Source organism: Kogia breviceps, chromosome 1, assembly GCF_026419965.1.
Source record: "Kogia breviceps isolate mKogBre1 chromosome 1, mKogBre1 haplotype 1, whole genome shotgun sequence".
Lineage (NCBI taxonomy): Eukaryota > Metazoa > Chordata > Mammalia > Artiodactyla > Physeteridae > Kogia > Kogia breviceps.
The window spans coordinates 12,234,539-12,306,627 of NC_081310.1; the positions used below are offsets into that span (position 1 = coordinate 12,234,539).

A 72,089-nucleotide genomic window follows, 5' to 3' on the forward strand; every position below is an offset into this window, starting at 1 on the left:
TTAAGTGCAGCTGGAAATTATTAAACAATGTATATTAATGTAAATCTTTAAAATGCTAAAGGATCAAATTCACAATGAAGATATACTAAATAACACCAATATTTACAATGAAAACGAGTGCTAGATAAACTATGCATTAAAATTAGACTTTGATATGTCGCTAGTAATGAAAGTTTTACCAAACTATACAACATTAATATAAGGTTATATTTGAGGCGTTTAAAAATCTTCCAAAAGATATACACCAAAAGACATTACAATTCCAGAGACAACAAGCAGCTTGGTCCATTATTATTTAGCTCTTCCTCATTTATAATTGAAATATTCTTATCTTTGAAATTTGAAACAGCATAGGGTTAATCTACTCTCCTTCTCACAGGTCATGCCTATCTCCATGGCTGTTACTGACACAATAACCAATGAATATGTGTGGAGGGAGGGAGGAAGGGAGGGAGGGAGGGAGGGAAGGAAGGAAGGAAGGAAGGAAGGAAGGAAGGAAGGAAGGAAGGAAGGAAGGAAGGAAGGAAGGAAGGAAGGAAGGAAGGAAGGAAGGAAGGAAGGGAGGGAGGGAAGGAAAGGATGGCAGCTAAGTATTTAAATATTTTTCACACCTTGCCTTGAACTCTGTCTTGTAAGCGTGTAGTTATTTTGAGTGTCTGTGTGATGTGTATTTCTCATCTTTTTAATTTGCACTGTTACCCTAAATGCTCTTTAAGATTGAAGTTCAACATTTTTGTGGAGTGTTTACTATGAACTCTGGGCTGTGTGAAGTTCAATGCTTTAAAGATAAATAGCATGTTTTCTATTAACATGAAAAATCCTCTTGGGTTTGTTTTATACAACATGGATTGCTGTTAGGTGATTATTTTCTGTGATGTTGTTTACACTACATTAATGCAAACAAGATTATGCCTGCTATTTTAGCATCTGCTTTAAATTAAACTTTCCAACAAGTGATACCACTGGATCCTGACATCATTTTCCACTGTTTTGTTGTTAATCGTATGTCTCATCTACTACCATGTAATCTTGTTTTAAAACATATATTAAAGGTTTTTAATAATCATTACTAAATTTCAAAGCTTTTATTTTATCCAGCATTATATTTTTGAAACATTTTAAATCCAATTCTGTAAACCTAATAACATAATAATAATAATGATATTTACTCTTTTAGTTTTCTGTTACAAAAAGGATTAAGCATTCATTAAATGCTTTCATCCAAAGTATTATTAAGGGTTTTAAAATTGGCAAAATATACAATTTGCTATTCCATTAAATATCCACATCTTTTTGAGCCATGTGCCCATAGAGCTATCATAGAGCCCAGCTGAATGGTAGGAAAGGCTTGTCAATCTCCTGGTTGAGAGCTGCCCTTCTCCCGCAAACATCATAGAATCTAATAGAACTTTTTATTTAAAAAAGTTCTATATCTATTCTCTCCAATATAGTATAATATAGTTGCATGTGTCTGTTGAACACTTAAAATATAGCTAGTGAGAGTGAGAAAATTAATTTTATCTGATTATAGCTAATTTAAATATACACTTCAATAGCCATATTGTATAGTAGGGGTCCCCAACCCCCGGGGCCACGGACTGCTATCGGTCCGCAGCCTGTAGGAACCCGGCCGCACAGCAGGAGGTGAGTGGCGGGCAAGCGCGAGCGAAGCTTCACCTGCCGCTCCCCATCGCTCCCCATCGCTCGCATTACCGCCTGAACCATCCCCCACCCCATCCGTGGAAAAGCTGTCTTCCACGAAACCGGTCCTTGGTGCCGAAAATGTTGGGGACCAATGGTATAGAGCAGTTCCACAATATTGGCATGTAAAAAGTGACACAATATAGTGAGTTTTAGGAGCAGTTTACAAATATTTTTGGAAACAAAGTGAAAAAGTATATATTTTTATGAATCCAAATTAATACAGCTCTACCTGTACATATTATGAGTGGATAACTTTGGATGACGGGAATTATGGTGATTTTCTTTTTTCGTGTAAAATTGGAATATGTTACATACATATGTTATGGACATGTTTACTCAGGGAATGATCACTAGTTTCTTTTAATGGAATGACAGATACAAGAATAAAAGATGACTGTCAAGATTTTCTGACTGAATGGGTACCTGGTTCAAATGAGTATGATTATTCAAATTATAATTACAAAACTCTAATCATATGTATGTGTCAATGAGAGAAATTTCAAGTCTACAGGAGGAGCTGGAAGAATGATAATTTTATATGGATGTTTTGAATTTGAAATGAGTCAGCCATGAAGAAAGGCAAAGTGTTGATTATCATTCTGGATTGATATGCCACAGCCATGTGTACACCAGTTAATTCTGAAGAATAATAGTTACTGATACAGTTGACCCTTGAACAAGTGGTACCAAAACCAGCAGATGCTCAAGTCCCATTGTTAGTCCTCCATATCTGTGGTTCTGTATCCACGGATTCAGCCCACCACAGATTGTGTAGTAACGCATATTGAAAAAAATCGGCACATGAGTGGACCCACACAGTTCAAACCCATGTTGTTGAAGGGTCCACTGTATATTGATCACCCATTATTTGTTAAACACTGATCCAAATTTTTTACCTATTTTGTCTCCAAGGCAGGCATATTACTGCCTTTTTTTTTTTAATAGATGAGGAAACCAAGGGGGTTAATAAACTTTCCAAAGTTCATAGAGATAAAACTGGGATTCAAATGCAGGGAGTCTAGCCAACTTTAAGAGCCCATACTTCTAACCACTATACTATATAACCTCGCATAGGCAGTAATTTACATATGTATATAACCTATATATGTTATGTAACCTTATGTATGAAGGCTCTGTGCAAATGAACAACAAAAAAAAGAGCACTGTGACAAAGGGAGAGATTTATGCAGGGAAAAGGTAGGAAACAAAAAAGGATAGTTGGAGTTCATATGAGAATTTAGAGATGCATGTGTTAAATGACACTAAGAAAGTATGACAACAGTAGGTGTTAAAAATACAAGGCTAAGTATTGAACTGAAACATCTCGTCATGTTAATAAACCCACGGAAGAAGACCTGTGTTATATTTTAGGATTAACTAGGATTAGTGTAGAGTTAAGAAAAATGAGATAGCATACCCAAATGTTTGAATAAGTAGATGAAATTAAATGCAAAAATAATCAGTAAAAATAGCATTGAAAACACATTCAAGGACATGTGTTATGCTTCACCAAACAAAAACAAGGCATTTCCATAATGTGAGCATAACGAGAGCATCACAGAAGCATTTATTTAGTCTGTTAGTAAATACTTACTAACTAGGGATATCAATACTTATAGAATTTTCTTTTAATTTGTTTAAGTTAATTTTCTTATATGTGAAAACAAAAATTAAATTGTAACATTCAAAATTTTTGTGCAGTGCATTTGCACTGCTAAATTTTATGGAGCAAAATATTCCAGAAATCATACAAATTTAACTTTCTATTTTTAGTTTTATAACAAAGAAAATGGTAATTTATAATATTCATTGCTTGGGGCAGATAGATAAGGATTTCAATATATATTTTAGTTTTTAAGTGATTAAATGAAGTAAATATATGGGAGAAATTTGAGAATTTCTCATTGATATTTTATACAGAGTGTCAGTTTTCTAAAGTCTGCTCAGACCCTGCTTTAAATATCCTTGTCAAAAAATGGCAACATCTGATTCATCATGATGTTGGTGTCAGTTGACTGTCTTTTCTTATTCAAGTTGTGATTTTCTTGTTTCTTTTTATGACATGATTTTAAAAATTCGTATCTTAGAAGTCTGATCTATTAGGTTAAGACTCCCTTAGTTCTATTTAAATATTTTATGTTAGCAGATAGTCACCCTGTTTAGGTTCAGCTTGTGAGTCTTGGCCTAGTTTGGAGACTGTGGGTGCAATGGCAGTTTAACTTTCAGAATCTTTATAGTGCTGTTTTGGTCTACTTGGCTTATCTGGTGCCATGTGGCTCCCACTGGTCCTTGCTGATGCTGCCTGAGGGGACAATAGAGGTTTGCCTAGGTTGGGTGACAGGGTGTCTCTAAGCAGGGGATGGTCATGGTGGGATCTCCCTCCAGGTTCACCCACCGACACATGCACAGATGTCCTGGTGGTATGTCCTGAGCAGAAGAGGAGAGAGTCAGAATGGCAGGAACGAAGAGGCTTTCTAGCCCAGGCCATTCACTGTAGCTACCTCTGGTGCCTTCTTGGCCCACAGGACTTTGCATATCTCAGTAAGAAGGGAAGCAGAGAGTCTTCCCTGGCTACTCATTGTTAGTGGGGGTCACAATTAATTCCTCTTGCCATGGTGTTAAACAGACCAGGCACACCTAATGTTGTCAGAGGGACTCAGATTTGATCCTGGAATGGAATGAATAGAAAAGGAATGATTCCATTATCTAAGTTGCCTTCTGTCAGGAGTCAGAAAACACTGGACCCGGATGGTCTTTCCATTTTGAGGAGAGAAGAATGCAAGATGCCCTGCTGTGGTGCTGTTCCTCTGGTCTTGGTGTCTCAAACCTGTTCACCTCTCTCATCCAGCTTTTCAGATTTCTCTTTTAGTTGTCTATTGCATTTCCAGGATTTATAGTTTTGCTTAGTGGGGAGGCACAGGGAAAAACAAATCTACACAATTTTGCACATAAATCACAGAATTTTATATCACCTTGTGAAGATTTCTTTAACAAGATTCAACAAAGCATCAAATTTGACTTGACTAACTGAACTTAATTAAAATGAAGAACTTACATTGTTCAAAAACACCATGTAGAGGCTAAACATGGAAAGTCACAGAATAGGAGAATGTGTTCATGATATCTGATACAGAGTGTATTTCTGACATACAATTCACATCTGGAATGTATAATTAAACTCCACAAATAAATGAGGGGAAAAAAACTCAAAGAAAAAACCAACTGGAAAAAAATGGCAAAAGTGAACAAGCACTTTGTAAAAGATAACCAAATAGACAAAAACATAAATAACATTTGCTCTATATCATCAGATATCACAGATATGCAGGTTAAAACCACAATGAGTTACCACTAGAAACCTATAGGAACAGAGAAAATTAAGGAACTAAAAATTCCCAGTTTCACTGAAAATGAATGAACCTTAACATTTTCCATGGGAAGGAATAATTGTAAAATCACCTTGGAATGCTTGGCTGTATTAGAACCATTTCTCATTATTAGTAAAATGACACACCTTTTATTCCATAACCCAGCAATTCTATTTCTATATACATATGTATGCAAGGCAAAGGAGGGTATATGTGCAAAAAAAAATCAAAAAAACAGAAACAAACAAAAAAAGAAACAAAGAAAACTCTTCACAGCTTCCCAAAGCCAGAACTAACCAAAATGGTCATGAACAGTAAATAGGATAAATTAGTTGTAATATATTAAAATAATGGAATGTTTTACAGCAATCGAAAAATACTAGTATATGCAACCATATAGATGGATTTCACAGACATAAAAATGGCAAAAGGAAATGATATACAAAAAATATGTGACTCAATCAATGTATGTGTAAAATACAAGAAAACACAATCTATGCTGATAGAAGATGGAAGAGCAGTTAATTGTGGGTGGTGGGTACTGGTTGTAAAGTACAACAGTGGAATCTTATGTCCTTGAAATAGTCAGTGTTCTGTATCTTTATCTTTTTCATTGTTGCTGTATTTATATTAATTTAGCCAATTAATCTGAATTAATTAAAATAATTTATTTAAAATCAATTTTAATGAGACTAAAATTTATTATGTGATCACATAATTAATAGAATTCTTGTTTATAGTCATAATTTATAACCAAGGTTTTATTTTTGGATAGGTCAGAGAGAACTTCAGGATGGATGTTTAGCAGACATTATTATAATTATTACTGCAAAGCAGTGGAAAAAATATTCTTGAAATTCTCATAAGGTAGGATTACCAACGAAATTTTTTTGAAATTATTTATCGTCCAAAATAGTTATTTTACATACACTTGTTATAATTATTAAAATTCAACTTGTCCATAGTTAATATTTTCTGAGCTTTCAGACAAGGGAATCATCATAATTTAAATTTAATTAAATAAATACTATTGAGTGCTCAAGTGTTGTTTAACTGCAGAACACTTGATTCCCTTTGAGTTTGCTGCACTTTGCTGCTCTTGCCTTTCTATGAGTCGTAAAATGTTTCCCAGACCCTCCTGCCCATTACTACATGAAATACTTTTAGGTAATTTTTTTGACAGGCTAGCTCAGTGATGCATTTCCAATATATTAATTACTGTCATGATGAGATTTGCAATGAAGGTTGAATACAGTTATTCTCCATTGGACAAATCAAATCAACTCAGAAATAAATCACCAATCTAGTCTCTTACTCTTCAGATGAAAAAAAATACAAAAGATTACTAAATCTAAGAAATTTTGATATTATCTAAACACATTCTAGATATCAGCAATTTGTTATAAATGTTGGAAGTATATCCCATTAGAGTTTATTATTTAAAATATATCTCTCCACATTTATGTGATATAAGAAACTATACATGTTTATACAGTCATGTTATTTGTCCTTGGTTTTGGTTTTTTTCTTTGCATAAAAATGAGTTTCTCTATACATTTATATAAACATTCATTCCTGTTACAATTTTGTAGCTTAATAACATTTAAGTATTTGATCCAGATGGAATATATTTTAGTGTGAGTGATGAGGCTGTGTATTGCTTTTCTCTTAATTGCACTACAGGTATTAGGTAATCTATAACCCTATTGGCTTGAAATTATACTTTATTATGGGCTAAATTTCCATGTATTCCTGAATATGGTTTGAATTTCTTTTTACTATGATTTGTCATTCTATTTCTGCAAATGTACAGCATACAGGACATTATGTGTAAATATCTGGTAGGAAAATGTCACCAGGTCACTTTGAAGTATTTGTCCAATCTCTTCTTACCTTTTCGTTGTCTAGATGACTTGTGGTCATATTTTCCTCAACTTTCAAAGATCCCATAATAGTTTTAATTAAAGTATTTTTGAATTTATGGGTTAATTTAGGGAGATGAAATCTTTATGAATCAGTTTTCCAATCCTAAATGATTCTGCTTTCCTTCCATTTAAGTATTTTCAAATCTTGAAATAGGATTTTATAATTTTTCAAACATGGGTCCTGAAAACTTAGCTATTTTATATTTATTCCTAGGTTCTTTTTTATTGTCTCCAGAAACTTATTTTCTGACATGTTAGATTTTTCTATTAAGACCTGTAATTAGAATGCTTTGGAAACGTAGTTAAATTTAGTATGGACTTGTTAGTGAAATCACTGAATCTTGAATACTGATGTAATTTTCTTTCCTTACATTTCTCAGCCGGCATTGATGTTAACAACTTCTTCAGACCTCAGCACTCTTTCTAAGACCCTGAAAGGCTTTCTAAATTGAATTATGACTTTAAATGCTTTAAATTAAATAATGGGTTTATGGATGCTACTTTTGGAATCACTATCTTAGTGAGAGTGAATAACACCAATTTTATGACCTATTCGTAACCAAATCCTTCATTCCCTTGCCATTACCACTGACATTTTCTTATTTGTTTTCCATTTTATTACTTTTGAGCTAGTTCTAGCCAGTTTCAAGAAGGGAGCAGATAATCTATGAGCTCTCAGCACTGAAGAGAAATAATATTTAAAATATTATTTGTTCTTACATAATTATTCCTGTGTTCATATACTAAGTTACTTCACAAACTTTAATGACACTTTCAGAAATTTCATAAAATTATTGTCTGTTGAGATCAAGATGCTGAAACTCACTGATATTGACTAAGACTAACGTTGGACTAAAACCCAACATAACATGCACAAAATACTTCTTAGTTTTCCATTTGCAATATGCAGACTGATTGATTGTTGGCGTGGTAGGCTGAATAATGCTCCGACCTCCACACACCAACTGCCACAAACATGTCCATGTCCTAATCCTTGGTTTTGTGAACCTAATTGTTACCTTTTATGGCAAAAGGGACTTTTTATGTTTAATTATAGTTCTTCGGATGGGTTACCTAGAATTATCCTGGATTATCCGGGTGGGCTGATATAATCACAGCAATCTTTATGAGATGACTCAAGAGGAGTCAGAGCCAGAAGACAAGCTAATGTGATGATGGATCCAGAGATCAGAGTGATGAATTTTAAGACGGAGGATGGGGCCACAAGACAATGGAATGCATGTGGCCTCTAGGAGGTGGAAAAGACAAGGAAATACATTTTCCCTATAGAGTTCCAGGGGGAACCAACCTGCCAACACCTTGATTTTAGCCTGGTGGATGATTTCTGGCTTCTGGCTTCCGAAACTGTAAAAGAAAAAATTTATGTTATTTTTAAGTCACAAATTTTGTGGCAATTGTTAACAGCAGCGATAAGACACTAATATAGTTTGATAAGACGAATGCAGTCTCTAATTGGGTAACAATGACATAAACATTGTTGAAGTCATCAAGTATTTTGGTTCTAGAAATTACAGAACCGCAATTCGAGTTTAGTGTCGCCAACTATTCTATATATTTTTTGTTCTGCCTGATCACTAAACTCTCCCTTTTTTAGATACATACAGCAGTACTATTTCATAATACAATTTCTTCTCCTATAGAATTTATTTTTAGGTTTCTTAAAATTTCCTTGCAATTTTGAAAGCTCTATTGTATCATTCTACCCAGCCCTTCACAAACTATCATTTAGTAACTCCCCCGAATGTGTAAATATTAGTAAGATACCATCAGGAAATCTACTCATGTATATTAAAGCAAAATAAAACAAATTTCATTTATAATAATTATTTAAACATTAAAAATAATTGAAGGTGAATAATTGTCAATTAAGTTATTTTAAAATGTACCTACCTAAAGGTCATGAAAATATTTTTCACATTTGTTTTAGCAATACTATTACTTTTTCTTTTAACACTTATATTGTTTCTGAACCAAACTTGGGTCAGCTTGCCGGACATGTAGCAAAGCCAATCTATTGACACCGGGTTGTAGAGACGGAAAGCACAGAGTTTATTGCGGGGCCAAGCAAGGAGAATAAGCAGCTCATGCTCAAAAGATTCTAAATACCCTGATGGCTTTTAAGAAAGGGTTTTTAAATACAAAGTGAGGGAGAGGGTCATGGGGTATGTGTTTAGCTTGTGCATAATTCTGATTGGTGGGTGGTGAGGTAACCACTGAGGTCACAGGAGTCAACATTATTAATCTTCAGGCTCCAGCCAGTCTGGGGGTCATGCGTTAATGGTCAGCATGAGTTAAGGTCCTCCACCTGGTGGAAGTTTTAGTATCAGCAAAATAACTAGTGGATGTGGCTCAGTATATTATATACAGCCTTTGAGGAGGAACTAAAAATCCCTGACTTTGTTTTATGGCTAAACTATTATTATTTGTCTTCTTTTCCACTGTGTCTATGTTTTCTCATTTCTCTAATTAAATTTGCTTTTTGGAATTCAGGGAAGGCCTAGGAGGCTAAAGCTTTTCTACAAACAAGCGATGGGGGACATGGCTGGGGAGAGAGCGGTTTGTCCGCAGGAAGGCCTGCAGGGTCCTGCTTGGTTTCAATATCAACAATCTTACTGGAATTGTTTTCTGTATGTGGTTTGAATTAGACGACAAGAATTCAACTTTTAAACATGGCTACTCATTTGATTTAGTCACACTTATTGAGAACAAAATCAATATCTTACTGTTGCACAATACTGCAGTGTTATACTTTATCATAAAACACACAATGGGTTTCCCAGATAACCCCTTCCCAGTTTAAGAGAAGTAATAATATCACTAATTTGAAATCTCTTTGGATCTATCCCTGACTGCAACCTTTTTTTTTCTTTGCTTTTTTATAAATAATGTCTATTCTGAGTTTTGCATTTATCATTTCCTTTATTTTCATTAAAGTCTATAATATATATTTATTCTCTTAAGCAGTATTATACTTTTCAGGGTTTCTAATCTAACAAATTATGAGAACAGAATCTTATGAATATTTAAAAATATTTTTTTCAGTTAAAAGTTATGTAAATACAAACATATTTAAGCATTCCCTTAATTATAATAGTAATACAATGATAATGTTATTCACCTATCCTTATAAAGCTTTAAATTCAGACACATACATTAATATTTCAAGATCATTAAGTGACTAATAATGACTATTTTAAAAATTAAAAAGGATGGCATAAATGTCACAGAAAAAGGAAAATGACACAAATCAATAATAAGGAAATTCTTTTTGTAGTATATTGCAAATATAGCCATTAATTTCCCCTCCTCTTACTTTGTTGGTACTTTTTCAATATGACACTGTAGCTCCTCATAAAAAGGGTGGAGTCTTTTTAATTAACTGTTGAATCTGCACTTGACCATGTGACTTGCTTTGACTAATGGGATAATAGTTAACATGATGGAAGGAATGGCTTAAAAATTCTTGTTCATTTGGGTTTGCTCTCTCTTGCTGATCTTGGGATCATTGATATATCAGAAGAACCCCTTAGAGCTTCCCAGGGGAGCCCAGGGCAAACTACTGACCCATGGAATCCTGAGATATATAAACGGCCTATTTTTTAAGTTACCAAATTACATGTTTTTTTACTCTGCAAAATATAGCTGACAAAATTTCCCACAAACGTGTAGACTATTTATCCTGCAAACCTATCTCCTACAAAATACTTAAATACTTGATAAATATAGCAATGCATATACTTTGAAATATGTAAATGTACTTGCAAGAAAGGAGGGGAAATTATGAGACCAAAAGATGAAGACAAACAGAGAATGCGCGTGAGCCAAAGCCAACACCGACTATGAGGGGATTTGAAGATCTCAAGGAATTCAGAGGTTTACTTTTTGTTTGTTTATGTTTGTTTTTTACAGTCTTACCTTTTGATTTTATTTATTTTTATTGAAGTATAGTTGATTTACAATGTTGTGTTAGTTTCAGGTATACAGCAAAGTGATTCAGTTATATATGTATATACCTATATATATAATATACATAATGTGTATATATATATATTCTTTTTCAGATTCTTTTCCCTTATAGGTTATTACAAAATATTGACTATAGTTCCCTGTGCTGTACAGTAGGTCCTTGTTGGTTATCTATTTTATATATATTAGTATGTATGTTAATCTCAAACTCCTAATTATCCCTACCCCCCGCCTTTCCCCTTTGGTACCATAACAAACCATAACTTTGTTTTCTATGTCTGTGGGTCTATTTCTGCTTTGTATATAAGTTCATTTGAATCAATTTTTTAGATTCCACATATAAGTAATAACATATGATGATGTTTGTCTGGCTTACTTCACTTAGTATGATATTCTCTAGGTCTATCCATGTTGTTGCAAATGGCATTATTTCATTCTCTTTTATGGATGAGTAATATTCCATTGTATATATATACCACATCTTTATCCATTCATTTGTTGATGGACATTTAGGTTGTTTCCATGTCTTGGCTATTCTGAATAATGCTGCAATAAACACTGCTGTGCTTGTATCTTTTTGCATTATGTTTTTCTCTGGATATATGCCCAGAAGTGGGATTGCAGGAGCACACAGTAGCTCTATTTTTAGTTTTTAAAGGAATATCCATACTGTTCTCCATAGTGGCTCTACTAATTTACATTCCCACCAACAGTATAGGAGGGTTCCCTTTTCTCCACACACTCTCCAGCATTTATTGTTTTTAGACTTTTTGATGATGGCCATCCACAGGAAACAAACTACAAGCACTTGAGCATGCAGTATGGAGGACGGCTTTAGTGCAGAGTGACCAAGTATAAAACTGAATTCCCAAAGATCTATACCTTCAATGAAAGATAAACTAAATTATAGTCCACCTTTGGGAGATGTGACACCTCTGATAATTTATAACTCTAGCTGGTTTTCACATAGGATTTGATTCGACAGTGACAGTGATGTCAATTTTCAACAATTCTCCTCTTAGGTTAGTTATCTTAAGAACTATCAGCATGATCAGTGATATATTTTTTAATTAATTTATTTATTATTATTATTTTTTAACATCTTTATTGGAGTATAATTGCTTTACAATGTTGTGTTAGTTTCTGCTGTATAACAAAGTGAATCAGTTATAAATATACATATGTCCCCATATCTCTTCCCTCTTGTGTCACCCTCCCTCACACCTTCCCTATCCCACCCTTCTAGGTGGTCACAAAGCACCGAGCTGATCTCTCTGTGCTATGTGGCTGCTTCCCACTAGCTATTGGTTTTACATTTCATAGTGTATATATGTCCATATATACACTACCACTCTCTCACTTTGTCCCAGCTTACCCTTCCCCCTTTCCGTGTCCTCAAGTCCATTCTCTAGTAAGTCTGTGCCTTTATTCCCCTCTTGCCCCTAGGTTCTTCATGACTTTTTTTTTTTTTTTTTTTTTTTTTACATTCCATATATATGTGTTAGCATACAGTATTTGTTTTTCTCTTTCTAACTTACTTCACTCTGTATGACAGACTCTAGGTCCATCCACCTCACTACAAATAACTCAATTTTGTTCCTTTTTATGGCTGAGTAACATTCCATTGTATATATGTGTCACATCTTCTTTATCTATTCATCTGTTGATGGACACTTAGGTTGCTTCCATGTCCTGGCTATTGTAAATAGAGCTGCAATGAACATTCTGGTATATGACTCTTTATGAATTATGGTTTTCTCAGGGTATATGCCCAGTAATGGGATTGCTGGGTTGTATGGTAGCTCTATTTTTAGTTTTTTTAAGGAACCTTCATACTGTTCTCCATAGAGGCTGTATCAACTTACATTCCCACCAACAATGCAAGAGGGTTCCCATTTCTCCACACCCTCTCCAGCATTTATTGTTTGTAGATTTTTTGATGATGGCCATTCTGACTGGTGTGAGATTATATCTCATTGTTATTTTGATTTGCATTTCTCTAATGATTAATGATGTTGAATATTCTTTCATGTGTTTGTTGGCAATCTGTATATCTTCTTTGGAGAAATGTCTATTTAGGTCTTCTGCCCATTTTCGGATTGGGTTGTTTGTTTTTTTGATATTGAGCTGCATGAGCTGCCTATAAATTTTGGAGATTAATCTTTTGTCAGTTGTTTCATTTGCAAATATTTTCTCCCATTCTGAGGGTTTTCATCTTGTTTATGGTTTCCTTTGCTGTGCAAAAGCTTTGAAGTTTCATTAGGTTCCATTTGTTTATTTTTGTTTTTATTTCCATTTCTCTAGGAGGTGGGTCAAAAAGGATCTTGCTGTGATTTATGTCATGGAGTGTTCTGCCTATGTTTTCCTCTAAGAGTTTTATAGTGTCTGGCCTTACATTTAGGTCTTTAATCCATTTTGAGTTTATTTTTGTGTATGGTGTTAGGGAGTGTTCTAATTTCATTCTTATACATGTAGCTGTCCAGTTTTCCCAGCACCACTTATTGAAGAGGATGTCTTTTCTCTATTGTATATTCTTGCCTCCTTTATCAAAGATAAGGTGACCATATGTGCGTGGGTTCATCTCTGGGCTTTCTATCCTGTTCAATTGATCTATATTTCTGTTTTTGTGCCAGTACCATACTGTCTTGATTACTGTAGCTTTGTAGTATAGTCTGAAGTCCAGGAGCCTGATTCTTGCAGCTCCGTTTTTCTTTCTCAAGATTGCTTTGGCTATTTGGGGTCTTTTGTGTTTCCATACAAATTGTGCAATTTTTGTTCTAGTTTTGTGAAAAATGCCAGTGGTAGTTTGATAGAGATTGCATTGAATGTGTAGATTGCTTTTGGTAGTATAGTCATTTTCACAGTGTTGATTCTTCCAATCCAAGAACATGGTATAGTTCTCCATCTATTTGTATCATCTTTAACTTCTTTCATCAGTGTCTTATAATTTTCTACATGCAGGTCTTCTGTCTCCTTAGGTAGGTTTATTCCTAGGTATTTTATTCTTTTTGTTGCAGTGGTAAATGGAAGCGTTTTCTTAATTTCACTTTCAGATTTTTCATCATTAGCATATAGGAATGCAAGAGATTTCTGTGCATCAATTTTTTATGCTTCTACTTTACAGAATTCATTGATTAGCTCTAGTAGTTTTCTGGTAGCATCTTTAGGATTCTCTATGTATAGTATCATGTCATCTGCAAACAGTGACAGCTTTACTCTTCTTTTCTGATTTGGATTCCTTTTATTTCTTTTTGTTCTCTGATTGCTGTGGCTAAAACTTCCAAAAGTATGTTGAATAATAGTGGTGAGGGTGGGCAACCTTGTCTTGTTCCTGATCTTAATGGAAATGGTTTCAGCTTTTCACCATGATCACCCATATTTTGTGAGCAGTTACATCAGTGGTAGTTTGACACTTCATTCTGCATGTTGCTTGTACTCCTTCAGCAGTATAAAAAAAAAAAAAATTCACTTTTTTGGGGGAAAATAATATTTGACATTTTATTCAACCAATTTGAGTCAAATTATGAGAACTCTACTGTTAAAAATAAGAAAAATGGCACAGTAAAATTTGATTTGGTTCAATAATTTATTAATGTGTTCTATGAATTTCATTCAAGATAGGCCATTTGGAAATGATTTTAGTTGTTTAAACACTGGATAATTATCATTTGCAGGACCTTCAATTCCAGTAGCCCTAAAGGTCTCTATGGCTTTTCTTCTTGCTAAAGAGGCTATGCTAATCACCTCTGGTGATTCAGAGCAGAACAAGCATGAATTAAAGCCCAGCTATTTTTGATATTACTGGAAATAGTGTGATGTTTCAGAAATAAATAATCCAGAGTACTTTTGGATGGAGTGATAAATATGTTAGGTTGAAATGAGAGTTCTGAATAGGAAAAAAGAAAAACTTTATAATGAAGGGTAGAACTTATAGGAGAAAACATCCTTTTAAATTGAACTTATGACCAAGACAGAGTAATAAATAGAAGACTGAAAAAATAAAAATATTCAAATACAAAAAGCAATTAAATCTATGTCCTGAAAAGAAGAGGAACGAATACAAACATAATGTTTAAGCATAAGATCAGACATTCCGTAAGAATCACAGATACGTGTGGAACTAACAGTCCAATTTAAATTCTTTCCTGGAAGAAAAAAATCTTTTTACTAGAAACTTTTAGTAAATGTAAAATAATGTACCTATAGATTAGAACAGGTAGCTTTAATACAACATAACTTAAAGTAGATTTTTTAAAAGGTAATATTAAAATCCCTCATAAATTTAAGTTACAAAGAGACAGTGAAACGTGCAGAGTATATCCTGCAAATTTGAGAATTTATACTCAGTGGATATTGTTTGACCACAAAACTTTTCAATACTACCATGGCTTGGACTCTAAGGTGGGAAGACAGTTTACTATCAGTTTCAAGGATAGTATATGATTTTCTTTTATTCTATTGTGTATCTAAATAAGTGTACTAATGTATATTACTGCCTTTAATATTCCTTGGATTTTAAATTAATTTACTTTTTCAAATATTCAACATATACACCATTAATTCTCTTTGTAACTCAACTTTGATACTAACATTATAAATTATGTCAGGCATAGTTTAACACTGTAATAATTAAATAATTCTGAACCATATACACATTAACTACTTTTGATGAAAGATATTCATCTCTTGGTGATATTTATAGCTGGTTACTGCATTTTTATATTAAAATTACATTATCCAGTCACTAATTTAAAATGTTTCATCTTGGTAATGTTTTGAATATCAGTATGATTTTTCTAATACTTTTCTCGTGAAAAAAATAATTCATAGCTTAAAATTATTATCTCATTGAAAAGTTTCTGATGTATTTATAAATGGCAGATAATATTATGAATTATACTCACTGAAATCTATTAGAGGTTTCTACTTCCATATAAACCAGCTATAACCCTGATTGGTACTATGGGCATTTCTCCCTGTAACTCTGCGGATTAGGATTCTTTCGGCTGCAGAGGTCTAGGCAGAAGCAGCAGCAGCGGATGCATTTAAGGCACAGGATTCTAGTGAATCATCTGCTTTTAGGATTAGGAGTGTGGACCTCAGCGTGCCCATGGTCCACTAGCAAATATTTTCTCATGAGTAAATACCTGATGGGCCTGGATATTGCCTGGGGTATCAGTTTTTTACCTGAGCGTTGTGTAGAATGAGGGGAGGGGGCAATGCCTGGTTGAGTCACAGAAAAAAATGGTCACAGTGTAAGAGTCATCCTATTAAGCATAACATCAGTCAGACTTATACTTGAATCCAACCACACAAGTCAACCCAACACACAGGTCCAGGACAAAACACTTCAACCAAGACCATCTCAAGATGGGTCTGATCCCATACTCTTCTCTCTAAAAGCCAATTACAAAAGCTTTCAACAAATGTCAGTTAAATCTATAGCAGGGGCTCAGCAGGACTCAGCAAATGTGGCACAGCCCAACACAAAGCCACACAACATAATGTATTAGATAGCTAGCAGGCGTCACCACATTGCACGTTCATGATCAGACAGCACAACCAGTTAGCAAGCCCAGAGCAAAACAGAAAGATTCTGGTCAAGGTGGAGATTGTCTAAACACCCTGTCCTCTCTGCCAACTGTCTTGTGGTTGCCCCATGGAAGTGAGATCAACTCCCCACTAAAATAATGGTTTAGATATCAAAACTGATTACCCCACACTCTTACCAAGAGGGCATGAAAGGTGTATTCCTTACATGGATAAAGTAAAGTGCCCCTAAGCTGGTCAGAAAATGAGTTAGAGAGTAAGGCTGAGCAAATGACTGGGGGGTTACTGTGGTTAGGGTTCCTGGACTTTCATGGTTTGAATTTCCCATCACCACCAGAAGAGGGAGCTCTCTAGCTTTCTTATTGGCCTTCCCAGATATGGGATGAAAGGGAGAGAGAGAATGACCGGGCTAGAAAGATGTCAGCAGTAAAATATCAAAAATGGAGTCAAAAGTCTAATCATAATTTGCTCCTAGGACTGATACATTTCTTAATGTCTTTGTTTAAAAGTAAAAGGCACAACCTCTGCCATTCAAGGAGAAACGCTAACAATGAGACCAAAGTACCAGTTAATTAATAGTTCAGTCTGTGTCTTCAGGACTTCTTAGCAGCCTGGGAAATCTGCATCAGGCAATGTGGCCTCAAGGTACAACACATACACTCCTTCTCATCAATACTCAAAGGTAACATAAGTTAGGAATGAGTGTGGCATGGTGCAAATAAGAACCAAGAGAGAAAGCAAGAAAATAATCTGAATCATTGGTCTTTGGCACAGATGACCAAACTGGCTGTTCCAGAAACAGAGACTGCGCAGATCAACATTTGAGAGCCCGCAGAGATGCACAACATAAAAACCAAACTATCAGCCAACCAACCAAACACAAAACACATACAATTGAAGAACCAGGCATAGATGTGTAACATCTCTTGGACTTTGTGTTATTCAAAACAACACCACAAAACATAGACCTACTCACAAAAACTCTCCTCGTTAAAGTTACCACCCCCTATCGTTTTGGGTGTAAACTACTAGTTCCCTTTCAAAATATTAGCATATGTGTTACTTTTTTAAATGACAAGTATAATATAGAGAGAGTCATGAGTTTCTACTTCTTATTCTGCACAAATGATTTGTTAATATGTTTTACAACATGGTTTCTATATCAATACGTATAGATATGTCTCACAAATTGCTTTTGCAATTCATTTTATTTCCTGTTAAGACAGACCTTCATTAGTCTTCCTAACTGATTTTTAATTAAACATTTTATTTTGGAATAATTATAGATTCACATGCAGTTGTAAGAAATAAGACACAGATATCCCTACCATTGACACAGTTTTCCCCAAAGGTAACATCTTTCAAAACTATAATACAACACTACAACCAGGATACTGACATTTCTAGAAAAAGATAGAGAGTATTTCCATCATGACAAGGATCCCTGTGACTACTGTTTAATAGCCATACACACCTCACTTCCCTCCTGCCCCTACTCCCGCCTTAGGTCCTGGCAACCTGTAATCTCCTGTCCATTCTATAATTTCATCATTTCAAGAAATGTTATGGATAAATGGAATAATACAGTATGTAACAATTTAGAATTATTATTTTTAATGCAGCATAATCCTATGGAGATTTATTAGGAGTTTTGTATGTATCAGATTGTTGAAGGTCTGCATTTACCAGTTTGTTTACCCATTCATTTGTTGAAGTGATTCCAGATTTTGGCTATTACAAATAAATGTGTTATAAATATTTATGAAATATTTTTGTGTGAATGTAAGTTTTCATTTACCTGTGAAAAATGTGCAATGGCCAGATCATATGACAGTTACATGTTCAGTTTTTTTAAGAAACTGTCCAATTGTCTTCCACAGTGGCTATTCCCATGTACAATATAAAAATGATCCAAATTCTCTGTATCCTGACCTGCATTTTGTATCACTTTAAAAAAAAATTAGCCATTCTGATAAGAAAGATGTGTAGTTATATTTAATTGTGCTTTTAATTTGTACTTCTTTGAATTGCTGATGGTGAATATCTTCCAAGTGATTACTTGCCATGTGCATAGACTTGTGATTGTTAATTTTACGTACCAACTTGACTAAGCCGTGGTACCAAGATATTTGATCAAAGACCAGTTTAGGTAACACTGAAGGTATTTTTACATGAGATTAAAATTTAAATCAGTAGACTTTGAAAAAAGCAAATTACCCTTCATAATGTGGATGGACCTCTTCCACTTCGCTGAAGTTTAAAAATAAGTGAGGTCTCTTGAGGAAGACAAGATTCTGCCTCCAGAATGACTTTGGACCCCAGTTGTAATATCAATCTCTTCCCTGGATCTCCAGCCTGCCAGTCTGCCCCGCAGATTGTGTCTGCACTTGTCAGGCCCCAGAATCACACGAGACAATTCCTTACAATAGCTCTCATTCTCTCTCTCTGTCTCTGTCTCTGTCTCTCTCCCCTCTCTCTCTCTCTTTCTCTCATATATACATATTACTGTTTCTATTTCTCTGGAGAACCCTGAGTAATACAATTCTCCTCAGTGAAATATCTGTATTCTGTCCATTTCCTAATCATTCAACTGTTGAGTTTTCAATATATCCTATAAACAATTTGCTGTAGAATTGTAGTGTGCAACATTTTTCCCAGGATGTAACTTGTCTTATCATCTATCTAGCAGGATATTGTGCTATTTTATTGATGAAGTCCAACTTATCAAAACAACAACAACACCAAACCCAGACTCTTAACCCAGAATTCCATATCTAGTAAAACTACCCTTCATGTGAAGACAGAATAAAACCTTCTGTAGATGAATAAAACATGAGTAAGTTTCCAGCCATCAGAGCTGAACTGCAAATAACAGTAAATAAGTAATTTGAGATAAATTATACCAAATAGAATGTTAGGTGTAGGAAGAAATAAAGGGCATGCAAAACTGTACATATAATCCTGTGTTGTGTTGTCTTTAATGTACATAGATGTAATATACATGAAAACTATTGCACAAAGGATGAGGGTAATTAATTGTACATATCTGTAGCAAGACTTTTACATTTTATGTACTAGATCAAGGGGGACTGTAATAGGTTAAGGGCACATTTAAAAAAAAATTTCTTATATTAAAGTATTGTTGATTTAGAATATCATATTAGTTTCAGGTATAATATACTGATTCAATATTTTTTATAGATTTTACTCCATTTAAAGTTATTATAAAATATTGGCTATATTCCAAGGATTAATTCTTTAATCCCTAGAGAAATCACTAAAAAGTGTAAAGAGGTATAGGTAAAAAGTCAATAGAATAAATAAACTAGAATAGTTTTTCAAAAACCAGTAGATAACTCAAGAAAGAACCCAACAGTAGGACAAGAAGGATCAGTAGAGAGGATTGGGGAAGTAGCAAATAGTAAGACAGAACTCAGTCAAACAATTTATATTAATTTTGTTTACAATTAATGATCTAAATATTCCAAGTGAGAGGAAGTTAGGTTGAATTCAAAACATGACTGAAGCATATGCTCTCTACAGGGTCATGATTTGAATTTAAAACACTGATAGAATAAAAGAAAATGATGGAAAGAGATTTATCAAACAACAGTAAATGTAGAAAATGGTAGGGTTATTAAGTATCAAGACAAAGACTATCACAGAAGATGATAAAAGTTTCAAATATCAGGAAGATATAAATTCCTAGTGATTTACATGATAATAGAATTTTTATAATAAATAAATCAAAAGCTCACAGAACTTAAAGCAATAGAGTTAAATCCAAAAGCATAGCTGGAGATTTTGACAAACATCTCTCTGGAGTTGATAACTAGATAAAAAGCAGTAACGATTCGGAAGGTATAAAATCAGTCAGTCAGTTACCCTGACTGGTTTTACAAAATGCTATACCTAATAATTACAGAATATTTATTCTTCACCCAGACTTTTCATCAAAATAAGCCATATGCACCATTCTCAAAAGTTTCAAAGACAGAAATATTAGAAAGTGTATTCTGAACATACTGGTCTTAAAATAATAATTAATTTTAAAAGGCATTTAGAAATGTCCCATATATTTGGAAATTTAAAAAAATCACTCGTAAAGAACTCATGGATTAAAGAAAAGTAATCACAGGGGTAATTATAAAATATTTTGAAATTAATTATATTAAAATCTCAATGTATCTAAATTTGTGGAATAGAATTAAAGCAGTGATTAGAGAGAAACTTATAGATATAAATGCTCATATTTTAAAAGAGTAGAAATAAATCATCTGTCATAAAAAGTAAAAGGAAGTTGAGTAATTTAAATCTGATGCAATTAGTAAGAAAGAAATAATAGTGATTAGAGCACAAATAAAAGAGAAAGTGGAACAGTAATAGCAGAATTAACAAAGAACAGGTACATTATAACAAGGTATGATGAAGTCCTAACTCCTAGTACTTTTGAATGTGACCTAATTTGGAAACAGGGTCTTTGCAGATGTAATCAAGTTAGTCTGAGGTTATATACTGATTAGGGTGGTCCTTAATCCACAAGACTTGTCTTCCTATAAGAAGAGGAGAAGACACAGACTCATGACGAGAGAAGACCACGTGACCAGGGAGGCAGCGATGGAAGACCAGTGGAGAGTCACGAGCACTTGAGTCGGAAATGTCAATCATTTCACTGTGAAATTTAATCTTTATTAAATACTAATGGTGATGAAATGGCAACAGTAGACGAGGAGAGGGTGAAAACATATAGACACAGAGTATCAATAATGAAAGTTCTCTGAAAATGGAGGAGTCCAAGAGATGCAGGTTAGTATAATTATAATGACAATAACGAGCATTTATTGAAAACTTTATATACGCTTAACACTGTATAAACAAGCAGCAAAATCATTAAAACGTTCAATGAGACCACTTTATTTTGCACAAAATTAGTAAGTAATTAGGTAATGAACTAATAAAACCAACAAATAGCTATTGGTTTTTGGTCATGGTGAATTCATTCAAATTCATGTACTTTCATTCCTTGAAATGTCTGGAATCAAAATATTTCTAAAGCTGTATTTGACCAAAAAAATGCATTAATTGAGATTTATTTGAGTTAGTTCAAACATTAAAAATCGATTTAAATTTTTTGGGGGGAATCATAAATGAAATCTATTTTCATACTATCATAAGATCCTTTAAAAGTTTTTCCCAGTGGTATCATATATGTAAAGTATAAACAGCTACAACAGGGTAAAAAGCATACTGTATTTTAGTTTTTACACATTCTACAGCAAGAGGCAGGAGAGTGGAAGAATGTATAAGTTGAAGTTACTTATATTTTTGAGTCCTGTTTCTTCTTGAAAGTGATGCCAAAATATTATAAATTTCTCAAGAGACCATTTTATAATAAGGAATTCTTGTATTTACCTATAAAAATCCAGTGTCAGATACATAATCTCTTGTACTGAACATCAGAGAGACGAGATGTGCTGTCAGACAGTACCTGTGATGGTGAGGCTGAATGGATAAAAGTCTCCTGGGCTTTTTTTTGTCAGTTATTTCCAAGTTTTTCTTAGTTGTATCTGACAGTGTTATAAATCCATTCATCTTGTTAAAGCTTTTGTGGAAACTAACTTGTTAAAACTACCACTTGACTTTGATAAGTAAAAGGGTAGTAATGCTTTATAACAGCCTTTTATTTCAAAACATGATGCACTTTGTCAAGTTTTGAATAATAATGACTTTGTGGTCTTGGATTTATGACTAATTCATCATATTCATTGACGGGTTATTGTATTTTGGAGGTGCAGAGACACCCATGATATTCTGAGCTGTTGTAATTGATCAAAATTCTTAAAGAGAAAGAAAAAATATTCTTTCGATAAAATGCAATGTTAAAAAATATAGTCACCCTATGGTGACTGGCCCCCTTTTTTTTTTTTTTTTCACTTCTCTGCTTTTATTCTGCAAAGAAAGGGATAGTAGCAGCTTTTACTCTAAATGATTTTGAATTAGCCACATAATTCTTATGCAGAAACATTATTTAAAGAACAATTCTTTCCCCTCCCTAAATATACCAAAATTTCTATTACAAGGTATGTAAAATTTTACACTATTTTAAATCTTATATTTTACAAATTATACTAATCAAGTATTTTACTAGCATCAGATAAATATCAAACACATCCCATAGCTGCTGATAAGCCATGTTGAGAAAAAGTATCTCTCTGAACTTCTCATTGGTAAGCAGAGGCTGTAGGCAACATAGACCGAAGCAAAGAAAAAGCTTAGTGTCCAAGCAGTTTTCTACTTGTAACCAGGCCTCCAACCAAGGTGGAAATCTCCTATACTTGGTGCCTTAATAAAGCTGATAAGCAGCTGCCAGGAGACCTGTCAGGTAGACCAGGGACAGCAAAGTAATGGCAACTATCAGCAAGGTTTTATTCACAATCTCAGTAGGAATCTTGTAAAAGTCACTCTGCTGGTTTCTAGCATATGGATGAATCACATCTCTGACCAAAGAATAACGAAAGAAAAACGTGGCCAGGCTACCACCACTGGCCCTCTCCAGAGAGTAAACAGTCGCAGGGGTAAATTTCAATCTCCCTAGCTGATGATAATGATCCCAAGTCAATGGGAATTAAAGTCAACTGACCGGCAAGTTCAATAACCTGCTGTCGAGCTTGAACATTGTTGCTGCACATATAAACCTGCCGGCTGGCATCCTTAGGTCCTAACTGAAGTGCCCAAGCTGAGACAACATTAAATCCTTTCACAATCAAGGAGTCCAGGGATAATGAAGCCAAATATTCCGCGTTGGATTCTGGGTATTGGTTTAACCCCATGTTATTGCTCACATCAATCAAGGATTTTACCCATAAGCAGAGGTCTCAGGTCCCACAGGGGAGATGTAATGTTCTCTATGTATGGCAACATATATTATATTTACTTTTATTAGAGCATCTTCGTGGTGAGTGACATCTACTACATGAGGAAAAAATTCAGAAGCAAACTTAGGATTTCTGCTTCCTATGACCACATGATAGCCACATCTAATAAGTCGAATAGTCAGGGATTTAGCAAAATCCCTACTTCCAATTACACCTACAGAGACTTTCTTTGCACCTTTGATACCACTTATGCCACTAGGCAGAAAAGTTTCGCTAAGGCTCTTGGGGCTTCCCATCATAGAGATCGATTCCACGATACGGACTCTTCCAAGATCACCACAGATATCCTGAGAATCTTGTTCAAACGCAGATTCTGATTCAGTAGGTCTGGAGAGGGGCCCGAGATTCTGCACTTCCGATAAGGTGGTGCTGATGCCACCGCGGGCCCCTCTTTGAACAGCAAAGCTCTCCGCGCCCTCCGCGGTGGGGGGGGGGGGGCAGAGGCGGGCCTAGCAGCTCCCCTTGAGCAGCACTGGGGCTCTTCGGCCCAGGGACCCCGTCCCGGCCCGCGGCGGGCAGCTTCCCCACCTCCGACTGGCCCCTTTCTGTAATGCCCCCTGTCAGTCTCTCCCCTCTTCCTGAGTCACATCAGAAAACTAGACGACAGCGTTTCACAGGCGGTCTCACTGCCGCAGCTCCCACCCAGAGGATGTGAAAAATGTACAGCCAGTAGTTTGGCTCAAGCGGTGGGAGGTAAAGGGTGCATTTTCAATGTAGTGATGAGGCAACAACAAACTTTATAGCAGATGAAATGACTATTTCATGGACATGCAATGGAAAAAGGTAATATTTAAGGGGGAAAGATAAAACAAGACAGAGAAAGCGACGGTATTAAAAGAATGGAATCAAGCACAAAGACAATTTCTGTGGCTGAAAAACCTGACAAGCACTTCAGGAAATTTCTGGAAAGTCCCATCCCTGGAAGCATTGTTCTATAGCTGTGTTCTCCTCTCTTGCTGCTGTGGTCATCAGTTTTAGAAAACAGTTCTTTGTGAATATTTTTATGTTTCTTCAAGGCCCAGGCTTTCTGACCTAAGCACTGGCAAGCTTGATTAAAGGTTGATCGTGGGTTTCCCTGGTGGCACAGTGGTTAAGAATCCGCCTGCCAATGCAGGGGACATGCGTTCGAGCCCTGGTCCGGGAAGATCCCACATGCCGCGGAGCAGATAAGCCCACGCGCCACAACTATTGAGCCCAAGAGCCACAACTACTGAAGCCAGCACGCCTAGAGCCCGTGCTCTGCAACAAGGAAGGCCACTGCAGTGAGAGGCCCTCACACCGCAACAAGGAGTGGCCCCCACTCGCCGCAACTAGAGAGAGCCTGCGCACAGCAACAAAGACCCAACACAGCCAAAAATAAACTAATTAAATAAATAAATTTTAAAAAAAAATCTTAAAGGATGATTGCCTCAGAAACTATATATTGGATATGGCTCCAAAGAGAGTATGGGAATTAAACTCATCTGATGTAGAGACATTTGCTCAAATTCCAGGACAGTAAAAATCTAGGTACCTTCCTAACACTCTCCCCAGAAAATATTTTTTTATTCTTATTTTATTTTATTTTGTTTTTTTGCAACTCAAAGTAAAGGCCTTTCTTTCAATGAAGGGGAGGTTGGGCCCATAGACTAACTGTCCTCTATAAATTCTGAACCATGTTACATCAAGATTCTTGAGATGCAGGAACAAGTGAAAGTTTGTCTGACATTGTGTCCCTCCATGGGCTTCAGGGCTCCAGGAAATGGCACTAAGTTTCCATATGAGAAATAAACTGTTTTCTAGCCCAGAGATTACATGGTTTCTGTTAACACACACACACACACACACACACACAGTCACCTGCAGAGAAGTTCTATACTTGGTTCCTCACTCTGTATTGCCTATTTCACTGTTTCCTGGATTCTGATCCTCTAGGCCTCATCACCTGGACTTAGGATTCACCCTCGTGACCCAGGTCCACTGTGACCCCCAGCTTTAAGTGCCCTGTTCTTCACCATGACCAGCCTAATCCCATGGTTACACATATCAGGCCTTTTCATCCTGCTTCTATCACCCAGAGTACCCTGATTCTAAACCCTGATTTTAACCAAATGCTCAGCACTTGCAGGATCTTATTATTAATAACAGATATATTATTATTATTATTGTCCATATGGCCAAGAAAGACATAAGGCTTCCTGAATCTCAAAACTGAGATGTTAACACCTGCTGTTCTGTCCATGTTATAAGGCACTTGGGAAAATCACTTAAGATTTTTTTGTGTAAAAGTAAATTGTAAACTGTGACACACTAACAAATAAGGCTTTCTTATAATGATTAATATCATCAGACTAAGTCTATAAATAGTTGCTTCAACATTGACATTCCTATTTGCTAGTTTTTCTCATGCTTCATCATGTAATTAACTCGACTCCTAATTGATAAAAATGGCCATACTGTAAATCAAAAACATGGAAAACACAAAGTATAAAATGATTCCAAAGGTGTTTGAGAAAAATATAAGAACTTCTTATATAATTTTTATTAATTCCTTATTTTTCTACAAATTTTTGATTCATATACTATATTTATATAGTAAGAAATGTATATAATTGTAAATGTCTGCGATTGCTCAACACTTTTCTTTCTTAAGAGGTGTATGATAAAAAATGTTTGCAGACCACACTGACTTAAAGAACTACAAAAATCTGACAATGGATGTTTTTATATATTACTATTACATATATACGCTGCAATCAACTGTCTTAAAATATTTGTATCAATGACCAATACCTCTCTTTTTAGGGATATCTTTAAGAAAATAATCAGAAATAAGCTTGAAGAACTATGATTTAAAATGTTCATTGTGATGCTATTTATAATAACACTTGGAAAATGAAATAAACTTCTCAGATATAGCCATCACATAAATATATAAAATGAAGCAAAATGTTCGACATAAAGGAAATGGATAAATAAACAATTTTATATAGGTAGGTCAATGGAGTACACAGATTATTGAACTAAAATAAAATTTTGATTTTGATTTTAATAACTATTTTAAAGAGTATTTATGGGGCTTCCCTGGTGGCGCAGTGGTTGAGAATCCGCCTGCGGATGCAGGGGACACGGGTTCGAGCCCTGGTCCGGGAGGATCCCACATGCCGCGGAGCGGCTGGGCCCGTGAGCCATGGCCGCTGAGCCTGCGCGTCCAGAGCCTGTGCTCCGCAACGGGAGAGACCACAGCAGTGAGAGGCCCGCGTACCACCAAAAAAAAAAAAAAAAAAAAAAAAAAAAAGAAGAGTATTTATGAACTTATGAGACTACTTGAAAAATATATAAGTAGAAAAGCAAAAACATGACTGAAAATGATTAGGTACATGCATGCATATATATATGTATATATATATATATACATATATATACACACATATGCACTCACACACATAAAATACTGAAGGAAAATGTATCAGTGATATTATCAATATTAATGTTATTAAAATGTTTAGAAAATGTATATTTACTTTCTTATTGCTTTATCAATTCATGAAATTAGGAGTTCTCTGACCATCTCTGAATATGAATTGGCAAAATATTTATGTTCAGTGATATCTCAAAATGTTATCTATTGGAGCTGATGGATAGTTTCCCGATCTTCCAGAGTTTCTCAGAAAGATCAAGCCCCCATACCAGTATTTGCTTGATAACACAGCCCTCCCTTCCCTAAGATATTATTACTTTGCTGCTGGTGTATCCTGGGTACACTTCCCAAATAAGCTCTTTGTTCTCAAATCCTTGTCTCAGGCTCTGCTTCTGGAGAAATCTAAAGTAAGATAAGGGATCAAAATTATAAGACACAAATACAGATGTTATATCTAGGGATTACTCCAGATTTTACTCAGATCCACCATTCCTCTCTAATATAAATTCTTCTTTGACAGTTTTATTCAATAATTTATTGTCTACATGAGCAGCAATACTTTGATCTACAATTAGAGTGATCTATCTAAATGCCATTTTCCTGTTCAAAATCATTTGATAACTGTCAACTATATTCTCCAAATTAGTTCACAAGACACCTAACTAAGAATCTTCTTGTTTGCCTGTTAAAGTTGTAAATTCCTGTCCTCCACCTCAGACTTAAAATCTTTGAGAGTAGACAATGGGAATTTATATTTTTAATAGACAGCCCAGGCAATTCTTACCCATGCTAAAGTTTCAGAACCACTGATACATTCCTATACGGTACGTATGACATAAAAGCTATCCATGAATTGTTCCCTACCAACATATTCAGGCTTCCTTCTTGTTAGTTCCCACCCCACTGGGTGACATTCTAAACTGGCCTCTGTACAAGGAGGGCAAGGAGATACCAAAGAAAGAGGCAGACCACTCCAGATTGGTAGGTGGCAATTTAATGAGCAAGGGGAACTTACATACTTGTCTTGAGCAGCTTCAGGATGAGCAGATCTCCACACCCATCTGTCAGAATCTTAAATGCTCATAAGAGGCCTTAACAGGGTTTGGTCATGCATTATACTGTCCTAATTAGGGACTTAATTAAACTTAAAAGGGTTTGCACAGCAAAGGAAACAATAAACAAAATGAAAAGACAACCTAAGAAGGGGAGAAAATATTTGCAAATGATGCTACCAACAAGGGATTAATTTCCAAAAATATTAACAGCTCATACTGCTCAATATCAAAAAAACGAACAACCCAATCAAAAAATGGACAGAAGACCTAAACAGACATTTCTCTAAGAAGATATATAGATGGCCGAAAGGCACATGAAAAGATGCTCAACATCGATAATTATTACATAAATACAGATCAAAACTACAATGAGGTATCACCTCACACCAGTCAAATGGCCATCATCAAAAAGTCTACAAATAATAAAGGCTGGAGAGGCTGTGGAGAAAAGAGAACCCTCCTACACTGTTGGTGGGAATGTAAATTGGTTCAGCCACTACGGAAAACAATATGGAAATTCCTTAAAAAAATAGAAATAGAATTATCATATGAACTAGCAATCCCACTCCTGGTCTTATAACCCGAAAAGATAAAAATTCTAATTTGAAAAGATACATCACCCCAATGTTCATAGCAGCACTATTTACAATAGCCAAGATGTGAAAGCCACCTAAATATCCATCAACAAAGGAATGGATAAAGAAGAGGTGGTACATATATAGAATGTAATAGAATATTACTCAGCCCTAAAAAAAGAATGAAATAATACCATTTGCAGCAATATGGATGAACCTAGAGATTATCATACTAAGTGAAGTAAGTCATACAGAGAAAGAAAATATATGATAGCACTCATATGTGGAGTCTAAAAAAAATGATACAAATGAACTTACTAACAAAACAGAAATAGACTCACAGACATAGAAAACAAACTAATGGTTACCAAAGGGGAAAGGGGGGGAAATAAATTAGGAGTTTGGGATTAACATATACATACTTTATACATAAAATATGTAAATGACAAGGACCTACTCTATAGCACAGGAAACTACATTCAATATCTTTTAATAACCTATAATGGAAAAGAATCTGAAAAAGAATATATATATATATATATATATATATATATATATATATATGAATCATCTTGCTGTACACCTGAAACTTACAGAACATAGTAAATCAACTATACTTCAATTTGTAAAAAATGTTCATATAGAGGCCCTAACAGGGTTTGGTCATGTATTACCTGGTCTAGATGATCCCAATGCCTTACTCTCTCAAGGCTGTGTCCTTGAAACAGTCCCTAGTGTGGGAAGGGTGGGAAGACGGTACATTCCAAGACAGTGGATAGAGTGAGGAGCCTCCTACTGCCTGGGTCCAGCTAGTGGGTCAACTGGCCGTCACAGCATTTCGGTGACCTCCTCCAACAGTTGTTCACTCTTAGACCTGAAATTTATGCTACAGTATGATCTAGTAGCTTAAGGTAACCCCCAAAACCACCTTATGTCTCATTTCTATGACTGAGGTAACACCAATCACTTTGCCTTGTGTGGGCTTCACCCACTTTCATCCAATCAACCCCCAATCAGCCTCTAGGACTCAGCCCGCCTGTCCCTCCAGAGGTCTTCTGAGTCCACATTTCAGTGTTCTTCTTTCTGACTCCAGAACATAATATTATTTTACTAATTATACAAATTTTACTGGATACATTTATATACATACAAATAATTTTACTATGTGCATTTTTTAAAGTTGCTCTTGCTTATTGAACTCCACTTCCCTACAAAACCTCCTTGTTGAGTTCATAGTACTTAGCACATTTCCTAGAACAAGGTAGCATTCCATAAGTATTTGTGAATTCACCATATAAACTAAATAGCCTATTACGAGCAATTTTATGAATGAATACACTTACTAAAATTCAAACTCAAATGATTTAATGTAGCTACATTACATTTTTTCTCTTTTCATTTTATAACAGGCAAGCAAATACACCTAATCACCATGGAGATCTCTAGTTAGATTGTGACTTCATTTCAGAGAACTGCAGTCATCACTTGAATGTGTTCAGTACACCTATAAAAGACATATACTTACTATTAACTTAGAAGCATTTGATCTCAGAAAATGCAAAGACTACTGTGAAAGTCATTTGTAAGAACTGTTCAAACTGCCCAAAACATATTTCAAGTATATTTGCTTTCATAAGACCTGTCAAACTCTAAATGGATTATATTTTACTTATTACAAGTATTTTTCATAGTAGAAATATGATTGTAAAGGAGATTTCTTTGTAATTATTTTAATTTTATCTTATACACATAATGTTCTGAAGTGTCTGTGTACTTATATGCTACAGTAATAAAGCACACAATGTGATATGTACTACATATACATCTCAGGAAAAGTTATGCTTCTGAAGTAGGCCAATTATTCTATTCCTTGTGACTGAATATGACTCTGAAAACATTCTATGATTAGTTATCCATTTCTTATTACGTGAAAATAGAAGACTAAACTTGGATCTAAGATGGAAAATACAACCCATAGGCTGAAATTTTATTATAACAAATATAAGATGCCTTAGTTTAATTGGTAATATGCCAACAAGTGTTTTCAGATAAATAACTAGGTACAAGTACTGGGGTATAAAAGTGAGTTAGATACAAAGGTGAAAATGAAAAGAAGCCCACGATTTGTGGAAAAGGTAAAGCTGAAAATGACTGCAATACTATATGATTTATACTACCATTAAATTAAATGAGGGATGATACTTGCTGTAGAATGGATGAGCTAGAAAATTCTATTTTGTCTGAAATTCACTATGGGCAAGACCTGATAAAGTCATATTCATCTCCAGATAAAGTCATATTTATTCAAGTTGTACCTTCTCTCCAAAATAAAATCCTTTTTGGCTGTATTAAGTGTTCTTATTTTTTCTAGGTTGAATTAAGTCTTTTTAAGTTTTCCTAAGCTTTTCAAGTATCAGTTAGACCAAGGTATAGTAATTTTGTAATAGATTTTAGTTACAAGCCTGTCTCTTTCAACAGATAAAAGATTGGCTGGGTAATATCAGAGTATTATATATTGTGCATGCTCTATTTCCATTACTTAGCACAGTATTAGTGTTTTTTCACAATGTTCTCAGAATAATTTCAAATCTTAAGGATTGGGAAATTAATAACGATTCCTAGTCTCCTAAAATTTTCTTACAATTATTGTCACAAGAAATTATAAATTACCGCAAAATCTGCAATACAGCATTGATTCTTGATTGTCTGAAGAACAAATTATACTCAGCATTGAAACATAAGTTTAAAAAGAATTCCTACAACTAGCCAGAAATCATCTATGATGAAAACTTTATAAAGATTTCCATTGATTTTTTCACAGAAAAATTACCAAATGTCCTAGGATGTGATTAGACAAAAGTAGAAATACCACTTCCAAAACTAAACTAGTTTATACAATTAAGTTCTAAGAAAAAGTAGAAGAAATTGTTATCCTGAAAAATATGTTTCTTATTATTATGTTTCATCACATATAAATTTTTTCTTTTTTGGAAATTATTTTTTAAGGAATAAATGTAGGTGTCTATTTTTCTAAAATATCACATATAATTTATTTCAATGTTTCTCTTTTTATATCTATCCAAATTTTATCCTAAATTACTAAGACATTGTGAGAGTCACATTTGTTTATCTAAATATTAATATGTTTTTGTTGTTAATGAATTCTCATTACCATTCTTATAATTTTAATAATCTTCTCAAGATCATAATGCAAAACTATTCATTTTAACTTACTCAGCCTACGTATTTATTGACATTTTACTTTCATACTGAATCCTTTATTTTTATTTATCCTATATTTGCAGATATAATGCTTAAATTATATATCAAAACTTTTATTTATACCTATACCTTTGAAGCATAATGCATGTGGATGAACAAGTCAGATTAAAGAAAGCACTGTAAATGTACTGTCTTGATCATGTAAGAGTTAACAATTTCATATTGTTATATGTTATTTATGATATGTACTTATTTACAGGACATCAAAAATAAGTTTGACTATTATCTAAAAACACAGTGGAAGGTAATAAAGCATTTTCCACTAGATTCTGATTTTATCAGAATGTAAGCTATTTTAGAAAAAGGTCCTGATTAAAGCTCTTATATTAGATTGTTCAAGTATTCTTGCAAAAACTGTAATGCTGGTTTGTCACGGAGATATTTATCTTTCAAGAGCCAAGAATGTTGATAACTGAATTCTTGCTTAGGACCAAAAGCAAAAACTAGAAAACAAACTATGCGAGAAAAATTCTCTAACTATACATGGTATAAATAACCCTGAGGGATGGAAATTATCCTCTCTATATTTTAGTTGAATTATAAATAAAATTGTGTATCAAAATATTTACAGTATCTTCAGCCAGATTCATTGCTTTTTGCTTACACTACCTGAGCATTCTGTGTACGCTCTGTATATTTAAAACTGCATGTATTTGTACATATGACAGAATCCAATTTATGTGTTTAGCTCCTCAGCTGTGTTTTTGTATCATAATTACAAATAAGGTTTAATATTTAGCAAATTTGCTTAATGAATGTAAAAACAAACAAAAAAACCCTAAAGCTATACGACTGTATAGCAATTAAATTTCTGAATGTTAGCATTTGGTTTGAAAATTTCTTAAAGGAAGCATTAAAGAAATTTATAATTTACCAAATTATTTGATACATATGTTCTTATTTAGCAAAAGTTTCATATTGATAACAGAAACATGTAGAAATGATCAATAATCATTTATGCTACAGCTCCATTTTGTCAGTTCATATTATTTTATACACTGTTGTGTTGCTAATGAGTGTGAAGGCAAGAGTTAAATGATTTAATTAAACCGAAGTTTAAACTCCTACTTCTGTTTAATGCAACATCCACCTATTTCAACCTAGAAAAAAATGTGTTCTATGATAGAGTTATCCTTTATGTATGGATATAACATCACCATTGTAATTCTTGGTCAATACGTCTTGACACTGATCTAAGACTTAGACTTCATTCCCTACACCGTTCAAATACTCCTCAGGTTTCTATTTAGAGTTCAATAAAGTGACTGAGGTAATAGAAATCACTTGCTCAGGTTGAAGTTTTCAAATTTTCCACTTGGAAAATCTTTGCACACATCTTAATGTACTGTTGGAGGAAACTGATGTTCTCAATGCCTGCTAATTTATATATAAATTATCTAGTTTGGAAACTATCCTTTATGTAATGGTCTATCTCCACACCGCCTGGTCAATATTCTCCAGTTTCAGTGCACTTGGTTTACTCATCATGTCACCTCTCGTCAACTCCTTGTTACATTTTCATTATTGTATATTCTTATCCAAAGCCCAATTTGCCAGTAAGATCTTTTTTCTTTAAAAGGGAGAAAAAACTATTTTTATATCCTTATATATTCAAAATGGGTTTCAAATATAACATTGTTATGGAAGAATACATACAATTTGAATCTTCATTTTATTTGTCTGCAAGATCAGCTTCTATTGATGACTCCTGACTTTCCCTAGAGCTCTCTTCCCTCATCCCAGGGCACCAGATGCCCCTGGTGTTCTTATTAACTCTGAGATTGCCTTTCTTGGTATTCCCTATTCTTCAATCCAAGCCAAGAACTGTTTCTATTCTAGTTGTTACTATTTCGAGTCATTATTATGCCACTCTTGAATTAGTACAATTCTTTCATGACTATTCTCCTTGTCTCCGGCATTTTCCCTCTCTGAAATCATATCCTCTTAGCAACTTTTCTTGTAACTGTGTGTATACCTTGGCTTAGCACTTATGACACAGTGTTACAATTGCCAACTCACTTGTCTTTTATACATCTGGACAGTTAAATTCATCAAAAGCAGGACTATCTTCTTCAACGCTATATTACCAGTTCATTGTAAAATGTGTGAAACATATTATATTATAAGCAAAAGACATGTTTTTCCGTAAACAGCTTCCTTGATCTGCTGTTTAAGTTGCTGTCTTGTGTTTGTCAATGCTTTCACCATCACATTCCTCAGAATACCATAAGTACCTATTGCTTCCACCGATTAATCAACCACAAACTTTTATCATGCACCACAGATTTTCGTACCTATCATAACAATGAACTTATTCTCCCAGAAACTGTTAATGTTGTAATGTTACTATTAACTAACCATTCTCTCTCTATTTCACTGTTACTATGCAGAGAGCAGAATAAACGGACATCTTCCCCAGACCACTTTCAACAAGCATTGAGGTAGTACACATATTGGGTTATATTTCCTTCTAGGCTCTTAAACGTAAAGAGATTAAGTCATTAATTGATTAACTAATTAATTCAACATATAGTTATTGAAATCCTGCTATGGGATAAGAACTTACATAAGAGCTGAGGCTAGAGAAGTGGGTAAATGTAATCCCCATTAAAACTGGATTACAGTTAGAATATATGGATATAGGTCAAATAATTGAAGAAAAATACACTTGTAAAGAGGGAAGAGCAGGATACATTGGGGGCATTAAAAAAGGAGACTTAAACCAGTTTAGAAGATGGAAGGAAAGTAGAAAATCATGAAGCTGAGGAAATTAGTGAAAAGTGAAGACAATTATTTGAAGGAGCAAGATCTGAAGCCTAGAAACCTGAATGAAAGACTGGATAAGATGCAACTACTGGCGGATGGAATAAGAGAAAAGCATAATTGTGAGGGGGAGCATTAAAGCAAAGTCTTTCATTTGGGACAGGTTGTGTTTTGAGATGCCGGTGAAATACCCAATTGGTTAGTTCTAAGAAATAGTCAACTATAAGGACATGAGGCTCAAGAATTAGATGTGGACCACAGAAATAGATGTGTGAGACTTCAATATAAGAAGACAATAGGCTACACGGGAGTAAATGCCATTGCCTGTGGAAGGTTTAAAGAGTGAAAGTTCTAAGGCCTTGATTGTAGCATTGATGTTCCCTCAACATTAACCAAAAAGCAAAGGAGAAGAAGCCTATAAAGGAATGTGATACGTAGCCAGAGACAGATGGAAAGCCAGGTGAATAAAACTTCCCAGGACCAAAGGAAAGACATGTTTAGAGAAGGAGGTCAACAGGTCTAATACTTTGGGGGTCAAATGTGTATGAAATAAAAATTGTCCACTGGATCCCTCGGCACAGATTTAATGCAACCTGTTTTGTTTAAATAAAGAGAATAAAAGCCCAGAAAGTTATAAGTTGATTACAGATGGTTGAGGAAGGGGGGAAAAAAGTAAATGTGAACATTTTTTGAAGACATGTGGCTGTTAAAAGGAGAATGGGAGAGACTGGAGCCCGTGGGCATGCTAAGGAAAGTGCCAAAAAAGGGAAACATGTGGAACACATAATTGGGAAAGAAGATAACTGAAATGCTTAGGTCACTCAAAAGACAGACTGGAATGAGTGTTACACTAGAATCAGGAGAAGAGAATCTTATTCCACCACAACCAATAAGAAGTAGGAAAGAATAACTTTAATTACTGTAGGTTTGCATATTTAATGGCAGAAAATTGAAAACAAACCAACAAAAGAAAATTCATATTTTTAGTATTTTCTATGGAAATATGGCAGCTTAATTATTGGCCATATTTTTGGAAAAGAATGCAATTAAGATGGAAGGATTTGAGAATTTGAGAGGAAAAAGCAGGAGATAGATGATAAGTTCAATAGGACTGTTGGAATGTGTGGAGATTATTGGTAATACCACGGCATAAATTCATAGAAGCTGCAAAAATTTCTTAATTAGCACTGAATAGGTCAATGATGAAGGTAGTTTTAGTCATGGTTTTGTTTTGCTAGTTCTTTACAATAGTAAGCAGTGGGTAAATTGAGATTACTGTTTAGGTGAACTAATGATTGCTGTGTTGTACTGTAAATTCTAAACTGGTTATTTTCTTTTATTCCTCTAAATTCTAAAGTAATACTTTTTCATCAGGGCTAATTACTCATGACCTTGAATTTCTAATTTTTTGGTTGAAAGCCATTTTACATAGGGTAAACATGTACATATATCAATTTCCACTGTGATGAGTTTCAACATATTCATTCAACTGTGTAAACCATACTGCTATCAAAATATAGAAAATTCCTATTGGCCTCGAAAGGCCCTTCATGGAACTTCTCTCTTCATCTCCTCCACAGGAGACTTCTACTGTGTGCATTTCTATCAAAATAGATTGGTTTGGCGGTGCTCCAGTGTTTCATAAAAATGGAATCTTACAGAATGTACTCATTTGTATTTGCTTCTTTCACTCCTTATGATGACTAATATTCATCCACCTTACTTCATTGATCAGTAGTTTGTTTATACTCCTAAGTGGTACTACACTGTAGGATTATACCACAATTTGTTTATCCATTCTTTGTTAGTTGACATTAGGGTAGTTTCCAATTACTGGCTATTACATGTAAAAATGCTGCAAATATACTTATGCCTGCCTTTGGATTTCTCTTTCTTTTTTTTTTTTTTTTTTTTTTTTTGCAGTACGTGGGCCTCTCACCACTGTGGCCTCTCCCGTTGCGGGGCACAGGCTCCAAACGCGCAGGCCCAGCGGCCATGGCTCACGGGCCCAGCCGTTCCGCGACATGCGGGCTCTTCCAGGACTGGGGCACGAACCCGTGTCCCTTGCATCGGCAGGCAGACTCTTAACCACTGCGCCACCAGGGAAGCCCTGGATTTCTCTTTTCATTTTTCTTGTGTAAATACTTAGGAGTGTAACTGCTAGGTCATAAAATTATTAAAGTTTAATTAAAGAAGCTGCCGCCAAAGTTTTTTTTTCCAAAGTGATTGTACTATTTTAAGCCTCTGTTAGCAATGTATGGAGAGTTCCTGTTGTTCCACATTCTTATCAAACACATTAGTTGTCACTGTTTTTACCATTTTATTGGGGTTTTTGTCTTTATTCTATTTTTGATTTACAGGATATCTGAATATCTTCATTTATTTTGGAAAGAAGTTCTTCTGTGTATATACATATACATATATATGTATAAGATATACTAATATACATATAATAATAATAATTTATTTTGGAAAGAAATACTTGGGTATATATATACACACATATAATAATAGTAGTAGTAGTAGTAATAACAATAACAATTATTATTATTATACTTCTAAGGCTTCCGTAACAAAATACCACAGACTGGGTGGCTTAAACAACAGAAATTTGTCTCTCAAAATTCTGGAAGCTAGAAGTCCAAGTTCGAGGGGTCAGCAGTTTTGATTTCTGCTTAGACCACTCTCCCTGCCCCCACCTTACCGCTATGTTCTCACGTCGACTTTTCACTAAGTACACACATCCCTCTCTCTCTCTCTTCTTATAAACAACCCAGTCATACTGAATTATATTATAAGGGCCTCACCCTTATATCCTTCTTTAACCTTTATTAATTCTTTAAAACCCCATCTCCAAATACAGTCAAATTGGGGGATTACAGTTTCAACATATACATTTTGGAAAGACAATCCAATATATGCATAATGGCCTGATTGTGTGTGTGTGTGTATACACACACACACACACACACAAATAAATAAATAATGTGCGTGTGTGTGTGTGTGTATATATATATATATATATATGTATACATATATAATATTTCCCCATCTTGGTCTGTCAATTCATTTTGTTAAAGGTATATTTTGACAGGCAGAAGATTTCAATTTTGAAGGAATCCAATTTGTGCTTTTTAAAAAATTGTATATTTTCTGGGTCCAATTTAAGAAATATTTGTCCACTTGGGACTTCCCTGGTGGTGCAGTGGTTAAGAATCCACCTGCCAACGCAGGGGACAAGGGTTCAATCCCTGGTCCGGGAAGATCCCACATGCCACGGAGCAACTAAGCCCGTGTGCCACAACTACTGAACCTGCGCTCTAGAGCCTGTGAGCCACAAGTACCGAGCCCATGTGCTGCAACTACTGAAGTCTGCATGCCTAGAGCCCGTGCTCCACAACAAGAGAAGCCACTGCAATGAGAAGCCTGCACACTGCAATGAAGAGTAGACCCTGCTCACTGCAACTAGAGAGAAAAGCCTGCGCGCAGGAAGACCCAACACAGCCAAAAAAAAAAAAAAAAAAAAAAAAAACATACAGTTGCTCAAAAGAAAAACAAAACTTTGTCCACTCAAAATCTGAGAAAATATTTTCCCGTGTTTTCTTCTAAGAACTTTATATTTGTGTTTATATTTATCTCATGATTCGTCTCAAATTAATTTTTGATATATGGAGTGAGATAAGTGATAAATTTCAACTTTTTAATATGTTTATAAGTTGTTCCAGCCATTTGTTTCAAAGACTTTCCATTTTCCTTTAGTTTTCTTTGAGGAGATTTTAAAAAATATTATTGACAATTTAAGTGTCTGTTCATATAAATATCTTCTGTACTTTTCTATCCTCATGTTCATACCAGACTCTTTTGGTTAATGTAAAAATAGAGTAACTCACAATCAATTAGTGTATGTCTATTAAACTGACACTTCTTTTTAATGATCATTTGGCTATCCAATACTTTTTAAATGTAAGACATATTTTATTGTTATTTATCTTAAAATTAATTTTATTTTAATATAATCTAAACACATACCATTTAGAAAACACCAAGGAAAATTTATGTACAAAAGTTGATGCTATTGCATTTGGATAAGGTTGATGAGCTCCTGCTACTCACTTAGCCCAGGAAATACCACCAAGGAAACCTAATATGTTGGAATAGATGTTGTGGAGTTTGGCCCCCAGTTTGATAGCTCTCAAAGTTAATCTGAAGTTGTCAATGGTTAGAACTAGATGTGAAATTTCATTGGTTACCCCTGAAACTGCTTAGACTCCTTACACATATTCTATCTACTTTTTAAGCAGACTGTCATCTCCTAGGTCCAAATCTTCTGGAATAGTCTGCAGTGCTACTCTTGCAAACAAAATATCAATCCCTAAGCTATCAAAACACAGTTTGATAACTGGCACAAATGCCTCAACAGCTCCTAAATCTTTCACTTCTTCCTGTAATTTCAATTTATAGAATGAGGTGAAAAAGTCACTTCAATCAATCTCTCTTGGTGCAACACACAATACATCAATATTGGCAACTTTTGTATATATTCCTAATCTATAAGATCCAAGTGTAAAAAAATTTTCCTCCAACATTTTCAATCACAGATTGTGGAAGATTCTTGCTTTCACGGATTTCTTGTATTCACTCTTTTACCAGGTTACGTTTTCCAAAGTTAAAGTCTTACACTGTGTGTTCCTGTTACTCTCCAAAAACCCCAAAGGGCTTTGGAATCTCAATTAGTTTCTGTGTAAGTCTGAAGTCAGTCTCCTTTTGGGTCCGCTAAACTGATAGCACAGAATGCTATAGTGCTTCTGTAGTGGTTGTGTTTGTTCTGATTCCTGCGTTGTTACTGGAAATGACATCATCTCCTGCGCAGGCACCACCCAGTCACTTCACCAGTACAACAGTTGTCACCGAGGACCTGGACACGATCCACTGAGCTAAAAAGGAGGGAGGGGACTTTGCCTCCACCCTGAGTCCAACTGCCTAAATATAAAATATATTTTAAATGTATCTTGTCAATTTCTGCAAAATGACTACCGAACTTTGGAGGTGAATATTTGGGGAAAAAGGACATCTTACAAATTTGAGTCTTGCTATTTATGAAGATTGATCCATCTTTCCATTTGTCTTATTTTTTTTTCCTTTCAGTGGTTTTGGGAGGTTTTAAACATACAGTTCCTACAACTTTTGATACATTTAAACCCGAGTATTCTATTTCCTGATCTTGTTTTAATGGGAAATGCTTTTTTACTATTATTCTAAAACAAGAAATTTTGTAGTTATATAAAAATAAAATAGATTGTATATTCACCTCATATGCAAAAATTTTAATACAATAATTTCTTAGATTTTGTAGGGTTTTTTTGGTTTATAACTTAGAATTTTCTATAATCCTATCACTGCACATAGAAATAGTTTTACATTTACTTTCTAATTCTTATCAAGTTCTTTATTTTTTCATTACATAAGGTCTCCAGTCTTAAGAGGTGGGAACAGACATTCTACCTTGTTCTCAGTTTTAAGTTGAAAATACAGAGTCCCTGAAAATGAAAAGTTATCTTATGTGAGGCTTTTTTTTCTTAGTTGCTGATTATCTGATTGAGGGGTTCACTTCTATTCTAATTTTTATTTTTAGCTTAAATGTGTGTTTAATTCTGTTAAAGATTCTTTATTCAAATATTCAAACATCTATTCCAATATATTAGGTTTCCTTGGTGGTACTTCCTGGGCTAAGTGAGTAGCAGGAACTCGTCAACTTTATCCAAATGCTATAGCATCAATTTTTATACATAAATTTTCCTTGGTGTTTTCTAATAATCTAATTTACTTCTCTGTTTCTATAGATTTTGATTTCATAAACATTTCATATAAAAAAAGTAATACAGAGCCTGCTGAGCTCCCAGGCTGATCCACTGCCCTCCAAAACCCCCTCCAGGTAGCGTGCGTCCTTGGGGGCAGAACAGGAGAGGCAGGCAGGAGGAGCCCTCCCAGATGTCAGGAGGAGCAGGACAGGAGAAGAGGGCCTTTGCTTCACCCACCCAAGCCCAGGACACCTGCTGGGCTCCCAGGTGAGGTCCTCTGTCCTCTGAGACAAGGAGTGGGGGGCATGTCTGGGCCCCTTCTGTTTCTTGAGCCTAAGCCCCACCTCCCACAGCCCCCAGGGCTTTTCCAGACATGTGGGTCCTGAGCAAAAGCCCCACCCACTACCCAAATCTCACACTTGCTTAGGCCCTGTTCTCCACAGGCAAGGACTCCCCCCGACCTTTTTCTTTTTCTTTTTCCTCTTCCTCTTTTTTACTATTGTGGTACTGATATACTTTCTGGTTGTTGATTCATCTATATTTTTATATTTATGTTCTTTCTAACATATCTGTTAGTTTCTAGTCTAATTTTGTTTTTCACTTTGTTATTGTTCTTTTCTTTTTGCCACCCCACTTCATGAGCCCGGGTTCGGACAGAAGCTCCTGCAGTGGGAGCTCCAAGTCTGAACCACTGGACTAACAGAGAACCTCAAAACTCAGGGAATATTCATCGGAATGAGGTCTCACAGAGGTCCTCATCTCAGCAACAAGACCCAGCTCTACCTAATAGCCTACAAACTCCAGTGTTGGAAGCCTCAGGCCAAACAACCAGTAAAACAGGAACACAATGCCACTCCTGAAAAAGAAGAAAAATGAGATGGCAAAAAAATATGTCACAGATGAAGCAGCAAGGTAAACATCTAAAAGACCAAAGAAATGAAGAGGAAATAGGCAATCTACCTGAAAAAGAATTCAGAGTAATGATAGTAAACATGATCCTGAATCTCAAAAATAAAATGGAAGCATGGACTGGCAAATAACAAGAAATATTTAACAAAGATCTAGAAGTACTAAAGAACACACAAATCAGATGAAAAACACAATAACTGAAATGAAAAATACACTAGAAGGAATCAATAACAAAATAACTGAGGCAAAAGAACGAATAAGTGAGTTGGAAGATGAAATGGTGGAAATAACTGCCAAGGAGCACAATAAACATAAAAGAATGAAAAGAATTGAAGAAAATCTCAGAGACCTCTGGGACAACACTAAACACACCAACATTCAAATTATAGGGTTCCCAGAAGAAGAACAGAAAAAGGAATGGTCTGAGAAAATATTTGAAGAGATTATAGTTGAAAACTTCCCCACCATGGGAAAGGAAATAGTCACCCAGGTCCAGGAAGCACAGAGAGTCCCATACAGGATAAACCTAAGGAGAAACACACCGAGACACACAGTAATCAAACTGGCAAAAATTAAAGACAAAGAAAAATTATTGAAAGCAGCAACGGAAAAATGACAAATAACATACAAGGGAACTCCCATAAAGTTAACAGCTGATTTCTCAGCAGAAACTCTACAAGCCAGAAGAGAGTGGCATGATATACTTAAACTGATGAAAGGGAAAAACCTACAACCAAGATTACTCTATGTGGCAAGGATCTCATTCAGAATTGATGGAGAAATCAAAAGCTTTACAGACAAGCAAAAGCTAAGAGAATTCAGCACCACCAAACCAGCTCTACAACAAATGCTAAAGGAACTTCTCTAAGTGGGAAACACAAAAGAAGAAAAGCACCTACAAAAACAAACCAAAAACAATTAAGAAAATGGTCATAGGAACATACATATCGATAATTACCTTAAACCTGAATGGATTAAATGCTCCAACCAAAAGACACAGGCTTGCTGAATGGAGACAAAATCAAGACCCACATATATGCTGTCTACAAGAGACCCACTTCAGACCTAGGGACATATAAAGACTGAAAGTGAAGATATTCCATGCAAAACGAAATCAAAAGAAAGCTGGAGTAGCAATACTCGTATCAGATAAAATAGACTTTAAAATAAAGACTGTTACAAGAGATAAGGAGGGACACTACATAATGATCAAAGGATCAATCCAAGGAGATACAACAATTATAAATGTTTATGCACCCAACACAGGAGCACCTCAATACATAAGTCAAATGCTAACAACTGTGAAAGGAGAAATCAACAGGTACACGATAATAGTAGAGGACTTTAACACCCCACTTACATTAATGGACAGATGATCCAAATAGAAAATAAATAAGGAAATACAAGCTTGAAATGACACAATAAATGAGATTGATCTAATTGATATTTATAGAACATTCCACCCAAAAGTGGTAGAATACACTTTCTTCTCAAGTGCACACGGGACATTCTCCAGGATAGATCATATCTTAGGTCACAAATCAAGCCTCGGATAATTTAAGAAAATGGAAATCATATCACGCATCTTTTCTGATCACAGCACTATAAGATTGGAAGTCAATTACAGCAAAAAAAACTGTAAAAAACACAAATATATGGAGGCTAAACAGTATGCTACTAAATAACCAAGAAATCACTGAAGAAATCAAAGAAGAAATTTAAAAATACATAGAAACAAATGTCAAAGAAAACAAGATGACACAAAACCTATGGGATGCAGCAAAAGCATTTCTAAGAGGGAAGTTCATAGCAATTCAATCTCACCTCAAGAAACAAGAAAAATCTCAAATAAACAATCTAACCCTACACTTAAAACAACTAGAGAAAGAAGAACAAAGAAGACCCAAAGTCAGTAGAAGGAAAGAAATCATAAAGATCAGAGCAGAAATAAATGAAATAGAAACAAAGAAAACAATAGCAAAGATCAATAAAACTAAAAGCTGGTTCTTTGAGAAGATAAACAAAATTGATAAACCCTTAGCCAGACTTATCAAGAAAAAAAGGTAGAGGATGCAAATCAAAAAAATTAGAAATGAAAAAGCAGAAATCCTAACTGGCATTGCAGAAATTCAAAGGATTATAAGAGACTACTACAAACAACTCTATGCCAATAAAATGGATAACCACGAAGAAACGGACAAATTCTTGGAAGGTACAATTTTCCCAAACTGAACCAGGAAGAATTAGAAGATATAAACAGACCTATCACAAGTAATGAAATTGAAACTGTGATGAAAAGTCTTCCAACAAACAAAAGTCCAGGAGCATGTGGCTTCACAGGCAAATTCTATCAAATATTTAGAGAAGAGCTAACACCCATCCTTCTCAAACTCTTCCAAAAAATTGCAGAGGGTGGAACACTCCCAAATTCATTGTACGAAGTCATCATCACCCTGACACCAAAACCAGAAAAAGGTATCATAAAAAAAAGAAAGTTATTGGCCAATATCACTGATGAACATAGATGTAAAAATCCTGAACAAAATATGAACAAAAAGAATCCAACAGCACATTAAAAGGATCATACACCATGATTAGTGGGATTCATCCCAGGGATACCAGGATTCTTCAATATAAGCAAATCAAACAATGTGACACACCACATTAAACAATTAAGGAGTAAAAACCATATGATCAACTTAATAAATGCAGAAAAAGCTTTTGACAAAATTCAACACACATTTATGATAAAAAACTCTCCAGAAAATAGACATAGAGGGAAACTACCTCAACATAATAAAGGCCATATAAGACAAACCCACTGCAAGCATCATACTCAAGGGTGAAAAACTAAACACATATCCAATAAGATCAGGAACAAGACAAGGCTGTCAACTCGCACCACTTTTTTAAAAAATGTTTAAATTTTATTTTATTTGTTTTTTTTATACAACAGGTTATTATTAGTCATCAATTTTATACACATCAGTGTATACAAGTCAATCCCAATCTCCCAATTCATCACACCCCCACCCCCACCCCCCACGACTTTCCCCTCTTGGTGTCCATACGTTTGTTCTCTACATCTGTGTCTCAACTTTTGCCCTGCAAACCAGTTCATCTGTACCATTTTTCTAGGTTCCATATATATGCGTTAGTATACGATGTTTCTTTTTCTCTTTCTGACTTAGTTCACTCTGTATGACAGTCTCTAGATCCATCCACGTCTCTACAAATGACCCAATTTTGTTCCTTTTTATGGCTGAGTAATATTCCATTGTATATATGTACCACATCTTCTTTATCCATTCATCTGTCGATGGGCATTTAGTTTGCTTCCATGACCTGGCTATTGTAAACAGTGCTGCAGTGAACATTGGGGTGCATGTGTTTTATAAACATATAAAACACTCTAAGTGTTTTATAGTGTCTGGCCTTACATTTAGGTCTTTAATCCATTTTGAGTTTATTTCTGTGTATGGTATTAGGGAGTGTTCTAATTTCATTCCTTTAAATGTAGCTAACTAGTTTTCTGAGCACCACTTATTGAAGACACTATCTTTTCTCCATTATATATTCTTGCCTCCATTATCAAAGATAAGGTGATCATATGTGCGTGAGTTTATCTCTGGCCTATCTTGTTCAATTGATCTATATTTCTGTTTTTGTGCCAGTACCATACTGTCTTGATTATGGTAGCTTTGTAGTATAGTCTACTGTAGTATATACTGTAGTATATACTGTAGTATACTCTCCCTGAAGTCAGGGAGCCTGATTCCTCCAGCTCCATTTTTCATTCTCAAGATTGCTTTGCCTATTCAGGGTCTTTTGTGTTTCCACACAAACTGTAAAATTTTTTGTTCTATTCTGTGAAAAATGCCATTGGTAGTTTCATAGGGATTGCATTGAATCTGTAGATTGCTTTAGATGTATAGTCAGTTTCACAATATTGATTTTTCCAATCCAAGAACATGGTATATCTCTCCATCTGTTGGTACCATCTTTAATTTCTCCCATCAGTGTCTTATAGTTTTCTGCAAACAGGTTTTGTCTCCTTAGGTAGGTTTGTTCCTAGGTATATTATTCTTTTTGTTGCAATGGTAATAGGGGGTGTTTCCTTAATTTCTCTTTCAGAGTTTTCATCATTAGTGTATTGGAATGCAAGACGTTTCTGTGCATTAATGTTGTATCCTGCTACTTTACCAGATTCATTGATTAGCTCTCGTAGTTTTCTGGTAGCATCTTTAGATGCTATGTATACTATCATGTCATCTGCAAACAGTGACAGTTTTACTTCTTTTCTGACTTGGATTCCTTTTATTTCTTTTTCATCTCTGATTGGTGTGGCTAAAACTTCCAAAACTCTGGTGAATAACAGTGGTGAGACTGGGCAACCTTGTCTTATTCCTGACTTTAGTGAGAAATGGTTTCAGTTTTTCACCATTGAGAACAACGTTGGCTGTGGGTTTGCCATCTAGGGCCTTTATTATGTTGAGGTAAGCTCCCTCTATGCCTACTTCCTGGAGAGTTTTTATTATAAATGGGTATTGACTTTTGTTGAAAGCTTTTTCTCATCTATTGAGATGATCATATGGTTTTCTCCTTCAATTTGTTAATATGGTGTATCACATTGATTGATTTGCATATATTGAAGAATCCTTGCATTCCTGGGATAAACCCCACTTGAGCATAGTGTATGACCCTTTAAATGTGCTGCTTGATTCTTTTTGCTAGTATTTTGTTGAGGATTTTTGCATCTATGTTCATCAGTGTTATTGGCCTGTAGTTTTCTTTTTTGGTGACATCTTTGTGTGATTTTGGTATCAGGGTGATGGTGGCCTTGTAGAATGAGTTCGGGAGTGTTCCTCTCTCTGCTTTATTTTGGAAGAATTTGAGAAGGATACATGTTAGCTCTTCTCTAAATGTTTGATAGAATTCACCTATAAATCCAACTGGTCCTGAGCTTTTGTTTGTTGGAAGATTTTTAATCACAGTTTCAATTCCAGTGCTTGTGATTGGTCTGTTTATATTTTCTATTTCTTCATGGTTCAGTCTTGGAAAATTGTGCTTTTCTAAGAATTTGTCCATTTCTTCCAGGTTGTCCTTTTTATTGGCATAGAGTTGCTTGTAGTAATCTCCCATGACCCTTTGTATTTCTGCAGTGTCAGTTGTTACTTCTCCTTTTTCATTTCTAATTCTATTGATTTGAGCCTTCCTCCTTGTTTTCTTGATGAGTCTGGCTAAGGGTTTATCAATTTTGTTTATCTTCTCAAAGAACCAGATTTTAATTTTATTGATCTTTACTATTGTTTCCTTCATTTCTTTTTCATTTATTTTTGATCTGATATTTATGATTTCTTTCATTCTGCTAACTTTGGGTTTTTTTTGTTCTTCTTTCTCTAATTGCTTTAGGTGTAAGGTTAGGTTGTTTATTTGAGATTTTTCTTGTTTCTTGAGGTAGGATTGTATTGCTATAAACTTCCCTCTTAGAACTGCTTTTGCTGCATCCCATAGGTTTTTGGCCATCGTGTTTTCATTGTCATTTGTTTCTAGGTATTTTTTGATTTCCTTTTTGATTTCTTCAGTGATGTCTTGGTAATTTAGTATCGTATTGTTTAGCCACCATGTGTTTGTATTTTTCACAGTTTTTTTTTTCCTGTAATTGATATCTAGTCTCATAGCATAGTGGTTGGAAGAGATACTTGATATGATTTCAATTTTCTTAAATTTACCAAGGCTTGATTTGTGACCCAAGATATGATCTATCGTGGAGAATGTTCTATGAGCTCTTGAGAAGAACGTGTATTCTGCTGTTTTTGGATGGAATGTGCTATAAATAACAATTAAGTCCATCTTGTTTAATGTGTCATTTAAAGCTTGTGTTTCCTTATTTATTTTCATTTTGGCTGACTTGTCCATTGGTGGGAGTGGGGTGTTAAAGTCCCATACTACTACTGTGTTACTGTCAATTTCCCCTTTTTAATTTTTTTTTTCAATTTCCCCTTTTATGTCTGTTAGTATTTGCCTTATGTATTGAGGTGCTCCTATGTCAGGTGCATAAATATTTATAATTGCTATATCTTCTTTTTGGATTGATCCCTTGATCATTATGTAGTGTCCTTCTTTGTCTCTTGTAATAGTCTTTGTTTTAAAGTCTATTTTGTGTGATATGAGACTTGCTACTCCAGCTTTCTTTTGATTTCCATTTGCATGGAATATCTTTTTCCATCCCCTCACTTTCAGTCTGTATGTGTCCCTAGGTCTGAAGTGCATCTCTTGAGGACAGCATATATACAGGTCTTGTTTTTTTATCCATTCAGCTGGTCTATGTCCCTTGGTTGGAGCATTTAATCCATTTACAGTTAAGGTAGTTATCAATATGTATGTTCCTTATACCATTTTCTTAATTGTTTTAGGTTTGTCATTGTAGGTCTTTTCCTTCTCTTGTGTTTCCCACCTAGAGAAGTTCCATTAGCATTTGTTGTAAAGCTGGTTTGGTGGTGCTGAATTCTCTTAACATTTGTTTGTCTGTAAAGGTTTAAATTTCTCTGTCTAATCTGAATGAGATCCTTGCTGGGTAGAGTAATGTTGGTTGTACGTTTTTCCCTTTCATCACTTTAAATATGTCCTGCCACTCCCTCTGGCTTGCAGAGTTTCTGCTGAAAGATCAGCTGTTACTCTTATGGGGATACCCTTGTATGTTATTTGTTGTTTTTCCCTTGTTACTTTTAATATTTTTTCTTTGTATTTAATTTTTGATAGTTTGATTAGTATCTGTCTTGGCATGTTTTTCCTTGGATTTATCATCTATGGGACTCTCTGCACTTCCCGGATATGACTATTTCATTTCCCATACTAGGTAAGTTTTCAACTATAATCTCTTCTAATATTTTTGCAGACCCTTCCTTTTTCTCTTATTCTTCTGGGACCCCTACTATTCGAATGTTGGTGTATTTAATGTTGTCCCAGAGGTCTCTGAGACTGTCCTCAATCCCTTTCATTGTTTTTTCTCTATTCCGCTCTGTGGTAATTATTTCCACTATTTTATCTTCCAGGTCACTTATCCGTCCTTCTGTGTCAGTTATTCTGCTATTGATTCCTTCTAGAGAATTTTTAATTTCATTTATTGTGTTGTTCATCACTGTTTGTTTGCTCTTTAGTTCTTCTAGGTCCTTGTTAAATGTTTTTTGTATTTTCTCCATTCTATTTCCAAGATAGTTGATCATCTTTACTATCATTACTCTGAATATTTTTTTAGGTAGACTGCCTATTTCCTCTTCATTTGTTTGGTCTGGTGGGTTTTTTTTGTTTTTTTTTTTTGCGGTACGCGGGCCCCTCACCGATGCACCCTCTCCCGTTGCGGAGCACAGGCTCCCGACGCGCAGGCTCAGCGGCCATGGCCCACGGGCCCAGCTGCTCCGCGGCATATGGGATCCTCCCGGACCTGGGCACGAACCCGCGTCCCCTGCATTGGCAGGCGGACTCTCAACCACTGCGCCACCAGGGAAGCCCTGGTCTGGTGGGTTTTTACCTTGCTCCTTCATCTGCTGTGTGTTTCTCTGTCTTCTCATTTTGCTTAACTTACTGTGTTTGGGGTCTCCTTTTTGCAGGCTACAGGTTCATAGTTCCCGTTGTTTTTGGTGTCTGCCCCCAGTGGCTAAGGTTGGTTCAGTGGGTTGTGTAGGCTTCTTGGTGGAGGAGACTGGTGCCTGTGTTCTGGTGGATGAGGATGGGTCTTGTCTTTCTGGTGGGCAGGACCACTCCATGGTGTGTTTTGGGGTGTCTGTGAATGTACTGTGATTTTAGGCAACCTCTCTGCTAATGGGTGGTGTTGTGTTCCTGTCTTGCTAGTTGTTTGGCATGGGGTGTCCAGCACTGCAGCTTGCTCGTCATTGAGTGCAGCTGGGTCTTAGCGCTGAGACAGAGGTCTCTGGGAGAGCTCTAGATGACTGATATTACATGGGCTGGGAGGTCTCTGGTAGTCCAATATACTAAACTCGGCTCTCCCACCTCAGAGGCTCAGGCTTGATACCCACCTGGAGAACCCAGACCCTGTCAGCTACACGACTAAGAAGAAAAGGGAGAGAAAAAAAAGACAGAAAAATAAAATAAAATAAAGTTATTAAAATAAATAATTTAAAAAATATTATTAAAATAAAAAAATAAAACAAACGAGAGCAACCAAACCAATAAACAAATCCACCAATGATAACAAGTGCTAAAATCTAAACTACAATAAACATATAAATCAGAAACTAGTCAGTTGCATACAGCAAACCCCAAGTCTACAGTTACTCCCAAAGTCTACCACCTCAATTTGGGGACTTTTCGTTGTCTATTCAGGTATTACACAGTTGCAGGGTACATCAAGTTGACTGTGGAGTTTTAATCTGCTGCTTCTGAGGCTGCTGGGAGAAATATCCCTTCCTCTTCTTAGTTCGCACAGCTCCTGGGGTTCAGCATTTGGCCCCACCTCTGCATGCAGGTCACCCTCTGGCATCTGTTCTTCACCAAGACAGGATGGGGTTAAAGGGGTGGCTGATTAGGGGGTTCTGGCTGACTCAGGCTGGGCGGACCAAGGGGTATGGAATGCGGGATGAGCCTGTGTCAGTAGAGGCCGTTGTGACACTGCAACAGCCTGAGGTGTGCCATGTGTTCCCCTGGGGTAAGTTGTCCCCAGATCACGGGACCCTGGCAGTGGCAGGCTGCACAAGCTCTTGGGAGGGGAGGTGTGGATAGTGACCTGTGCTCGCACACAGGCTTCTTGGTGGCTGCAGCAGCAGCCTTAGTGTTTCATGCTGTCTCTGGTGTCCCTTCTGATAGCCGCAGCTCACGCCCAGCTCTGGAGCTCATTTAGGTGTTGCTCTGAATCCCCTTTCCTCACGCACCCTGAAACAATGTTCTCTTGACTCTTAGACAGTTCCACACTTTTTCCCGGACTCCCTCCTGGCCAGCCGTGGTGCACTAGCCCCTTCAGGCTGTGTTCACGCCGCCAACCCCAGTCCTCTCCCAGCTTCCCACCAAAGCCCGAGCCTCAGCTCCCAGCCCCGCCCGTCCCGGCAGGTGAGCAGACAAGCCTCTCGGGCTGGTGAGTGCTGGTCAGCGCCGATCCTCTGTGCGGAAATCTCTCCGCTTTGCCCTACGCACCCTGTGGCTGCGCTCTCCTCCGCGGCTCCGGAGCTTCCCCCGTGCCTCCATCCCCCTGTCTCTGCCAGTGAAGGGACTTCCTAGTGTGTGGAAACTTTTCCTCCTTCAGAGCTCCCTCCCAGAGGTGCAGGTCCCGTCCCTATTCTTTTGCCCCTATTTTTTCTTCTTTCTTTTGACCTACCCAGGTACATGGGGCGTTTTTTGCCTTCTGTGAAGTCTGAGTTCTTCTGACAATGTTCAGTAGGTGTTCTGTAGGAGCTTTTCCACATGTAGATGTATTTTTGATGTATTTGTGGGAAGGTGATCTCCACATCTTACTCCTCCACCATCTTAAAGGTCCTCTCCAATTTCCGTGTTTATAAGTGAATAATTTTACCCCTCTTGACTTCTGTTTCCCGAATCCAACTCAAACCTCATCCTATTGTTCTTGAAACAATGTGGCTCTGTATTCCTTTTATTTTAAGCTATATTATACTTTAAGTTTTGATACAAAATTTGACAATTATTTCTTTGTTATATTTTTACGTGATATACTTTCATGTTTATTCCAACTTTATGTAATTATACATCATGAAAACAGTTGGCAAAAGAACCGTAATGACGAATATTTCAATGCTGATCTTGATCTTAAGATCTACAAAAAATTATCTTATAAATTTGCACTTAATTTATCTTACTATATAAGATTGAGTAATAAATTAGTAAGCAAGTACAATACATTATTTGCATAAAACACCAATACTAATGCTATTCATGATAGAACATCTTTCTCAGCCCCACCAAGTTATAAACATTGAAACACCTCCACTCAGCAGGTTAAGTGTGATATACACAGTGAGTAAATTTTGACCAATTTGACATTGTTAGGATTCTTCAATCTGCAAAAAAGTCTAGAGTTGATTTTGCTTCTCTTACGCTGGAAAAACTAGAGGTGTATATTTTGAGAAGGCAAATAAGTGATGAATTCAAGAAATGCTAAAGCTAAAGCACTGGTATCAAGAGGGCCAGGTAATGCTCCACCATAAGATGCACCATTTTCCTTCCCTAGATTTTGTTGTATCATTCATTTAGTCCAAATATACCTTAATTTCCATCAGAATATGGACCCATGTTTTAATCCTGACCTCTAAGTTGGCTATTGGCTATGTTCCAACCAGGAAGTTTTCTCCTTTTATTGTAAAACATATTGATTACAGGATTACAAACATGAATTGGATTTTACATTCTTTCTTAAATATAATTCTAAAATGTTAAAAAAAATTATAATGAACTAAATAGAACACAAAATTTGTTTACTTGGATAAAAAACAGGGAAGTGGGAAAAGAGAATTTCTGTAGACCACTACCCTTCTAATGCATTATTTTGCTTAGGCTGTATATTCTTGTACGTAAATACAAGACTTACATCTTTGATTAATTATTTCATTACCAAAATTATCCTTATTATGAAAATGCTTAAGTATTTAAATTCAGGATGATGAAATAATAAAAGAGATGATGATAAAACTATAAAATGTCTTCAATGAATTTCATTCAAAAATAGAACACTAAGATCTCAAGAGCTATAGTCAGAGACAGCCAGTGTTATCTCCATGAAGTATTAACAAAATAATGTCCTTCTTGACTTTCAGTCCATGGGTTTTTTTTACAGGTTTTTTCAAAGATAAACCATTCTTCTTTAATTAAAAAAATAAATTAACTGTATTTAGTCGCAATTACACAGGTAAGTGAATGGAATGGAGATATAGGTGGAAGATGAGCAAAAAGGAAAGAGAGAAATGCCACTGTGATCTGTTTTATAAATGGGCATTTACAGCTCCAAAGGAACAAAGAAAAGGTAACTAACAATTGTGGGAAGGTTTTGGCATTTGTCTTTTCCTGAAAGATATTTCTGTAATGACCAAAAAAATTGAAATAACCTAATGTTTTTAAGCTATGTTAAAATTAAGAAATGCTCACATTATGATTTGGTACAATAGAATAATAATTAAAGATTTATTTATCTTCAAGCAAATGCAGCAACCATAAAGTCTTAGAATTGCTGAGTTTTGGTTATCTCAAGCAACGTAATTGCCAACTAACACTAGTTAGGATATCATTCAAGAACTATGGTATTCTGCTTTTACATATCCCATATGCTTTCCAAAATGTCCAATGTTGTATAAATATAGCTAAAAATATGTTTAATGTTATGTTTCTAACACATTCTTTTATATAAATATGCAGTATTAAATTTATAATTGTAAGAAATGCCAAATGAACAGACTGAATATTGCAAAACTCAATCACTGCAATGACTGAATTTTACCACTGAAATCAACAAGAGAGAATATTGGCAAAAGGGAATTAACTAAAGATACTGTATTTGTATAAAGCTGATATGATGAAATGGCAGGTCTCTCGAAGTCTGAGTTTCATTTGGTTTGTGAACATTAACATATTTGTTTAAACACACTACCTATTTAAATATAACTAGTGTAGTTGTTAATGCTGTTATTATTACCCTGTAAATTTATAACTGTGTACTTAAAATTTTTCATATTCAAAGAGTATACATTTAAGAAACAAAAGAAATTCCACATAAATATATGTGCTTTTTGAAAAATTGAAAAATAAACAAAATTAAACATACAGTTACCTGTGAGGGACAGGAGGAAACAAGATGGGGAGGCTATGAATAGAAATTAGACTGCTCTGAATGTACCTCATTTTGTAGAATTTTACAAGCAGGTACATGTTTTACATAATAATCACTCAATGTTAAAATTTATAAAGTAATTCCTAAAAATCAAAAGGTAAATAAGAGGAATAAACCCAACTTTTTTGAGTTGTTTCTGCAGCCAATCCTCACAATGAAGAATTATGTAAATTGCCTTTAAATTCAATAATTTGATAGTACTCTCCTAGTGAGCTATTTCTCTATGGACCAAAAGACCCTGAAAAAAAACTTGCAAATATCAAGTCTGATTACAGAGTAATTCGTATTATTAATGATATTTTCTTCTGAAACTATTAACATCATATATGTATATACCAATAGGATGAAACAAGTAATGCATCATGACGATGTTATTAGGAACCAAGATTTTTACCTTAACGTAAAATAGATGCAACTATAAAATAAATAATTTAAGTAAAAAACAAAAATCCTGAATTCTTACTTGAATTTCTAATATCATTTAAACGACAGTATAATAATAGACACAAATAATTTCTCATTTTATCCATTAAAAATATGTAGAAGACCTCCCTGGTGGTGCAGTGGTTAAGAATCTACCTGCCAACGCAGGGGAAACAGGTTCGATCCCTATTCCGGGAAGATCCCACTTGCCGCAGCGCAACTAAGCCTGTGTACCACAACTACTGAGCCTGTGCTCTAGAGCCTGCGTGCCACAATTACTGAGCCCGCGCGCCACAACTGCTGAAGCCTGCACCACTAGAGCCCGTGTCCCGCAACAAGAGAAGCCACCACAATGAGAAGACTGTGCACCACAACGAAGAGTAGCCCCCACTCTCCACAATTAGAGAAAGCCTGCATGCAGCAACAAAGAACCAACACAGCCAAAAAACTAAAAAAAAAAAAAAAAAATGTAGAAACAATAATAATTTAGAACAGTAGAATGAGCATCTCATATTGTGGTCTCTAAATATAATTTTCCACTAAAAGCATTTTTTGGCATAATGACTAATTTCAGAACTGAGGCAGAAAAAGTACAAAATGAGACTGGAACATATTGTCATAGTAAAGTAAAAGGAAGCTATCAAAGACTGATATTATTATGGGGAAAGTAAGTTCAGAGTTAAAGATACATATTAAAGTTAAGTAAGGACTAATGTGAACTAATTTTAAGAAGTTTCTACAGGCCAAAATTGGATAATTTGAGGACCAATAAGCAATATCCCTGACATGGATTGAAAAACATCAAATATGTTCTTAATGACATAAAAAATAAAATGAACAACATAAAAATACAAATTCTATTGCTCTCCACTGGAGAATGCTAGAGAATAAATCTATTATTTTGAAAACTGTTCAGTAAATTAAAAACATAAGTATTTAACATGCTTTTCATGTGTAAACTGTGTTCTGATAAGTTAAACATTTGATGATATGAAATTTCTCATTCTGAAAGTATTCCAGATGAAGAGTGAGGAAGGAATCATGGAGTAAGAAAAGCACCATTTGCAATATCAAATGAAAAAATGGATCTAGACAATGATCAGCACTGACTGCTAACTTCACAGAAAAGTTACTTTCCCATAAACAATGAAACAACGACAGGAAACATACACCAGCTCCTAGGAAGTGGTCTTGCTGAAAAATTGAACCAAAACCTAGTCAAATCTCTAAATCTAAAAACTATTGTTTATAGGACAACAAAAGGAGAGAGGAGTGTGCTAAATAACATCTTGGGAATGCATTCACTAAAATCAAGAATATGCATGACTCAAATTTGCATTCATTATGCTCAATCACATTTCTTTGGAAAAAGCAAGTCATATGGCAAAGCACAATGACATCACACAGTGAACTACTTTTGGTCCATGAAAAGGACGTGCACATTCTAGGAGTAATAGATAATTATGAATTAATGATATTTTCTACTATTTCTATTTCTGGTCACTGCACAATTGTGAGCAGAATTCATGTGGATTTATTTGGAAAAAGAGTATGTCAAATCTACACTGCTACAAAATATCAAATATCCTGGTAACTACTGAACCAGGGAAGGTTATCATCTAAAATATTCCAATGGCTCTCAAAAATGGGTGATCATAAAAATCACCTTGGAAACTGAGATATGATTCTCTGGTGATAGAGAATATTTCAAAAGTTAATAATATTATGCAGACAGCATTGAGAATCTTAACTTTTTTTGAGAAGAGAAAATGAAGATATACAAAGGTTATAAATGAGCATATTTCTCTGAGTTAGGGCTAGCTTAAATATACACATAAAAGAGCATAAAGGACTTACCAAATTTAACAAAAATGGTAGACCTTTAGCCTGAAGTTTTATAAAGTTTTCAAGTCTGAGTGTAAAATTATCTTATAAGTATTTAGACCATATAAAGGTGTTAAAAAGAATGTAAATCAAAGCAGTGTGGACTTAACTGCAACAGTGAAAGATAGAAGACAATGAAATATTATGTACCATTTATCAAAAGGAAAGAGCTATGATCCAATGATCATATAGTCAAGGAAAACAATGTTTAAATGCCACCACAATATGAAGATATTTTGGAAATGCAAGAAATTTGAAATGACATAATCCAATGCAAATGCTTATGAAATCACAGTAAATGAATGAAAATGAAAACTGAAAATGGCTTCACAGAGCTGTGTTATAAGAAATTGGTCTGGGGCTTCCCTGGTGGCGCAGTGGTTGAGAGTCCGCCTGCCGATGCGGGGGACGCAGGTTCGTGCCCCGGTCCGGGAAGATCCCACGTGCCGCGGAGCTGCTGGGCCTGTGAGCCATGGCCGCTGAGCCTGCGTCTCCGGAGCCTGTGCTCCACAACGGGAGAGGCCACAACAGTGAGAGGCCCACGTACCACAAAAAAAAAAAAAAAAAAAGAAAAAGAAATTGGTCTGGATCTAAGTGAAGAGGTAGATACAAGCAGAAATTGGATTAATTTCTTGAATTGTAAAGATTCTTTTGTGTTTTACCAAATTTTCTGTAGTTCAGTAATGGAATACAAAGCCATGTATAGATACAAGAATAAACAGTAGTTTGTTTTCATAGGACATGTTTTAATATTGAAAACCTTACCCAAAATATTTTGAGATACCAGCTAATGTGAAATTTTTGTAGTATATTAGATGTGTGCTCAGACTAAACTCCTTTTTCTACCCTTGTCATTGGCAAATTAATTATTTTTCTCCTAATGGATGTAAGTTTTTTTTTTTTTTTTATGCTAACGGAGAAAGCTGCTATAGGCAAGTCCATCTTTTACTGTGTAACATAATTCAAGTAACTGTAACTAGTTTGGAGAGTAAAATAATATGTAATTACTTATGGAACAGATCCAAATTATGCACCTAGCTATAAAATCAGATAAGAGCAGGAAGTACTAAGTGGTAAAAGGATGGCTACACACCAAATGAAGTTCATCAGTATATCTGTTAAGAAATGAAAAAAAGAAAAGAAAATTAACCACCTAAAATTCCCGTGAAAAATAAAGCATAATGAAGGAGTGTGTTTGAACTTAGAACTAGTTATCCTTTAACACGGTGCCTTGAAAGTGTCATGCTGAACCAGCCAAGGATAATCTGCTCCCTGACACCTGATGACAAACTAACTTCTCAAAGTGAGGGGCAGGTTCTTACTACCTTGATCACATGAAAGGTAAGGAGGAACAAAATATATTTCAGGAATGAACCGGTTTACTGAAATTTTCACATAAGTGAGAAGAAGCGAGCAGAGAAACAGCAAAGATATAAGTAAAAATGCAGAATGAAAGTCAACCACTGGAGGATAAAGTGCTAGTAACCTACCAAGTCTGGGTGTCCAGGGATGGAAAAGTCCAGTTGTTGTGGGAGACCAGTCTCCTCAAGCGGGTCCAGATTACTGCTGGGTCCCCAATGATGAAGTGAAGACCATCCACTTGGGTAGAACCTCTGGTGGCCAATGTCTTGGCGACTGGATCCTCAGAAGGAGACGGAGTCACAGCCAGATGTGTCTCAAATTGACAGTCCCAGCTCACCCATATGTATAGTCCCAGGAGGCCATTATTCCCAAGAGTAGATGTTCAGTTGGGAGGGGGAGAGTTTCTAATGCCAACCATGTCTGCTCAGGTCAACTTGGCAGGAGATCCCCAAAATGTCCATTTTTGGAGGGAAAGATTTTTAGTGCCAACTTTCTCTTCACAGATATTATCTCAGACAAATTGTAAGGAGGCTGCCCCCAAATATCTGTCTCTTCTTACCAGCATGTGCAGATCAATCTTGGCTTGGTTACAGCAAGAACTAAAAGTGAGGCATGGAGTCAGTCTCCTGTCAAGGCTTTATTTCATGCCTGATGGGGCTGACACCATGCTTCAAAGCGCTCCTTCATGTTTTATGATTTATGAGTTTATATTATTTATGAGTTTTATTATACGTGTATTTATTATATATATATGTAAGAATCATACCAAGAAATCATACACTACAAAAAACCAAATCAATGATCACATCCAAATGTTAAAAGCATTAATCTTACATTAAATCATAAGTTAAGAGAAACTATGATTAAAATAGAATTGCCTATGTGTTATATAATGCAGGCACACTTGATGAATTCCTACCATTCCTATCTTTGAGAACTACCAGCAGATTCCTGTGAGGAATTATTACCCCAAAGTGACAGGTGCAAGAGACCAAAGAGTGTCAGAAAGAGAATTCAAACCAGCAAAAATGAAACTCTGCAACGTACCACAGATTCAAGGGAGACATTTCTTCCTATTTATATATCCAAGCTGACTTTCTCAATCAAACCTTTCCATTCTGCTACTCTCATAAGCCCCATTTCTAAGATTTACTTCAGTTATATGTTTCAAGCTAAGATGACAAAAGTATTTACAGAGTGATTTTTCATAACACTACCACTAGGAAAAGAACATAGATATTACTCTCAAATGTGTGTACAATTTCATGAAGAGCTATCTAAACTCTTTAGAAACACACATCTGTTTACTTTTATAACATGGAAGACATATTTTTTCCTAAAGTGTCATATTATAGCTGACACTATTTTACAATATAGTTATATCATATTATGAACATGACTTATGAGGCACCAGGGCAAGAGTTCTCACCAAACTTTTCTATAAGCCCTAGAAGTTAACACTTAAAAATATCAGAGAATAAAAGTATTTCTGTTGAAAAGAAAATGAGTGAAGACAATAATTGTTCAGTATTCTATGAACTATTTATTTGAACACATTCTCATCATTGATAATTTATTATATTTCATTTTTTACATCTCTTGACCTATGTGCAATCATTAACTTAGATCCACTGAAATAACTAAAATTAAAGACCTGGGAAATACAAAAGCATAAGACCATAAAAAATAGCTCAAATGTGTATTAAATGTATATTTTGAAGGAGAACTTAAATTCTAATATGGTATTTTCTTTGTACTGTTACAACTAATTTTTAAAGATTTTTTTAAAGGACTTTATTTCCTTACAGTAGTTTTAGGTTCAGCAAAACCGAGAAGAAGGTATAGCTGTGTCCCATTAGCCACTGATTCCACACGTGCATAGCCTCCCCCATTAACAGCATCCACCCCCAAAGTTGCAACATTGATACAACTGATGAACCTACATTGACACATCATAATTACCCGGAATCCATAATTTATGTTAGGGTTCACTCTTAGTGCTGTGCATTCTATGCATTTGGCCAAAGGTATAGTGACATGTATCCACCATCATGATTTCACGCAGAGTATTTTCACTGCCCTAAAAATTCTCTGTGGCCCACCTATTCTCACCCTCGACCCCTGTCAAATTCTGATCTTTTTACTATCCACAGTTTTGCATTTTTCAGAATGTTATACAGTTGGAATCATAGAGTATGTAGTCTTTTCAGGTTGGTCTCTTTCACGTAGTGCATTTAAGCTTCCTCTCTGTGTATTCATGGCTTGATAGCTCATTTCTTTTTAGTGTTGAATAATATGTCATTGTCTGGATGGACCACAGTTTGTTTATCCATCCATCTACTGAAGGACATCTTAGTTGCTTCCAAGTTTGGGCTATTACGAATAAAGCTGCTATAAATATCCACGTGCAGGGTTTTGTGTGGAATTAAGCTTTTAGTTGCTTTGCGTAAGTACCAAAAACTGTGATTGCTGGATCTTATGGTAAGAGTAGGTGTAGTTTTGTAAGAAACGACCAAAAATTTTTAATTAATTTTTTCAATGTATTTTTACTCCAAATTTTAGGCAATTGTGATGAGCTTAGTAAAACTGAGGCCACATGTAAATAGTTAATATACCAACAAACAAATGAAGTGCAATGTCAGGGACTTTGGACATCCTGCCTGAGGTGGGCAGGGTAATATGTTGCATTTATATGTTCTTTATTTTGTGTGTAAATGGCTTATGAAAGCAATGTCTTTAATAACTGGTCATTACTTGGTGTTTCTTGAAAAGAAAATAAAGTGATTTTGTGGAAAAGCCTTCCAATAGATGCCTGACTCTGGGAGTTTTGATTTTGTTTTCCTTATTATTTTATAAATGAAGTTTTAATTAATTTGAGGATGGAGAAGAAAATGGAATCTTCTTTATAAATGAAGAATAATCTCTTAACAGAAGACTTTAATCCGTAATAATCATCTCAATTGAGAACGTGTTGTTTTCCTGAAATGTCCTTTTAAAGACAGATTGGAATGTGTAGATTTAATTTACTTAGTGAATTAAAGTAGGAAGGATTCATGAAACAAAAGGCAAAAAGGACATTCTATCACTTTTATTGTGAATATTAATACTTTACAGGAAATATAGCAGACTTTTCCAGAAGCAAACTTTTGACCAGGTAGCCTCTCAGAATTTTAGAAAAGAAATCTCTATTTCTTATTTTTTAAAAAACAAATATGGCATGATAAGTTTGGCGAGAATGAATATGACTGTGGTAATTATTGCTGTAGTTTAATCAGTAGTATTATTTTGCAACTATAGAAATTCTGTGAAAAATTAATAATCCTGTTGATCATTAAAAAGCATGTTATTAGCAATTCATATTTTATCTAGATACAGTTTAATCATTGTAATACAGAAATTATTTCTATTCCATATTAATATCCTTTTTTAAAAAAAAGAGAACGTACGGTCCAGATTCCACTTTTTTAGCCAGCACATTAACCCAAATTGAATTACCTATTCTTTTTGCTCCTTATTTCTTATTCTCAGATCCTCAATTTCCCAGAGTACAAGTTTTGTTTTCTTCTTTCTTGAAATCCCAAAGATATTAAATCTACCTCTTAGTGGGGTTCATCATGGTGTGCCATTTGTTGTATTTTGTTTAGGCTCTCTCTCATGAGGAGCATTTGACCATGTAACAATGTCACTGAAATCTACTATGGTTGAAATGGTTTGTGTAAGATAGATTAAGAACAGAACATATTAACAGTTGAATTCTCTAAACTTTTATTAAGACATTAAACTATTAATAAAACAATATAGAAAGGTTTACCATTTCCACTTCAGGTGGTATTTATGATATACCTTGCAGGCTTGGGGGGAAAAATGACAGTTTTAATAGAAGGTAAATTGGAAACATAAACTAGTCATGTACTAAAAGACTGTTTTACTTGTTGACTTTCTAGATAAATCAGAGGCCTATGGAAACAAACCCCAAGAGCAAGATGAGTGCAATATAGTGCTATTCCTTTTGTTAAAGCAGTAGTCCTGGCTGGTTAATAATGGAGAGAATGGTATCTTGCAAGCTGACCAGTCAAGCATTGAAGAAGAATGACTCAATACATTTAAAAAATCTGTGCAGTTTCTCTCCAATTATTTTTAATGTGCCTTTTGACAAATTGTCAGGAGTGAAAGTTAGCAGACTTTACTTTTATGACCATTCCGTTTTGCATTCTGTCAAGAGATGAGTAGCATGGCTCTGAATAGGATGAGTGCAGTGAAGAAAAAGGTTTGCCGGGGAGAATTTATGATGACAGGGCATGTATTTTTCTGACAGAAAGCAAATGTGAAAGGTGGTTTGAATCAGAATTAAAATGTCTTCTTAGTGCGTATGGGCAACATGAACTACTGTTGGAAATAGAATTTGAATAAAAGGAAAGCATAACAATTATAATATTTAGAAGCATGAATGTCTAAAAGCCCGTTGATTATCAGAGCAATTTTAATTTACCTTGCGTACATAGATTTTTGTACTTAATTATGGAAGATTTCACATATATGCACACACAATTAGACACTAATATTGGAATATAATTCACTGTCATAGTAATTATGGTATATTTATTTGTTAGAAAGTAAGACATTTTAGAAAAGATATTTACAAAAACTTACATGTTTTTGGCTCATATGTATCACATTGCATTGACTACTGTTTGAAAAGACAAATAAAATGGTCATTTCAAAGTGACAGGGAATATGATCATAAATATAAGGAAGAGTCAAAATATTGCCACTTTTCATGTCAGATCTATTAAGTACAGAGAGCATGTGTTTGTTTTCTCCTTTGCAGCTAAACCTTTAATTTCATTCTTATTCCTTACTCATCAATAACTCCAAGCTCTACTGTAGCAATAACTTCTTATTCATTGTTTTATAACACCAGCCTATCATACAAAAATATTAATTACTGCTTCATCAAAATATTTCCTTTCTGAAGATGTCATAGTGATCCTTAACTGCTTATATTATTACCTAAATCCTTCCAGGACTTCATGATTATCTACAAAACATTTCAATTCCAACCACGCTTTACCCATTTCATTTAGTGTCTTCATCCTAAATAATAATATGATTATATTGCTATATAAAACATAATAATATGTAATCTGTCATAGATATGTGTATGTAAATTATAGAAAATATAGAAAAAGTTCTAAATAATGTTTGTATTACATTATTATTTACTTATGAAAAATTAGATAAAATCTAAAATTTGGATAAAAAATGGAAGATAAATTAAAGTGCACAAATTAAATAATTGTTGCATAGTTATTGCATATGATTGTAGAAAAGAACAACAACAACAAAAACCTCTAAAAAACCTAAGTAGGGAGGGTCATCACCAAAATGACAATGTAAATCATTCCTGATTTGCTCCCCTTCACAAGAAGAACCACTAACAACTATTCAAGAACAATACAAAACTGAGAGACTCCTAGAACATGGGGGTGACTGAAGCACCAAGGCAGACTGCATGAAAAAGCTAAGAGAAGCAGCTATATATTAACTGCCCCTCCCCCAGGTCAGCATGGCATCATGCAGAGAGGTCTTCCCCTGAGCCTCTAGTTCCTCCAGTGGCAAAAGAGAACCCACAGGTACAACTAGCACCCCCAGCACTGTGGGATGCTTTGCAGGATCCCCTACTCAGACTTGCTCCATGGAGATTTCAGGAAAATATGCTGGGTTCAACCACTGGGAATCTGAATGTGACAGAGAAGGGGGGATGGGCCTGCAACAAGCACATGAATCGTAGCAGACAGAGTTCATAACTGCAGTGCCCAAGTAATAATCCCAATCAGAGTTTGCTCACCCGCAGAACCCCCTCCTATGCTCAGAGATAGAACTGTTGCCTCATCCCCAAATAGACCATATTAGCAAACCTCACCTACACAAGGACATTACCAGCAGACAAATCCAAAAAACACAAACTGAGCTGACTAGTGAAGAACTGTCTTCAAAAGTAAACTTGTAAAGTCTGGAAGAGAAGTCTGATTACTCAATTGTGCAGATACCAGCATAAGAAATGAGGGATCACAAAAAAATCAGGTAAATATGACACAACCAAAGGAAAACAATAAAGCTCTAATAACCAACCTAAGTGGAAGAATTCATTAGAGAGTTTCAAAAGTAGACTTGACTATGCATAAGAAAGAATCAGCAATTGGAGGAAAGGACATTGGAAATTATTCAGAGGACCAAAAAGATAAAAGAATGAAAAAGACTGAAGAAACCCTACAGGAATTATGGGACACAGTTAACAATATTCACATAATGAGAATTCTAGAAGGAGAAGGAAAAGAGGAAGGGACAGAAAGTATATTTAAAGTAATAATGATTGAAAATTTCCAGAACCTAAGGAGACAAATGGACATCCAGATCCATGAGGTCCAAATGGCCCCAAATAGGTTAAACCCAAATAGTGCTTATAGGGAGACTTATTATAATTAAACTGTCAAAAGTCAAAGCCAAAGAAAGGATTTTAAGAGAAGCAGGAGAAAAGAGAGAATTTACACACAAGGAAACCCCCATTAGACTACTGGTGGATTTCTCAACAGAAACTTTTCAGGATAGGAGAGAATTGGTTGAGATACTCAAAATACTGAAAGAAAATAACTATCACCCAAAATTCTATACTCAATGAAACTGTCTTTCAGAAATGAAGGAGGGATAAAGACTTTTCCAAGCAAACAAAATCTGAGGGAGTTCATTACCACCAGACCTGTCTTATAAGAAATGCTAAAGGAAGCTCTTTGAGTGAAAGAAAAAGAATGGTCATTACATCATTAATAAAAACAAAAAACACAGTATAAACTTCACTGTGTAATTGTGAATATATACTCATAATTAGATTCTGCAATATGGTAATAGTTGTACATAATTTACTTATAACTCTGGTTTGAAAGTTTAAAAAAAGTAGTAAATATAATCATAACTACAATAATCTGTTATTAGTTATTCAATATAAAAACATGCAAATTATAATGGCAATAACCTAAAATTTAAGGGAGAAGACAAATAAAAATGTAAAGTTTACAAATTCTATTGAAGTTAAGTTGTTACCAGTTTAAAAGTAGGGTGTTATAAGATTAAGATATTTTATGTAAGCATCATGGTAACCATAAGGGAAAATGTAGTAATTACATAAAAGAACACAATAAAGAATTCAAAGCATACTACAAAACAGAAATATAGATCAATGGAACAGGATAGAAAGCCCAGAGATAAACCCATGCACCTATGGTCAACTAATCTATGACAAAGGAGGCAAGGATATACAAAGGAGAAAAGACAGCCTCTTCAATAAGTGGTTCTGGGAAAACTGGACAGTCACATGTAAAAGACTGAAATTAGAACACTCCCTAACACCATACACAAAAATAAATTCAAAATGGATTAAAGACCTAAATGTAAGGCCAGACACTATCAAACTCTTAGAGGAAAACATAGGCAGAACACTCTATGACATAAATCACAGCAAGATCCTTTTGGACCCACCTCATAAAGAAATGGAAATAAAATCAAAAATAAACAAATGGGACCTAATGAAACTTCAAAGCTTTTGCACAGCAAAGGATACCATAAACAAGATGAAAAGACCACCCTCAGAATGGGAGAAAATATTTGCAAATGAAGCGACTGATAAAGGATTAATCTCCAAAGTTTACAAGCAGCTCATGCAGCTCAATATCAAAAAAAAACAAACAACCCAATGCAAAAATGGGCAGAAGACCTAAATAGACATTTCTCCAAAGAAGAGATATAGATTGCCAACAGACACATGAAAGGATGCTCAACATCACTAATCATTAGAGAAATGCAAATCAAAACTACAATGTGGTGTCAATTCATACAAGTCAGAATGGCCATCAACAAAAAATCTACAAACAACAAATGCTGGAGAGGGTGTGGACAAAAGGGAACCCTCTTGCACTGTTGGTGGGAATGTAAATTGATACCGCCACTATGGAGAACAGTATGGAGCTTCCATAAAAAACTACAAATAGAACTACCATACGACCCAGCAATCCCACTACTGGGCATATACCCTGAGAAAACCATAATTCAAAAAGAGTCAAGTACCACAATGTTCATTGTAGCTTTATTTACAATAGTCAGGACATGGAAGCAATTTAAGTGTCCATCGACAGATGAATGGATAATGATGTGGCACATATATACAATGGAATATTACTCAGCCATAAAAAGGAACAAAACTAAGTCATTTTCTGAGATGTGGATGGATCTAGAGACTGTCATACAGAGTGAAGTAAGCCAGAAAGAGAAAAACAAATATCGTATATTAACACACATATGTGGAATCTGGAAAAATGGTACAGATGAACCAGTTTGTGAGGCAGAAATAGAGAAAAAGATGTAGAGAACAAACATATGGACACCACGGGGGTGGTGGTGGGATGAATTGGGAGATTGGGATTGACATATCTACACTAATATGTATAAAATAGATAACTAATAAGAACCTGCTGTATAAAAAAATAAAATTAAAAAAAAAAGAATTCATAGCATACCGATAACAAAAGACACTAAAACACACAAAAAAAGACAGAAGGATAAGAAACAAGGAACGAAGGATCAGCAAAACAACCAGAAAACAATGATCAAAATAGCAATAATAAGTCTTAACCTATCAATAATTATGTTAAATATAAATGGATTATATTCTCCAATTAGTAGTCACAGAATGACTGAATGGATAACAAAACAAAGATTCAACAGTGTGCTGCTTATAGGAGACTAACTTGTGTTAAAAGACACACATAGACTGAGCATAAAGTGTTGGAAAAAGAAAACCAAAAAATCAAGAGATAACTAACGCTAGCATGGATGGTGAAAAGGGAGCCCTCCTGCACGGTTGGTGGGACTATAAATTGATATAGCCACTATGGATGATAGTATGGAGGATCCTCAAAAAGCTAAAGATAGAACTACCATTCTATCTCACCATTCCAATTCTGGAAATATATCCAAAGGAAATGAAAACACTAACTTGAAAAAATATCTACACCCCCATGTTCATAGCAGCATTGTTTATAATGGCCAAGACATGGGAACAATCTAAGTGTCCATCAGTAGTTGAATGGAAAAACAAATTGTGATATATATGTGTAAAAATGAGGAAATCCTACCATTTGTGACAACATAGGTGAAACTTGAAGGCATTATGCTAAGTAAAACAAGTCAGACAGAAAAAGACAAATACTGTATAACCTCCCTTATATGTGGAATCTAAAAAACAGGAACAAAAACAAAACCCCCAAAAAACCCAAGCTCATAGAAAAAAGAAATCAGACTTGTGGTTATCAGAGGTAGAGGGTGGGGGGATGGTGAATTATTAATAGATAAAGGTGGTCCAAAGTACAAACTTCCAGTTATAAGATAAATAAGTACTAGGGATATAATATACACCACGATAATGATAACGAACACTGACATATAGAAAAGTCAAGAGTGTAAATCCTAAGAGTTCTCATCACAAGGAGAATTTTTTTTCCTTTTTTTTCTTGTATCTATATGAAAAGATGTATGTTAGCTGAAACTATTGTAATCATTTCACAATATTTATAACTCAAACCATCTTTCTGTGTGCTTTAAATGTATACAGTGATGTATATCAATTATTTCTCAATAAAACTGGGAAAAAAGAAAAAATATAAGTAAAAAATATTTATTTTAAAATATTGATAACATCATGGAATAAAAGATATATATATAATATATATGTATGCATATGGAGGTGGAGAGAGAACAAGAAATTAGAAACATCAAGAACAAGTGAAAATAAGTTATCAGGGTTTCAATGGAAATCTGCTCCTTGTACTACACTTGGAAAGAAAGTGGCCCATTCAACTTCAGCCATTTTGTCTTTTTTACTCAAATGATAGTCATTTTCTAGGGACAAGTCATTTGAATGTCTCAGTTGGTTCACATACCTGAGGACAGTATGAAGTGGGAGGAAATCAGACTGTCATTTTAATGGATAGTTGCATCAAGATGGTAAGAAGTAGGAGGTTATTATGCAAAAGGAAATTAGAGATACTCCTAAAAAAGAGGGATCAGAAAAGGTTTCTGGGAAGGCAAAAATAAGAATATGAGGTACATATTAAATTATAAATAACACAATAATGAATTATACAATAGTAATTTAAGACAACCTGCTATATGGAATGGGTTAAAGCTACAAGCTGATAAAACTAAGATTTCTGCAAAACTATTGTAGGAACACAAATTTCCACATAGAATAACAAAGTGTTCCCTAGCAGTTTAAGTATCAGGTGGTACATTATCATTTTTTACAATTTGGAGAATTCTCTTTAACTGGGAAAATTCAAACAGGTGGGTGGCCATAGAGAACCATTTATAATAGCTAATATTTTAAAAATTCTAAATGTATATTAAGCACAACACAAATCTTTTTATATGCAGTTTCTCATGCAGTCTTCACAGAAATCCTATGATATAGGGTTATTACTCTGTTCATTTTGCAAATGATGATCTTAAATTCAAAGTAGTTAATTTTCTTTTGATTACTTAGCTAGGAAGTAATGGGATTCGTGTTGAAATCCTGTTCAATCTGAATCAAATGACTTGACCTAAATCCTATTTGCACAAATGAGTAAAGGAAGTCCCTTCTTCAAGGGCTTTCCACAAAGTTCAACGTAAAGATGCAACTCTCTGACTCTCTATCCAGAAACGCAATTTCACAATTTCACTAACCATTTTCTATTATGGTAATAATCCACAATGACCTCCAATATCCCTTAATAGAAAAATTTACATATTTAAAAAATACAAATATAGCTTCTAAAAATAAATATTATCCTTGAATTTAATTAAAAATAGTAACAGTAGATAAGAAGAAGAGGATCATGGTCAGGCAACTTAGTTTTATTTATGAGTTTGAATCCATAATCTTATGAACTAGTACATGGTACAGAGCATGTACTCCTGTAGCCAAGATCATTAACTTATTAAACCCTAAATATTTGAACTCTACTTAGAAAACTAAATCCAGCTGCTTAAAATAGTAGACAAATATGGATTCAAATTGTTTTCTAATGTTTTGTCTACTGCAACTAGCAAATCTAAATCATTTTTTCCAGTTCCAGTATTATTATATCACATGACAGCTTGTGAAATGGTTAAGGTCTTAAGAACAAAGCCCTCTTGTAGATTTGACACTGATAAAAGAGAATGGAAATAGATCATAAGTCAATGAAACAGATCGTTGTCCATGGTACATTGGACAATGCAAGGGCTTTGAAATTGCATAAACATAGGTTTGTGTCCTGAGAGTAACTCTTATTAATTTGGGAAATTTAATTTGACTTTCTGGGTCTGGATGTCCTCATCTCTAATACTGAAATGAAGATGAACATCTCAGTGTGCTAGAGCAAACTAAAGGTATAATAATTATAAAGCACAGAAGATAGTACATAAAGATACCCAATATATGTTAGTCATTATTTTTTATCATTATAATTATTATCATGTAAACAGAACAGATTAGAATTGTTAGAATAAATTCTGGGCATTTCCCACACAATTGGCCATATCAGATATTCTACAAGATGAGAGGTCTACCCATTTTCTGGGGATTCTATCATATTTTTTCTAATTTACCATTAATTCATTTAGTATCTATTATAGAATAGTCATGTACATTAATCTGAGATCAGCTCAAAACCTTCACACTAAAGTTACTTTTATTCTTTTTCACGAATCAGCTTTATTTTTAAATAATGTTGAGAAAACAAGCAAATTATAGATTTAAAAGTCTGAGGGCTTTCCTTAGGTCCTTGTGTATTACAAATAAGAAAAACTTTAAAGACAACTTTTTTTTTTTAATGTGGTTGTTATATTTTATTTTCCAAGTAACACTGATTAAAAATATTTACACCCCTACTTTTAAGTCCACTGTTTAGCACTCTTATTCGTATGGCTTTAAAAGTTATACCACAAGATCTTTACATTAAGGATTGGGGAAAAAGATTCATTCAAAACTAAGTCTGATATATTATATACATGTTTTCCTCTGTACTTTATTTTAAATGCATTAATTTTTAAATGATGCTCATCTTGTTTTCATCTGGTGGTAAAATACTAGTGCAACTTTTCATCAAAACAAAGTTTACCACAGATATAAATGAATTTTCCCAATTGAAAATGGCCCATCAGCTGCCATTAAATGCAATTTCTCAATCTAACTTAAGTGAAAAAGAATTGGTAGCTGTCATTGTAAGAAAAATATAAAGTACTATAGCCATCACCTACATTGCTCCTTACAACACAAACTTTGAAAGAACCAGAGATGCTTTATAGAAGTTTAGTTGATTTTGAAAAGGCACATGGGTGTGGTTGGTTTTTTCTAAACGTTCTATAAATTGGCCACCACTACTCTTTTTCTGTTGCAGAGATGACATCTGTGACTACCAGGGTAGACAAGAGTGTTGTTCAAACTAAAGAAAGCCAGAAGCCAAAATTTAACTGCATAGTAACAATGCACTTTTCTTCAAGCAGCCTTGTGTTTCCCATATATTCAAATGTTCTAACATGCATTAGAATACATACACGTGTATTCTAATGATTTTACAATATGGAAAAAAAAAAAAAACTTGAGGAAGGTCATGACTGGGGAAAGAGAGAAGGGAGAACCCTTACCACAATGAAAATAGATACATTCGTACCCAACTATATAATAAGAATATAGTCCATTTCAGTTTTCCAGAAATATACTTCTCAAAGCTTCCCATTCCCATTCACTTATGGGAAAGATCCCTCCTCCGTGGCATCAAGTGGGAAAAATCAGCTGGTTTCAATCGAAACAGTTCTGTACAACAGGAAAGAGCTTAACTTTGGTCCACATGTCTGTTAGCTTAAGGACGGTCCACTACCCATCATCAGTTCAAAAACTCAACATGTAAATTTAAAAATATATTCATTTGTTATTTCATTCTAAAACTGGCATAGGTGTTCTGTTCTCATTTCCTGCCTTAAAGACAACTTTTGAAAATTGTTACGTTTTGTACATCATATGTATACACATATACGGTGCTATAATAGGCTTTGAAACTATGTATTTAAATTCTTAAAGCCCCAGAAAATATTTTTCAAAATTGCCTACATTTTTTAAGAAAAAAAATTTCTTAAAATTTATACATGTACTTTTAAAATTCAGTCATATTTAATGTAAAAGTGCATAGCTCGTTACAAAAACACTAGAGATTTTCAAGAGTATCTGCACATTAAATATATGAATATATCACAAAAATATTTTAATTAAGGATTAATACTTGCTAGATACAAAAGAAAATTGAATAAATTTTCAAATATCTAAATATAATAAATTTGAAAGAGAGTTAAGCACATAAAGACATTTGTTCAGTTACTGAATTCATTTTAGGAGACTGAAGACAATCAAGATTTTTCTCAGTATAATCTCTGGCTTTTGAAGGAGAAAGATTTTTCTTTTTTTGTCGTGGCATCATATTTGTATTGGTAAGAATACATCTTACGGCAGATCACCTCGAGATGGAAACTCCTGACTTCGCCATCAAAGAGAAGAAAATTATTTTCCAAAGTTCATGTTGTCTTGAAAGCAGAACCCACTTCATGGCTGTGTGACCTGGGCAGTTGCATGGGACCCTGTTGTCAGAAAGGCCCCATGCCTAGTTTAAAGCTTGGTTGTCACTGTCTTGAAATTTTTTATAATTTTTGAACAAGTGCTCCCATAATTTATTTTGCTGGCCCTGATTGATAGTATTGGATGTGCTACACGTAGATGTATTTTAAAATCCAAATGACGTGTATCATTTCAATTTTGTAAAAAGCAGAAAAAAACTGACTTAAAACAAAGCAAATTATTAAACATATCCTTTGGAAAACAGCCATTGGTAAAATTATATATTTATATACTTTAAACACTGCCCAAAGCCATATGATTATGAAGTTCATAGAAGAGATTTTATAGTATTCTGTCTAACATCAAATATGTATCTGATTTTGCCAGCTTAGAAGGAAAAACAGAAGTGCTTTCACGACCTAAGGGAACACATGTGTTGCAGGAAACATTCGCTATTGATATTTCAGACTAAGAACTAAATTACTTATTTATGATACCAAGTTGGCTCTAATGAGAATCAGGATATGCAAATACATTTTTCTTAGTATAAAAATAAGGTCAGGTTTGTTTGTTTATATATGCTTTGGAAAGAGTGATACTGATGATAATTTTAGAGCTCATAAAGACATAGGCACAGACCTTATAAGAAATTTGAGGACATGTAAAAAGCGAAAAGCATTAGAGCAAGCAACAGATAAATCTACATTTGTATGTTTCTGAAGTATAGTAATTACTTTTTAAAGATTTCTCATTTATCCCATTTATTGTATATGGACATAAATACAAGTTTTCTGTAATAGTCACAAGCTGTCATTTACACATTGGTCTACCTGTATTTTCTATTTTCAGACAGACTTAAATCTCTTGAAAGTAATATCCAGGCAAAGGAGTTTCTTACTTGTTTTTGCCTTCTCTGAAAATGGTTGTCTTGATATACCCAGTCAGGTGTAATTCAGCCAGTGTGGGTACTTACATAAAAATAACTAGCATAGTTCTTAAACTGCCGGTGTTGTCATGATGAAAAAATTTATTGAGAAACAGTGAACCCACATTATGGCATAAGAACTAAATATATTTTACCATAAAACTCTCTTAAGCGTGCATATCCTGATAATAAATGTATTTTAAATATTTACTACATGCCAGATAAATTTTTGAGTGGTTTCTACAGATTATCTCCTTTAATCATTTGGTATGTGCAATAAAATCTCGGGAGAATGTAGCGACGCTCTACTTCTGTAACCAATCTGCAATGTCTGTTCTGCAAGGACTTAGAAACTTTGGCCAGCATATTAAAAAAAGATAACTAGCTTTTCTTCCTTTGGTTCCCATTCTATATACTTGAGGATTTCTCATTATGTCACACATATGACTTCTCTTCCAGAATCACTAATTTTTTTCATGACCATTTATTATATCAAATACTTTAGATACATTATCTTGCAACAATACTGTGAGTTAGACACTGTTACCTAATTTTATGTGTAAGAAAACCGAGGGTCTGAGTGTTTAAATATGCGGTGGAGCTGGGCGTTATATGTGCGTTCTGTCTGATTCAATGGCCTTTGTTCTTAGGCCTGCTACAGAGGCCTGCTGTAGGATCTACTGTCGCAATGTTAAGTAATTAGCTCAGACCAGAAAATGTG

General features: G+C 34.9%; 2 pseudogenes; both read right to left on the reverse strand.

The window, feature by feature from the left end:
• Window positions 1–22,643: 22,643 nt before the first annotated feature.
• LOC131742396 (metalloreductase STEAP2 pseudogene) lies at window positions 22,644–25,466 on the reverse strand (annotated as a pseudogene).
• Window positions 25,467–38,551: 13,085 nt separating this feature from the next.
• Window positions 38,552–39,400, reverse strand: LOC131760006 (poly(A) polymerase alpha pseudogene; annotated as a pseudogene).
• Between the last annotated feature and the right edge of the window lie 32,689 nt (window positions 39,401–72,089).